Below are 67113 nucleotides of genomic sequence, written 5' to 3'. Positions count from 1 at the left end.
TGTCTGTCACCTTACCTCAGGGGCACATTGAAAACCTGAGTGCCCTTCCCAGGCAGGAGAAGGTCACATCCTGGGGTCGGGCAGAGGGAAAGGTCAGGGTGAGTCACCTCTTCCTGAAACATTCTATCCCCCAGGCCCTACCTGGTCCTACCCTACAGATGCTGACCAGGTGTCTCACACTCAACCAGAGCAAGTGATTGAACTCCTCTTCCCTGAGCTTCTTCCTCCCACCTCCCTTCTCTCAGTAACAAACAAACAAACAAACAAATACCTCATCTGCCACCTTTCCGAACCAAAGGCCTGAATCTCGGGGCCCCCAGGGACAGGGGCAGCCCTGGAGTCCGAGGAGAGGCAGAGCAAACAGGAAAACGACCAAAGCGCCGCGGCAGTGGAGAGGCCACTAGATTGATTTTTTTTTTTTTTTTTTTTTTTTTTGCTGTGCCCGCCTGACTGTGTCTGGTTGCAGAACCGGGTTGGGCCCGAGTCATAAACCCGCGTGAAGATTTGTATATGTGTGTGTGTTTAAATATATTAAGTTCCACAGGAGACCTGGGAGGGGCGGGGGGCTGGGGACATGACAGGCCCTTTCCGCGAGCTGGCTTGTCCCACCCCTAGGACAGGAAGGCTGCTGGAGAGCTGCTCCCACCCAGACTAGAGAGGGGAGAGGGCGAAAGGGGCCTGGGGCCTGTAGGCCCGGCCTCAAGCTCCCTCCTGAGGGCCCGTGGGCCCTCAGAGGCCGTCCCGCCGAGCAAGGCCCCGCCAGATTGGGGATCTGAGAAACCCTTCCCTGGGCACTCCGGCACCGCTTTGGCCGCACCAGGCCCCAGTCCTTACCGGTCCCCGTGGGCGGCGATGCCAGAACTGCCGGCAGCTCACCTGCACCTAAACAGTCCCTGGGTTAAGTCTGAGGAGGCAGGCCCGAGGGAACAACGCCTCCTCAGGCCTGGGACGCCGCTTCAACTGCCGGCGTGTCCGCTGCCAAGGATGATTGGTTGCCAGGTGTTGACGCCTGCAATCGGATTGGCCGCTAGGCCGAGTTCCGCGCATGCGCGCGCGGTGGCCCCCTCTGGAGGCAACTGCTGGGGGCGTAGTCAGGCTGAACCTGAATCTGAAGTGTCTTGGGTCTGTCAAGATTGCGCAGCTCACCAAAGGGGAAAAAAGAAAATAGATTGCACAGTCGCCAGGGCACAGGGCTGAGAACGACCTCCGAGTCTACCAGGGGACTTCAATGATGGTGTCTAGCACTCACAGCCCTCAGGGGTGACCTGCCCCTTGCTTAAGAAACTTGACCGTACACCTGGATCTTGAAGCCCCTTCTCTTGGAATTCCATTTTGCTCAATGCAGGGCAGCCTGCCCCCGATTTTGCACAGCTAGAGTGAGCTGAGCCGAGAAGACAACGGCAACCCACTCCAGTACTCTTGCCTGGAAAATCCCATGGACGGAGGAGCCTGGTAGGCTGCAGCGCATGCGGTCGCTAAGAGTCGGGCACGACTGAGCGATTTCACTTTCACTTTTCACTTTCATGCATTGGAGAAGGGAAGGGCAACCCACTCCAGTATTCCTGCCTGGAGAATCCCAGGGACAGAGGAGCCTAGTGGGCTGCTGTCTATGGGGTCGCACAGAGTCAGACGGGACTGAAGCGACTTAGCAGCAGCCTAGTGAGCTGAGAATGAGCTTTACTTCTTTTTCTTTTTTTTTTTTTAATTTTAGAGCCTACACTTTTTAATGGCTGAGGAAAACCGAAAAGCATATTATTTTCTGACGTGAAAATTGTGTGAAGTTCAATTTTTGGTGTCCTTAAAGTTGAAACAGGGACTTGCCAGTTCCTTTGGTTATTGTCTATGACTGAAAACTTGATCAATCGTCAAAGATCATATTCGCAAAGCCTAAAATAGTTCTTTTTGGGCCCTTTACAGAGTCTTTTTAAAATGCTCTGTTCTGCTGGAAGTCTCCTAGTAGTCATATGGGGGAATAAAGTCTTGGTTTTGTTACAATATTTTCTTCTCTATTATATTCATTTTTCATTCTTTATTAATTGCATTCCTTCTTATCGCTATAAGTTTGTTCTGTTGCGCATCTTTACAACTTTTTGAGATAGTTATTTGTAACTCTCATTTCTCTTATATGTAATGCTATAAGTTTACTTTAATTTGTTGTTGTTGTTCAGTCCGTCAATCATGTAGGACTCTTTGCAACCCCATGCACTGCACGCAGCACACCAGGCTTCGCTGTCCTTCACTATCTCCTGGAGTTTGCTCAGACTCATGTCCATTTAGTTGGTGATACTATCCAACCATCTCATCCTTTGCTGCCCACTTCTTCCTGCCCTCAGTCTTTCCCAGCATCAAGGTCTTTTCCAATGAGTTGGCTTTTCACATCAGGTGGCCAAACTATTGGATCTTCAGCTTCAGCATCAGTCCTTCCAGTGAATATTCAGAGTTGATTTCCTTTACGATTGACTGCTGAATCTTGCTGTCCAAGGGACTCTCAAGAGTCTTCTCCAACACCACAGATCAAGAGCATCAATTCTTTGGCACTCAGCCTTCTTTATGATCCAACTGTCACATCCATACATGACTGCTGGAAAAACCATAGCTGTGACCAGATGGACTTTGTCAGCAAAGTAATGTCTCTGTGTTTTAATATGCTGTCCAGGTTTGTCATAGCTTTTCTTCCAAGGGGCAAATATCTTTTAATTCCGTGGCTGCAGTCACCACCCACAATCATTTTGGACCCCAGGAAAATAAAGTCTGTCACTGTTTCCATCGTTTCTCCATACAACTTTAACTGTGTCTCACAATTTTTGCTGCATAGTTTGTTCATTATCATTCACTTCAAGTATATCCTAATATTCTCTTCTTAAGACAAAGATTATATATTGTATGGGCTTCCCTGGTACCTCAACTGGTAAAGAACTTTCCAGCCAATGCAGGAGACACAAGAGGCCTGGGTTCGATCCTGGGTCAGGAAGATTCCCCTGGAGAAAATAATGGCAATCTGCTCCAGTAGTCTTGCCTGAAAATTCCATGGAGATATATATTATGGATTAATGTAGTTAGTGATATTTTCCAAATGAATGGCATTTTAAAAGATGTTTCTTTGTCAATTTCTCATGATTGCATATGGTCAGATCACACAATATAAATATTATTGATCCTTTGTATTTGAAGATTTCAATTCAGTTAAGTGTACCATACTTTAGATTTCCATTCCAGTGAAGTCAAAATGAAGAGGGTGTGATGTAGACAAAATACTTGCAATGTCTAAAATATATATCTGTGAAATGACCTCCATTAAGCCTCACAATTATTCCAGCATCTTTCAGTAGGGTACCTTTAACTAAGTTCCAGGTTTTATGCAAATTTTACCAGTTTTTCCAAAAATGTTCTTTTCCAGTTTCATATTCCCATACAGGATACTGAACTGCATGAGGATATATAGCCAAAAGCTACAGATACCTCCCTTAGTTTACTCTGGTCTATAGCAGTTTCCTAAACTTTCCTTGCTTTACATGACTTTTGACAATTTTCAGGAGTCCTTCAGGGACAGGCATTTTGCACAATGACTCTCAATATGGGTTTGATATGTTTCTCCTGGTTGCACTGGGGTTTATATATTTTTAGAACTATACCTCCAAGGCAAAATATCTTTCTTATCACTTCCCATCAAGGATTCATACTATCAATATGACTTACCACTAGTTCCTCTGCTATAAAGTTATCTCCTTCCCTCTGACATATTCTGTTCTTTAGAAACAAGTCACTAAACCCAGCCTACACTTGGGGAGGGGCATGGACTCTCATCTTGAGGAAAATATCTAAGAGAAACACAAGTTACTGAGTATACAAATTAATTGAAACTCATTTATAAGGAAGATCTGGTTCTTCTAGCCATATCTTTTCATTTTAAATTAATTTAATTAAATTAAAGTAAAGATTTAAGAGGTTTCCCAGGTGGTGCTAGTGGTAAAGAACTTGCCTCCCAATGCAGGAGATGTAAAAGACACCCAGGTTCAGGAAGATCCCCTGGAAAGGGAAATGGCGACCCCTGCCCATATTATTGCCTGGGTAATCCCATGGAGAGAGGAGCCTGGCAGGCTACACTGATGAGGTCACAAAGAGTCAGACAGGACTGAAGCTGCTGAACACACACAAAGATTTAATACCTCAGTCACACTAGCTACATTTTAACATCTCCAAAGTGGCATATTAGACAAGGACATAGAAAACATATTCATTGAGAATTCCCTAGTGATCTGGTTGTTAGGGCTTTGTGCTTCCACTGCAGGGGGCAGAGATTCCATCCCTGGTTGAAGATCTAAATCCCTTAATCCTCACAGCAAAGCCAAAAAAAAAAAAAAAAAATCCTACCAGATGAACACTCCATCTGAAAATTCAGATAAAGGATATAAACAGGTAACCTCAGAGAAGAGAAACATACGCATTTATATATGTGAAAAGCTGGTTGTCCTTATTAGGGCATACATGTAACAATTATTTAAAAGTTTTCTATTGCTGCAGAAACTTCTGGGAATAGCACTGACTTAGATCATTGTTTTGCCAACCTTTCTTCTTTTCAAATGTAATGCACATTAACACATGAAACTGCTTTATCTCCATCTCAAAAATTTTCTGTTTTCAATATCATTCAGCTTAAGTATTTTATTTTTCCCATAACAATTTCTCTCAGGACCAGTAAGTTATTCAGGTTCAGAAGCAGGAGTAGGAGGAGCCTAAACCACAATATTAAAGAAGCTTGTGAGTTACAGATGGAGAAGGTAATGGCACCCCACTCCAGTACTCTTGCCTGGAAAACCCCATGCTCAGAGGAGCCTGGTAGGCTGCAGTCCATGGGATCCCTAAGAATCTGACATGACTGAACGACTTCACTTTCACTTTTCTCTTTCATGCATTGGAGAAGGAAATGGCAACCCACTCCAGTGTTCCCAGGGATGGGGGAACCTGGTGGGCTGTGCGACCTATGGGGTTGCACAGAGTCAAACACGACTGAAGTGACTTAGAAGCAGTAGTGAATTACAGAGGTGCCACTTTTGCACTTTGGGTTCCTGGCAATCCTTAATCTATCCTCAGCCTGGGTGAAGTTATATTGCTTCATTTTCAAACTTTGGGAGTTATTTCCTCCGTATTTATCTTTCTAGGTTTTTGTTTGGCCATGCCACGGAACCTGTGGGATCTTAGTTCCATAACCAGGGTGTTGAACCCTGGCCATTGGCAGTGAAAGCATCAAGTCCTAACCACTGAACCACCAGGGAATTCTCATATCTTTTTCTTTCTTTCTTTCAAATATTTATTCATTTACTTGGCTGTGCTTGGTTTTAGTTCCAGCACAAGGACTCTTCAGTCTTCACTGTAGCATGTGGGAGGCAGGATTTTTAACTCTCACATGCAGTATTTTTAGTAGCAGTATGTGGGATCTAATGCCCTGACCAGGGAATGAATTTGGACTCCCTAATTGGGGAGCACTGAGTCTTACTACTGGACTACAGAGATGTCCTTCCCATGGTCAAACCCAGGTCTCCCACATTACAAGTGAATTCCTTACTGTCTGAGCCACTGTGGCTTTGACTATAACAACTTTGGTCAGCAGAGTGATGCCTTTGCTTTTTTTTTTTTAATGCTATCTATGTTTGTCATAGCTTTTCTTCCAAGGAGCTAGCTACTTTTAATTTTGTGGTTACATTCACCATCCACAGTGATTTTGGAGTTCAAGAAAATAAGATCTGCTGTTATTTTCACTTTTTCTCCATTTGTTTGCCATGAAGTGATGGGACCAGATGTCACAATGTTCATTTTTTGAATATTGAGTTTTAAGCCTGCCTTTTCACTCTCCTCTTTCCCTGTCATCAAGAGGATCTTCATTTTCTGTTATTAGTGTGGCAGCATCTGCATGTCTGAGGTTGTCGCTATTTCTCCCAGAAATCTTGATTCCAGATTGTGCTTCATCCAGCCCAGCATTTTTAATGATGTACTCTGCATATAAGTTAAATAAGTAGGGCAACAGTACACAATCTTGACATACTCCTTTCCCTATTCAGAACCAGTCTCTTGTTCCATGTCCAGTTCTAACTGTTGCTTCTTGACCTGCATACAGATTTCTCAAAAGGCATGTCAGATGGTCTGGTATTCCCATCTCTTTAAGAATTTTCCAGAGTTTGTTGTGGTCCACACAGTCAAAGGTCTCATCACTTCATGGCAAATAGACGAGGAAACAAAGAATCAGTGACAGACTTTATTTTCTTGAGCTCCAAAATCACTGCAGATGGTGACTGCAGCCACGAATTTAAAAGATGCTTGCTCCTTGGAATAAAAGCTGTGACAAACCTAGATGGCATATTAAAAAGCAGAGACATTACTTTGCCAACAAAGGTCAGTGGAGTCAAGGCTATGGTTCTTCCAGTAGTCATGTATGGATGTGAGAGTTGGACCATAAAGAAGCCTGAGCACCAAAGACTGGACACTTTTGAACTGTGATGTTGGACAAGACTCTTGAGAGTCCCTTGGACTGCAAGGAGATCCAACCAGTCAATCCTAAGGGAAATCAACCCTGAATATTCAGTGGAAGAACTGATGCTGAAAGTCCAATACTTTGGCCTCCTGATGGGAAGAGTCAACTCATTGGGAAAAAAAAAAAAAAAAAAACAAACCTGATACTGGGAACTATTGAAGGCAGGAGCAGAAGGTGTGACAGAGGACACGATGGTTGGATGGCATCAGCAACCCAACGGAACGAGTTTGAGCAAGCTTCGGGAAATGGTGATGGACAGGGAAGCCTGGCATACTGAAGTTCATAGGGTCACAGGGAGTCAGACACGACTGAGAAACTGAACAACAAAAGCCAGGCAGGGTCTCTATGTACAGCTGGCTGAACCTCAATAGGGCTTTTTTGAATTTCTGGAGGTGGGTAGAACTTAATTTTTAGCCAGATCCCTTGCTGCAACACGTCTGGAATATTTTGTGTTTGTAGTCAATCTTCTTTGTAGTTTTTCTGGGTGACACTTGGGAGTCAGTGTTCCTCACAATGATGGATGCTGTCTCTCTCAGTCCCAGCTGAACTGAAGTTTGGATCATGACCTCTGTTTCAGGAGGCAACCCTCACAATTGCTCTGGCTTTTTGAAAGACTGATGATTCTTTGTTTGGTGCTCTGTCTTTTCCTTCATTTTCAAACACTGTAGCCAGCACTTGGAATATGGAAAGACCCTCTTATTTCAGTGCCTCCAAGTGTGATCTATGAAGGATGTCACCAGTTTGAAAATTTTGAAGCAAAACAGACAAAGCAAATTGTTCATGTTTCCATGCCATATTCTAAAATGTACCTCTACATTGGCCAAGGCTGACAGTCTGTAATTGCAAACACGGCACACATAGGGCATTTTGCCAGGTTTGTGACTGTCCTTCATGTGCTATAAGAGAACCTGATCTGTTTTGAAGGACAATTCACAGATATAACAGATCGTGGAGGGCTCCCGGGAAGCATGGACACTTTCAATGTGACACTGCAACTGGAACAGGGTGGGAAACTGGTGGTGGCAGTGCTGGCAGGTAGTGTGGATTTCCCAGCTGTCACCCTTCTGCCTCTCCAGGTCCAGATGGTTCCTCACATGGGTCATAACTTGACATTTTTTAGAACTCTCAAGCAACTGAGGCATTTAAAGACTGTGTGAGTCTTCTGTTCTGACTGCCCATCTCTTGTATGCTGTCCATAGTAAAAGTCATCAAGTAACATGATCAGATTTCCTTTCATGGGATCAACAGTCTTGCTCTGACTTGCAAGAGTCAAAAAGTCCGTTTTCTCCAGCCCCTCCAACTACATGTTCTGTCTGGATCCATAAGACTGAAGCATGCCTGGTCATTTGCGTGAGTCTGTGAAAATGATGCCCCGCGGTGAACATGGCTCGGTGAGGTCAGGAGACCTTCCAAGGTCATAATCGTGTCCTTTGTAGGAGAAATACCTACAGGGGCCATGGTGGAGGCAGGTCCCCCTGGGATTCCATTGCTGAGTTTGGGTCTTTTGGGATTCCCACTGTTACATTTTACATCTGAAGTGGGACATTGCTTTGAATTAAGAGGACTTTCATCCTTGCCTGCTATTGAGAGACTAGCTCCAGATAGACAATGAGGCCGCAGAGAGAGCAATTCTGAATTGTGAAGCACAGCTTCCAGAGAGCTCGTTTTATAATCAGGTTTAGATGAAGGCTCGAAAATAACAGGACTGTTTTTTCCTCCCCATTCAGACTGAGAAGCTAATGATACAGCCACTGGTTCTGATGCTGGGGTCCTGAGATTTGCAGGTTGCATTGTGCAGGAGGGATCTGGACTCACGTGGCCCTTCTTTCTTCTTGAAGATGCATCCCTGGTCACTCTGTTCAAAATGTTAGAAATGACTGGCTTTGAACTTGAAATCACTCTGACAAAGAGAGTTTCAGCATCCTCATTGACATGCTGCACTCCAACAAAGATGACCTCAGCATCATCATTATCCTCATCTCTGGGTTTGGACCCTGCGGTCTTTGTCTCGGGTTGTGGTCGTGCTTGTGCTTCCTCACACAGGAAGAGATGGGCCATTTTACAATCACTTTTGGCTTCAAGTGGCCCCTTCCAGTGTTTTTTCCACCTAAAGGCAACCACAGAACAAGGTCATCCCCTCTGATCTCAGGTGTCACTTTCTGTGGTTTCAGTTAACCCTCAGTTGTTCACTGAAAATATTAAATGGAAAACTCCAGAAATACATAACTCATAAGTTTTAAATTGCATGTCATTCTGAGGAGTAGGATTGGAATCTCACACCATCCTGCTTCCTCCTGCCCAGAAATGTGAATCGAACTTAGTCCTGCACATCTCACCCATTTGTCACTCGGTTACCACAATGACTGTTGAGATGTCACAGAGCTTGTGACCAAGTCACCCTTATTTTACTCAATAATGGCCCCAAACCATAAGTGGAGTGATGTTGGTTATTTAGACATGCCAGAGAGAATCCTTTAAGTGCTACCTTTAAGTGAAAAGATCAAAGTTCTCAATTTGATATAAAAAGAAAAAAAAAGTATGCTGAGGTTGCTAATATCTGTGGTGAATGTGAAGCAGAGAAAAGAAATCTGGGTTAGTTTTGCTGTCAAACTGCAAACTGCAAAAGGTATGGCCACAGAGCATAGTGCATAGTTAGGGTGAAAAAAAAATCACGAAATTAGTTCAGTAATATATTTTACATAGAGACTACATTCACAAAACTGTTATAAAAATATGTTGTTATAATTGTTCTATGTTATTATTACACCTTCCCTGGTGGCTCAGATGGTAAAGTGTCTGCTACAATTCAGGAGACCTGGGTTCCATCCCTGGAGAAGGAAATGGCAACCCAATCCAGAATTCTTGCCTGGGAAATCCCATCACAGAGGAGCATAGTAAGCTGCAGTCCATCAGGTTGCAAAGAGTTGGACACGACTGAGCAACTTCACTTTCACTTTCCTGTTATTATTAGGAAGTTGCCAATCTCTTACTGTTCTTTTATAAAATAAACTGCATCACAGGTATGTTTGTATAGAAAAACCATTGTGTATATAGGGTTTGATACTATGTGTGGTTACAGATGTCCACTGGGGGTCTTGGAACTTATTCTCTGCAGATAAGTGGTGATGATTATATTTCTTCCAAAAGACAAAATTAGTACCTGATTTAATCATCAGCTGAAACATTGAGATAACTATTAACACCCTTAGACATAAGGAAACATCTCAAACTCAGTTAAGTGACATGATCATTTTAAACTTCCTTCTCCAGACCCTACTTTTGCCTTGTCTCCCCATAGTGGCCCCAGTGCTCCTGTTAAACTCTACAGGAGAGCTGGTAGGCACCACTTTGCTTATAGATCTCCAATCTCACTCAGAAATGCTGACCAACATAAAATGTCCAAAAGAGCCCCCAGCTGTCCCTTGGGGGTGCCCCTCACTCCCTCCATTCTCTGAGTCCAGAAGGCACCAGACTCTATACATGGATCAAAAAAAAAAAAAAAAAAAAATTCCAGAAAGTTCTCATAGCAAAACTTGAACCTGCCTCATGCTGGCAACTATATATACATATACATACACACACACATACATACAAAAATACATACATATGCATATATACACATATATGTATATGCATATATATGTGTATATATATAGCATGTACATTGTAAATGAAACTATTTACACAGCATTGGCATTGTATTAGGTATTACAAGGAATGTGGAGATGATTTAAAGCATGTGGGAGCATCCCCTTAAGTTACGTGCAAAGACTATACCATTTTATATAAGGAACTTGAGCATCCATGGATTTTGGTATCTGTGGGTGCAGGGTTCCCAGACCCAATCTCCCAAGGGTACCAAGGAGAGAGGACAGGGCCTTCTCAGGACTTCTGCTACTCCCCCTGCCTTGGACACTGTCTCAAGTACTGTCACCCAACTCCTGACCTGCTTCAGTCCACAGTTTCTCTGCCAGGCTTCCCTGACCCTGATGTCAGAAATCACAGCCTCCCCCAACTCACATGCCATATTCAACTCCAGAGCTATTGGGTTGCTGTATTGTTGTTTCTAGAACAAGTTCTGGTGTCTGTCAGTGCTACATGTCTGCTGCATAAATAAACAGTAGCTGTTATGAATACAATCTTTTATCTGTACCACAGGCTTGACCCACTAATTCCTGGCTCCCCAGGTTCTTACACTTGATCTTAGCAAAGAAGCTGACAAGCAATTTCTCCAAGCATTTAATGAATTCCAAATCTTAATGAATTAAAAGTATCATGCAAGGGAGAAAGTCAGCCAGTATGTAGTTGGATGCTGACAGGGGCAGTAGTGGTCATTGAAATAAAAGGTTTGTAACACAATTTCTCTCCATATAATACATTTGTTGATAGCTTCCATGCTGTTAACACGTTTCATTGACATTAAGGGACATTCTACAGTTTACATTTGACCATTTCTGATACCAGATCACATTTCATCAGCAGCATATTATAGTTTGTTTGGTTGTGTATAAATGATAGCCCTAGCGGTAAAGGTCTCTCCTGACAATGCAGAAGATGTAAGAGATGCAGGTTCCATCTCTGGGTCAGGACGACCCCCTGGAGGAGGGCATGGCAACCCACTGCAGTATTCCTGCCTGAAGAATCCTATGGACAGAGGAGCCGGATGGGCTACAGTCCATAGCGTTGCTGCTGCTGCTGCTGCTACTAAGTGGCTTCAGTCGTGTCCGACTCTGTGCGACCCCAGAGACAGCAGCCCACCAGGCTCCACTGTCCCTGGGATTCTCCAGGCAAGAACACGAGTGGGTTGCCATTTCCTTCTCCAATGCATGAAAGTGAAAAGTCAAAGTGAAGTCCCTCAGTCGTGCCCGACTCCCAGCGACCCCATGGACTGCAGCCCACCAGGGTCCTCCATCCATGAGATTTTCCAGGCAAGAGTACTGGAGTGGGGTACCATTGCCTTCTCCAAGTCCATAGTGTTGCAAGGAGTCAAACATTACTGAAGCAACTGAACACACACACATACATATGTATATATGTGTATATTTTATAGTGGTATGAAAAATAATTCTGTGGGACTTCCCTGGTGATCCAGTATTTAAGACTCCTCACTTCCAGGCCAGGGTCATGGCTTCAATCCCTGTCAGAGACCTATGATCCCACATGCCACTGGGTGTGGCAGAAAAAAAAAAAAAAAAAAAAGGAATAATGCTGTATTTTACAGCTGATGTCATCTTAGATTTAATGGAAATTTCTGTTTTTCATAAGCAGAATCCAGCCTACTAAATTCATGTCACAAGTCACTAATGGGATGCTAGCTGCATTATATAGGCAAATGGTTTAAACAGGAATTTACAAATTGGCTTCCTTCCTGTTTGCTTTTTCTCCCAACCAGCAAGCTCAGAATGATTTTTAGGTTTTAGTTTTTTTTTTTTTTTTTTTTACTTTAAAAATATATTTAATATTTTTACATTTTTTTTATTTGGGGGCAAACAAAGGAATATTTTGCGATATGTGAAAATTATAGGATATCTAAATTTCAGTGTCACAAATAAAGTTTTATTGGAACACAGCCGTGATCATTTGCTGCTGCTGCTGCTGCTGCTGCTAAGTCACTTCAGTCGTGTCCGACTCTGTGTGGCCCCATAGACAGCAGCCCACCAGGTTCCCCTGTCCCTGGGATTCTCTAGGCAAGAACACTGGAGTGGGTACCCGAGGCTATTTCACTCTGCTAATGGCAGAGACTGCATTGGCGCTTAATGCCCGTTTACTCTCTAGGCCTTTACAGAGCAATTTTGCACACTCATGGCTGTAGAGAACAAAATGAAGCATTCCAAACCCCATGGCTCACCAGCTCCTGAAGTCCAGTTGACTCAGTGCAGCTAAACACTTCCTATTCTGAGTCCCACTGGAGGATGAAGCTGGAGTATCTCTGTCTCCACGCCCCAGAAAGATTTCTCTGGAAATATCAGCACTGCTTCCTGTGTCCAGTGTCCATGAAACTCCTACCTGGCTCTCCAAAAGCCTTTTCTCAGTGAGGCTGGATCAGGAGATTCCAAGCCTTTGAAAACCCATTCTAATCCAATCCATAGTATCCAAATGGTGCTCCAATCAGGTTTCTGAGCCAGTTTTTCCCCATGGGATCTTTCAACTAGAAACCTTTCTACCAAATTGTTAAAGAGAGGAAAGAATGTGGGTGCGGCTGCAGGGCCCCACCCAGGGGCTGTTTTCCAGGTCTCAGGGTGGTGAGAGTCCCCACTTCCCTCTCTGGCATCCAGAGGCCCACCATCTTATCTCCAGTTTATCTGCATCTTTAGTTATTTGGGATTCAATAGCTTAAGGGCAGGGGAAGGTGGTCCACATAGCTATTCCAACAGAGCTCGGGCTGGTATCAGGAATGGAAAAATCAGGGGTTCTCCTCCAATACCAGAAAATTCTCCAGCTGCAAACAGCAAACCCCTGTCCTCTTCTGGGAGCAAGGATGGTGGGTTAGAGGCGGGTGGGCATGGTGAGGAGAGCAGAAAGCAAGCTTACTCCCAAATGATCTGCACTTGAAGACTCAGCACCCGCTGGATTTCAGGGGTCCTCACTGTGGATCTTCATGCTGAACCCCAGGAGCTTTTTCTAGGCAGGGGCTCATGCTTTCTTAAACCAGGTCAGGGGTGTCAGGTCACACCCTGGTCCCCATCCTTCTGCCTTCCTCACTCACTCCCCGTCTTCTCTCTCCTTCCCCTTTGCACCACCAAGATTATATCTCAAGCTTTCCTTCCCACTGCCTTTACAACCCTGTGCACACAGATACATAGAGGGAGGGAGGGTTTCAGAGTAGAAATATGTGTATTTCCATTCCTTATAAGGTAACAGAGTCACTGAATTAGAACAAAAATGAAGTTCACTGATGAACGTGATCTCAAGTGTTGTAACCAGATATAACATCAAAAACACTGTTCTTATCAAATCAACATGTGTTCACCTTAAATTTACACAATATGTGTCCATTACATCTCAATGAAGCAGGGAAAAAAAATACAGAACTGACCATTAGAAAGAGCTCGTTTTAGACTCTTTTAAGATGGTTGATGGTGAGTGCTGTGCCTAGTTGCTCAGTTGTGTCTGACTTCTTGCGACCCCATAGACTGTAGCCAGCCAGGCTCCTCTATCCATGGACTTCTCCAGGCAAAAATGCTGGATTGCCTTGCCATGGCCTTCTGCAATGTTGGTGAGTATCAAAACCCAAGGCTAGGGACTTCCCTCGTGGTCCATGGGTTGAGAATCTGCCTTCCAATGTAGGGAATGTGCGTTTAATACATGGTGGTTAAGATCCCATATACCAGAGGGCAGTAGAAAGGACAAAGGATCCTGCATGCCATGACTAAGACTCGAGGCAGCCAAATAAATGAATAAAAATATATATATTTTTGAAGTCTATGCTCTTTACATTCTTCTGGATGTATTTGTAAGCATGATATTAACAGTTTTATTTATTTATGGATACACCATGAGACTTCCTGCAGGATCTTAGTTTCCTGACCGGGGACTGAACCCAGATCACCAGAGTGATAGCATTGAGCAGTAAACGCTGGTTTGCCAGGGAATTCCTAGTTTGATTACTTAAAGGGTTTATTTTTATTGTATGCCCAAAGGTACATCCTTTGCTGTGTTTACACTTACAATAAAAACATTTTGGATGTCAATTTTAAAATGTTTGCAAAAACTTAGGGGAAAGGAAGGAAAATGTTGACTACATATTTATGCTTCTAGGCTTCCCTAATGGCTCAGACAGTAAAAAGTCTGCCTGCAGTAGAGGAGACTGGAGTTTGATCCCTGGTTCAGGAAGATCTCCTGGAGAAGGGAATGGCTATCCACTTCAGTATGCTTGCCTCGAGAATTCCATGGATAGAGGAGCCTGGGGAACTACTATCCATGGGTTTGCAAAGAGTCAAACACAACTGGATGACTAACACTTTCATTTTCATATGCTTCTAAAGATTGTTCAAATCTCAGAATCACCTGGGACATTATTAAACATAGAGATTCCAGGGCTGCATATCATACCTAAGAAACTAAAATTGCCTGAGGAGGGGGCCTGGGCATCTGAAAGTTCAATGTTTGCCTCACTTGATTCTGATGTGACGTGAGTCCCAGGGTGTAAAATCATCCAATACTTTGGGAAAGATTGATCTCTGGTGGTTCAGCAGTTAAGAATCCACCTGTTAATGCAGGAGACCTGGTTTCAATGAAAGGGTTGGAAAGATCTCCTGGAGGAAGAAATGGCAACCCAGTCCAGTATTCTTGCCTGGGAAATACCATGGACAGAGGGGCCTGGCAGGCTACAGTCTATGGGGTCACAAAAGACTCAGACACAACTTAGCAACTAAACCACAACAGTGAAAGTGAAAGTCCCTCAGTCGTGTCTGACCCTTCCTGACCCCATGGACTATATACAGTCCATGGAATCGTCCAGGCTAGAATACTGGACTGGGTAGCCTTTCCTGTCTCCAGGGGATTTTCCCAACCCAGGGATCAAACTCAGGTCTCCCACATTGCAGGCAGATTCTTTACCAGCTGAGGCACAAGGGGAACCCAAACAACAGTAAAAACATGCTTAAAATATCCAAGAATCTACTCCTTCAGGAGACCCTGAGGGTTGAGGGTCAGGAATTAATTTTTTCTTCATGTGACACACTGAGCACCTGCCTTGGGAGAAGCGTGTTATTGGTAATTCAATAAACCAATCAGATGTTGTAGCTTGAGCTGGGAGCTTCATCCTCCCCACCACTCTTCAGAGATTCTAGGACCTCCACACTCTGTCCTGGGGCTTCTGGATGTCCTTCGTACTAAAGGAAGTTAGGGTATAAGCAAAGTTCAGAGATCTGGATCCAAACTTCTCAGTTTGGGCCACACTTGCAAATCTCCTGGGCTGTGCTTTGTAACCCTCAGTGAATCTAAGGATTTCCCTACATGTCTTGTGTAAAAACATATTCTCGTCCAACAGTTGTGAGTGGGGCCTGAGAGTCTTGAGTTTCTCACAAACTCCAGGTGTTGCCCAGGCTGCTTAAGGTGTCCATATTAAACAGTGAGTACTAGAGAGTTTTGAAAAGTACTGATTGATTTTGAAAAGTTCTGGTTGATTTTGCCGATCTTACTCCATACCCACAGAATAAGTATCTCCAGGAATGGGACCAGGGAGTCAACGTTACTAAGCGTCTCAGATATTTCTAAGGAGCAGGTAGGGTGCAACGTGAAGCTACACCACAATGTGTAGCCAGGCACATCACCCTACCATCAACCCTGTTTTGGGCTTCATTGTGTCCTACAAAATCCATATGTTGAGGGGACTTTCCCAATGATCCAGTGGCTAAAGCTCTCCACTCCCAGTGCAGGGGGCTGGGCTTTGGTTCCTGGTCAGGGAACTAGATCCCATGTGCTGCCAGGAAGTCCAAAGATCCCACATGCCACAACTAACAATTGGTGCCATCAAATAAATTAATTCATTTAAAAAATTATCTGTAGAAGTCCTAACCCCCTACACTTTGGAATGTGACTATATTTGTAGATTATATTCTTAACAAGGTAGTTAAACTCAACGAAGTCACTAGGGTAAGCCCTAGTCCAATCTGATGGTTCTCTACATAAAAAGAGAGAGCAGAATTCCCTGCAAGGCCAGTGGTTAGGGCTCAGAATTTTCACTGCCAAGGGCCCCATTTCAATCCCTGGACTGGAAACTAAGACCCAGAAGTGAAGCAGCATGGCCAGAAAAAAAAAAAGGAAATTAGGACACACAAGACATCAAGGATGCATGGACATAAAGGGACAGGAGGACACGAGAATGCAGCTGTTTGTGCATCAGGGAAAGAGATCTCCCAAGAAACCACACTGTCAACACCTTGATCCTGGACTTCTAGCCTCCAGAACTGGGAGAAAACAATTTCCTGTTGTTTAGGTCTCTTGTATATCTTGTGGCCACCTTAGTACATTAATGCGTTCTTTAGATCAGGAGTCCCTGGAGAGGGCTCACCTCAAGGACAGGTGGGGAGTATGCAGGTGATGACTCAGCTCCCAGGTGACTTCTAAACATCAACAAATGCCCACCCCCCAGATTTTCCAGGACACAGCCTGCTCCTGTGGACCCCTTCTTGCAGACCACTGCTGCTAAAAGTCCCCACCCAACTCTCGTTCTGGCCCCAACTTTCTTTACTTCTCTCCTAGACTGTGAGGGACAGAGCCTTGAGAACAGAGCAAGGCCTGTGCTCAAACCATCCTGGTTGTGAAGGGGAGTATGTGTTTTAACAAAAAATAAAAAAAAAAAAGAAGAAAACCCATAGCTGTCTAGCATAAGCTTAACACTGGATGTACAGAAAAGCCTTCACATGTTATGTTAGGAAGAAGCAGAGGACATGATTTCAACCTTTTCTTCAGGGAAGGTTTCCAGGAAGGAGGACAGCATGCTTTCTGTAGATGGGTTGAGAGCAGATGAATTTATTGGAAGGCCTTTGGGTCTGTAGCCAGGAAAGGAATATGAGTGGGGAGGGGGTATGTCGTCCTTCAGTTCTCTCTACCTCCAGAAGTTTCTATGATATGGGCCATGGTCATAGGGCTCCCAGAGATCAGGGAGAGAGGGATGTTTTGTGACTTCACCCAAGCCTCACCCATAGAAGGCTGCCTCTCAGCAGCCAACGTCAGACTTCTGGGCCATCTGCCAGGCTCAAGAAATGACCTACTAGGAACTCTCTGGTAGTCCTGGAGTGGTTAGGACTCTGCACTTTCACTGCTGAGGGCAGGGATTCTATACATAGTTGGGGAACTAAGATCCTGCAAGCTGCACTGGCTGGCCAATAATAGAAAACAAACAAACAAACAAGCAAAAGACAGACATGACCTTTCCCACCTTTCCTTCCATAGACAACCCCAAGGCTGAGTCCAGTTCAGGTCCATTGCTGTGGTCAAGGAGGAAGCTCCCTTGGGCTTGTGGCTGTGGAGTGACATGTGGTCAGCCTGAGTGTCCACCAACAGGGCTGGGCATCTCACACCAACCGAGAACCTGGTACCCAGTAGGAGGTCAGGCCCTCAGGACACATGCTGGTGCCTGCTGACTACAGATCAGGGCTGTGTGAGAAGTGGACTCTACAAGGTGGCCAGAAGGCACACCTTTCAGGAGAGCACTAATCCAGGTGGCCAGACTCTTCCCACTTCCTCCGTCTCTAGGGGAGAACTTGGCGCTTCCATTGTTCTCACAAACGTTTTCCTCTTCTACTCTCCCTGGAACAGCTTTATCTCAAGAAATTGTTGTTGTTCATTTGCCCAGTTGTATCTGCAACCCCATGGACCACAGTGTGCCAGACCTCCCTGTCCCTCACCATTTCCTGAAGTTTGCCCAAGTTCGTGTCCATTGCATTGGTGATGCAATCCAGCCATCTCATTCTCTGTCACCCTTTCTCCTTCAGGCCATCTCCACATAACGAACAACAGTCCTCTCCCAGGATGGCACTCTAAATCCTGTGTCCAGCTTCCAGACCCCATGCACACTGGTTGAGCTGCATTGCAGTTTGGGCCATATAGAGCCACGACACACATTATCTGTGTAACTTTTGCTCTATATAAATAATATTTCATCAGCTGTCTTACCTTGCTTCCTTTCAGTCCAAAGCAATTTACCCTTTACTGAAGGGGCTTGCCTCATTCTGGAAATCTCTTCCCTGCTTCTCCATCTCCCACCACAAGGCTCAGGTTTTGTTTTGCTTCCTCTTATACTTCTTTTCCCATCTTAATTCCTTCCCACCCAGGTATGTCTGAAACCCACATGGAACACTCTGGGGACTAGGGTCTTCTGCTAGTATTTATCTGATGCTCTGGGAAAACTATTGACCATGTAGAAGTGTTACTTCTGATCTATACATTGAGAGAGGGGCATTTCATATCCTTCTACATTTCTGCCTTCTTTGAACTTCTCAGTGTTTCCTGGAAAGCTCTATTATTCTTTTTCCTTGACAGCAAAACATGAAACATTAGTGGACATGAATTACTCTGTTTGATGGGACGTTGCTTACGTACACACGTAACTGGTATTAATTTGACTTCCAACATGCAATCAAGCACATTTGTTGTTGTTGTTGTTTTCCCCCTAGAAAATTTCTCTTAATGATAAATTGTCATCAGCATGAAGAAATGCAGAACATTCCACATAAAATATAATAGCATAACTGGGCTCAAAAAGTCAGCACTTGAATATATCTAGCTATATTTTGAATGTTCCTGACATTTTCCCAGAGTACCGATGTCTGATTTCAAATCTCAAAGCTTAATTCCATTCAGTGAGTCTCAAGGGTCAGAGACTGCCATGGGCATAATTTAATTCCTGTAGAATAAGTTGGCAAGTTCATACTTGACTTGACTACTTGGTACTTGGCTACTTGATAAAGAGAGAAAACAACAATAACAACAATGACCAAAAAATAAACAAACAAAAAAACACAGAAATGTGTAGTTAGTGATTCAGTCATAACAGGTACACATAAATTGATGTATAGACTATACAATCATCTATATCTGCTTAATTGTTTCTGCTAATGACTTGGACACTGTGAATCACACACAAACCATTGAAAAAGAAAAGTAATTTTGGAAAATTCTTAGAGAAAAGAACATCAGAATTCCTTACCTGTCTCCTGGGAAATGTGTACGCTATTAAATTTGCAACAGTTAGACCTGGACACGGGACAATGAAATGATTCAAAATCGGGAAAGGAATAAGTCAAAGCTATCTAGTGTTGCCCTGGTTATTTGACTTCTGTTCAGAGGACCTCATGAAAAAATAAAATCCTAGATGAATCTCAAGCTAGACACAAAATTTATGTGGGCGATATGATAACTTAGTTATCCAGATGAAAACACCCAAATGACAGAAGAATAATAGGAATTAAGGCGCCTCTTGATGAAGGTATTATCTGTTTCAAGTACAGACATCTGAAATGACATAGTCCTTCATAAAAGATGAAATTCTCAGTTTCACATTTGAAAATCTAGATGTATATTCCAGAATGTGAAATATAAAATTCTCTATTAGTCACATATACAAATCTGGGGACAATTTTTCCAACTTGAAATGTGGAATTCTCTGTACATCTCACATGAAAGTATACATACAATATTTTCTGCATAAAATGTGGAATTTTTCACATTAGAGGTATGAAAATCAGGATGCAGATTCTTTGACAGGAAATATGAAAATGTCTATTTCACATATCAAAATATGGTCACAGGATTTCTCACATGAGATATGGAATTTTTTCATATTTCTCATTTGAAAATCTTTGTGCTGTCTTTCCTTCATGAAATATTGAATACTGTCTATTTCACATTTGAAAAAAGTGCATTCATTCTCCTACAAGAAATGTAGAATTTTCCCACAGATTTTCATGCTTGAGCTCTGAAATTCTGTATATTTCCATCAAGAAAGCTTGAATGAAGGTCTTCTGATATGAGACTTGGAATTCTGTGTATTTCACATTTAACAATCTGGGGAGAAATGTTCTCATATGAAATATGAAATCTCGACTATTCACATATGAAATTTTTTCTAGATTTGTACACATGAAACCTATATGCAGGTTAGGAAAAAACAGTTAGAACTGGACATGGAACAACAGACTGGTTCCAATTAGGAAAAGGAGGATCGCAAGCCTATATATTGTCACCCTGCTTATTTAAATTACATGCAGAGTGCATCATGTGAAACAGTGGGCTGGAAGAAGTGCAAGCTGGAATCAAGATTGCTGGGAGAAATATCAATAACCTCAGATATACAGATGACACCACCCTTATGGCAGAGAAGAGGAACTAAAAAGCCTCTAGAAGAAAGTGAAAGAGGAGAGTGAAAAAGTTGGCTTAAAGCTCAACATTAAGAAAACGAAGATCATGGCATCTGGTTCCATCACTTCATGGGAAATAGATGGTGAAACAGTGGAAACAGTGTCAGACTTTATTTTTTGGGGCTGCAAAATCACTGCAGATGATGACTGCAGCCATGAAATTAAGAGACGTTTACTCCTCGGAAGAAAAGTTATGACCAAGCTAGATAGCATAGTCAAAAGCAGAGACATTACTTTGCCAAGAAAGGTTCGTCTAGTCAAGGCTATGGTTTCTCCAGTCTTCATATATGGATGTGAGAGTTGGACTGTGAAGATTGCTGAGCACTGAAGAATTGATGCTTTTGATCTGTGGTGTTGGAGAAGACTCTTGAGAGTCCCTTGGACTGCAAGGGGATCCAACCAGTGCATTTGGAAGGAGATCAGCCCTGGGATTTCTTTGGAAGGACTGATGCTACAGCTGAAACTCTAGGACTTTGGCCACCTCATGGGAAGTGTTGACTCATTGGAAAAGACTCTGATGATGGGAGAGATTGAGGATATAAGGGAAAGGGGATGACAGAGGATGAGACGGTTGGACGGCATCACTGACTCGATGGAAGTGAGTTAGAATGAACTCTGGGAGATGGTGATAGATAGGGAGGCCTGGCATACTGCAATTCATGGGGTCGCAAAGAGTCAGACATGCCTGAGTGACTGAACTAAACTGAACTGAACTGTACACATGAAATAGAGAATTTTCAATGAATCAGAAATTGATATCTGAGCTAAAACATCAAATAGGTACAGTTATATTTCATGTATTTCCTGAATAACAGAAAGAGTTCTCTGTATTTCTTTGAAAAAAGTCTGGGTGAAGATTTCTCTGCATGAAATAGGGGATTAGCATATTTTACAGGTGCAAAATCAAAACGCTTATGATTATACAGTGGAAGTGATAAATAGATTCAGGGGATTCTATCTGATAGACAGAGTGCCTGAAGACCTATGGGTGGAGGTGTGACATTGTACAGGAATCAGGGATAAAGACCATTCCCATATAAAAGAAATGCAAAATAACAAAGTGATGAGGCCTTACAAAGATCTGAAAAGACCAAAGACGCTAAACAAAAACGAGAAAATGAAAACAATACCCATCTGAATGCAGAGTCCCAAAGAATAGCAAGGAGAGATTAAACCTTCCTCAGTTATCAATACCAGTTCATAGAGGAAATAAATAGAATGGGAAATCCTACAGATCTCTTCGAGAAAATCAGAGATACCAAGGGCAAATTTCATGCAAAGAGGAGCACAATAAAGGACAGAAATGGTACGGATGTAACAGAAGCAGAAGCTATTAAGAAGAGGAGGGAAGAATACACAGATGAAATATGCACAAAAGATCTGCATGATCCAGTTAAGCACAATGGTGTGATCACTCACCTAGAGCCAGACGTCCTGGAATGCAAAGTCAAGTCGGACTTTAGAAGCATAACTACAAACAAAGCTCGTGGAGGTGGTGGAATTCAGTTGAGCTCTTTCAAATTCTAAAAGATGATGTTGTGAGTGTGCTGCCCTCTATATGCCAGCAGATTTGGAAGACACAGCTGTGGCCAGACCACTGGAAAAGTTCAGTTTTCATTCCAACTGCAATAAAAGGCAATCCATCGAGTGTGCAAACTACTACTTAACTTCACTCATCTCACACATTCGCAAAGTACTGCTCAAAATTCCCAAAGCCAGGCTTCAATAGAATGTGAACCATGAGCTTCCAGATGTTCAAGCTGGATTTAGAAAGGTCAGAAGAACCTGAGATCAAATTACCAACACCCATTGGGTTATCAAAAAAGCCAGAGGAGGAGGAGCCAAGATGGCGGAGGAGTAGGACGGGGAGAACACTTTCTCCCCCACAAATTCATTAAAAGAGCATTTAAACGTCGAGTAAATTCCACAAAACAATTTCTGAATGCCGGCAGAGGACATCAGGCACCCAGAAAAGCAATCCAACTCTTCGAAAGGAGGTAGGAAAAAATATAAAAGACAAAAAAAGAGACAAAAGAGGGAGGGACGGAGTTCTGTCCCGGGAAGGGAGTCTTAAAAAGAGAGAAGTTTCCAAACACCAGGAAACCTTCTCACTGCCAAATCTGTGCCGAGCTTTGGAAGCACAGAGGGCAACATAACAGGAAGAAAAAATAAATAAACAATTAAAACTCGAAGATTGCGAGTCCTACAGTAACTCCCCCAGCGGAGAAGCAGCGCAGACGCCTGCACGCGCCATTAGCAAGCGGGGGCTGGGCAGGGAGGTGCAGCACAGGCTGCATCGCTTAGAGTAAGAATCTGGCCTGAATACCCTGAGCACTATCTGAGCGAAATAATTTGGGCTAGCAAACCAGACTGTGGGATATCTACCACGCGAAAAGCCAGCCCCAACCTAAGACACCGTCAGGCCCGCGCACGGAACAAAGAATTGATCAGAGATAGCTGGCTGCAGACCTTCCCCCTCTGGTGACAGGCAGCCAGAGCCGGAAGGGGGCAATCGCAGCCCCAGAGAGACATTATCTATAAAACTGTAAGCAGGCTTCTTTGCTAACTAAAACTTTTTGGGGGTCTGGACGGTTAACATCTGCCTGAGAAGGTGCGCTGGTTTTACACCCAGATAACCGAGTGGCGGGGAGGCGATAAGTCGCAGCATTGGCGCTCGCCAAACACCTCATCACTTGAGCTGCTCGGACCTGGGAAGAGCACAAAACTCAGGCCCAACTGAGTCTGCGCCTCTGAGGACTACCCGAGTGCCTGAACCTGAGCGGCTTGGACCTGGGAGGTACATGCAACCCAGGGCCAGCCTCGGATTGTTCCCAGCGGAACAACCTAGAGCCCGAGCAGTGTGGGCAGGGAGGCTACACGCGCCGTGAGCGGGGGGCAGACCCAGTGTGGCTGAGGCACTGCGAGCGCACGCCAGTGTTATTTGTTTGCAGCATCCCTCCCTCCCTCCCCACAGCGCGACTGAACAAAGAGAAGAAATACAGCTCCACCCATCAGAACACCGACACAAGCTTCCCTAACCAGGAAACCTTGACAAGCCACCTGTACAAACCCACACACAGCGAGGAAAAGCCACAATAAAGAGAACTCCACAAACTGCCAGAATACAGAAAGGACACCCCAAACTCAGCAATTTAAACAAGATGAAGAGACAGAGGAATACCCAGCAGATAAAGGAACAGGATAAATGCCCACCAAACCAAACAAAAAAGGAAGAGATAGGGAATCTACCTGATAAAGAATTCTGAATAATGATAGTGAAATTGATCCAAAATCTTGAAATTAAAATGGAATCACAGATAAATAGCGTGGAGACAAGGATTGAGAAGATGCAAGAAAGGTTTAACAAGGACCTAGAAGAAATAAAAAGAGTCAATATATAATGAATAATGCAATAAATGAAATTAAAAACACTCTGGAGGCAACAAATAGTAGAATAACAGAGGCAGAAGATAGGATTAGTGAATTAGAAGATAGAATGGTAGAAATAAATGAATCAGAGAGAATAAAAGAAAAACGAATTAAAAGAAATGAGGACAATCTCAGAGACCTCCAGGACAATATTAAATGCTACAACATTCAAATCATAGGGTTCCAGAAGAAGAAGACAAAAAGAAAGACTATGAGAAAATACTTGAGGAGATAATAGTTGAAAACTTCCCTAAACTGGGGAAGGAAATAATCACCCAAGTCCAAGAAACCCAGAGAATCCCAAACAGGATAAACCCAAGGCAAAAACACCCCAAGACACATATTAATCAAATTAACAAAGATCAAACACAAAGAACAAATATTAAAAGCAGCAAGGGAAAAAACAAAAATAACAAATAAAAACAACAAATAACAAGGGAATTCCCATAAGGATAACAGCTGATCTTTCAATAGAAACTCTTCAAGCCAGGAGGGAATGGCAAGACATACTTAAAATGATGAAAGAAAATAACCTACAGCCCAGATTATTGTACCCAGCAAGGATTTCATTCAAGTATGAAGGAGAAATCAAAAGCTTCTCAGACAAGCAAAAGCTGAGAGAATTCTGCACCACCAAACCAGCTCTCCAACAAATACTAAAGGATGTTCTCTAGACAGGAAACACAAAAATGGTGTATAAATTCAAACCCCAAACAATAAAGTAAATGGCAACGGGATCATAAATATCAGTAATTACCTTAAACGTAAATGGGTTGAATGCCCCAACCAAAAGACAAAGACTGGCTGAATGGATACAAAAACAAGACCCCTACATATGTTGTCTACAGGAGACCCACCTCAAAACAGGGGACACATACAGACTGAAAGTGAAGGGCTGGAAAAAGATTTTCCATGCAAATAGGGACCAAAAGAAAGCAGGAGTAGCAATACTCATATCAGATAAAATAGACTTTAAAACAAAGGCTGTGAAAAGAGACAAAGAAGGTCACTACATAATGATCAAAGGATCAATCCAAGAAGAAGATATAACAATTATAAATATATATGCACCCAACATGGGAGCACCACAGTATGTAAGACAAATGCTAACAAGTATGAAAGGAGAAATTAACAAAAACACAATAATAGTGGGAGACTTTAATACCCCACTCACACCTATGGATAGATCAACTAAACAGAAAATTAACAAGGAAACACAAACTTTAAACGATACAATAGACCAGTTAGACCTAATTGATATCTATAGGACATTTCATCCCAAAACAATGAATTTCACCTTTTTCTCAAGCGCACATGGAACCTTCTCCAGGATAGATCACATCCTGGGCCATAAAGCTAGCCTTGGTAAATTCAAAAAAATAGAAATCATTCCAAGCATCTTTTCTGACCACAACGCAGTAAGATTAGATCTCAATTACAGGAGAAAAACTATTAAAAATTCCAACATATGGAGGATGAACAACACCCTGCTGAATAACCAACAAATCACAGAAGAAATCAAAAAAGAAATCAAAATTTGCATAGAAACGAATGAAAACGAAAACACAACAACCCAAAACCTGTGGGACACAGTAAAAGCAGTCCTAAGGGGAAAGTTCATAGCAATACAGGCACACCTCAAGAAACAAGAAAAAAGTCAAATAAATAACCTAACTCTACACCTAAAGCAACTAGAAAAGGAAGAAATGAAGAACCCCAGGGTTAGTAGAAGGAAAGAAATCTTAAAAAATTAGAGCAGAAATAAATGCAAAAGAAACAAAAGAGACCATAGCAAAAATCAACAAAGCCAAAAGCTGGTTCTTTGAAAGGATAAATAAAATTGATAAACCATTAGCCAGACTCATCAGGAAACAAAGGGAGAAAAATCAAATCAATAAAATTAGAAATGAAAATGGAGAGATCACAACAGACAACACAGAAATACAAAGGATCATAAGAGACTATTATCAACAATTATATGCCAATAAAATGGACAACGAGGAAGAAATGGACAAATTCTTAGAAAAGTACAACTTTCCAAAACTCGACCAGGAAGAAATAGAAAACCTTAACAGACCCATCACAAGCATGGAAATTGAAACTGTAATCAAAAATCTTCCAGCAAGCAAAAGCCCAGGTCCAGACGGCTTCACAGCTGAATTCTACCAAAAATTTAGAGAAGAGCTAACACCTATCCTGCTCAAACTCTTCCAGAAAATTGCAGAGGAAGGTAAACTTCCAAATTCATTCTATGAGGCCACAATCACCCTAATACCAAAACCTGACAAAGATCCCACAAAAAAAGAAAACTACAGGCCAATATCACTGATGAACATAGATGCAAAAATCCTAAACAAAATTCTAGCAATCAGAATCCAACAACATATTAAAAAGATCATACACCATGACCAAGTGGGCTTTATCCCAGGGATGCAAGGTTTCTTCAATATCCGCAAATCAATCAATGTAATACACCACATTAACAAATTGAAAAACAAAAACCATATGATTATCTCAATAGATGCAGAGAAAGCCTTTGACAAAATTCAACACCCATTTATGATAAAAACTCTCCAGAAAGCAGGAATAGAAGGAACATACCTCAACATAATAAAAGCTATATATGACAAACCCACAGCAAACATTATCCTCAATGGTGAAAAATTGAAAGCATTTCCTCTAAAGTCAGGAACAAGACAAGGGTGCCCACTTTCACCATTACTATTCAACATAGTTTTGGAAGTTTTGGCCACAGCAATCAGAGCAGAAAAAGAAATAAAAGGAATCCAAATTGGAAAAGAAGAAGTAAAACTCTCACTATTTGCAGATGACATGATCCTCTACATAGAAAACCCTAAAGACTCCACCAGAAAATTACTAGAACTAATCAATGATTATAGTAAAGTTGCAGGATATAAAATCAACACACAGAAATCCCTTGCATTCCTATACACTAATAATGAGAAAACAGAAAGAGAAATTAAGGAAACAATTCCATTCACCATTGCAACGAAAAAAAAATAAAATACTTAGGAATATATCTACCTAAAGAAACTAAAGACCTATATATAGAAAAAAAACTATAAAACACTGGTGAAAAAATCAAAGAGGACACTAATAGATGGAGAAATATACCATGTTCATGGATTGGAAGAATCAATATAGTGAAAATGAGTATACTACCCAAAGCAATTTATAGATTCAATGCAATCCCTATCAAGCTACCAACAGTATTCTTCACAGAGCTAGAACAAATAATTTCACAATTTGTATGGAAATACAAAAACCTCGAATAGCCAAAGCGATCTTGAGAAAGAAAAATGGAACTGGAGGAATCAACCTACCTGACTTCAGGCTCTACTACAAAGCCACAGTTATCAAGACAGTATGGTACTGGCACAAAGACAGAAATATAGATCAATGGAACAAAATAGAAAGCCCAGAGATAAATCCACGCACATATGGACACCTTATCTTTGAAAAGGAGGCAAGAATATACAATGGATTAAAGACAATCTCTTTAACAAGTGGTGCTGGGAAATCTGGTCAACCACTTGTAAAAGAATGAAACTAGAACACTTTCTAACACCATATACAAAAATAAACTCAAAATGGATTAAAGATCTCAACGTAAGACCAGAAACTATAAAACTCCTAGAGGAGAACATAGGCAAAACACTCTCTGACATACATCACAGCAGGATCCTCTATGACCCACCTCCCAGAATATTGGAAATAAAAGCAAAAATAAACAAATGGGACCTAATTAAACTTAAAAGCTTCTGCACATCAAAGGAAACTATTAGCAAGGTAAAAAGACAGCCTTCAGAATGGGAGAAAATAATAGCAAATGAAGCAACTGACAAACAACTAATCTCAAAAAATATACAAGCAACTCCTCCAGCTCAACTCCAGAAAAATAAATGACCCAATCAAAAAATGGGCCAAAGAACTAAATAGACATTTCTCCAAAGAAGAACATACAGATGGCTAACAAACACATGAAAACATGCTCAACATCACTCATTATCAGAGAAATGCAAATCAAAACCACTATGAGATACCATTTCACACCAGTCAGAATGGCTGCGATCCAAAAGTCTACAAATAATAAATGCTGGAGAGGGTGTGGAGAAAAGGGAACCCTCTTACACTGTTGGTGGGAATGCAAACTAGTACAGCCACTATGGAGAACAGTGTGGAGATTCCTTAAACAACTGGAAATAGAACTGCCTTATGATCCAGCAATCCCACTGCTGGGCATACACACTGAGGAAACCAGAAGGGAAAGAGACACGTGTGTACCCAATGTTCATCGCAGCACTGTTTATAATAGCCAGGACATGGAAGGAACCTAGATGTCCATCAGCAGATGAATGGATAAGAAAGCTGTGGTACATATACACAATGGAGTATTACTCAGCCATTAAAAAGAATACATTTGAATCAGTTCTAATGAGGTGGATGAAACTGGAGCCTATTATACAGAGTGAAGTAAGCCAGAAGGACAAACACCAATACAGTATACTAACACATATATACGGAATTTAGAAAGATGGTTACGATAACCCTGTATACGAGACAGCAAAAGAGACACTGATGTATAGAACAGGCTTATGGACTCTGTGGGAGAGGGAGAGGGTGGCAAGATTTGGGAGAATGGCATTGAAACATGTGAAATGTCATGTATGAAACAAGATGCCAGTCCAGGTTCAATGCACGATGCTGGATGCTTGGGACTGGTGCACTGGGATGACCCAGAGGGATGGTATCGGGAGGGAGGAGGGAGGAGGGTTCAGGATGGATTTTCTTTTAAAAATAAATAAAAAATAAATAAAATAAAATATTTGATACCAAAAAAAAAAAAAAGCCAGAGAGCACCAGAAAAACATCTACTCCTTTTTGACTATGCCAAAGACTTGTTTGTGTAGATCACAACAAAACATTTTAAATTCTTCTAAACATGGGACTACTAGAGTATGTTATATGCCTCCTGATAAATCTGTATGCATCTCAAGAAGCAACAGTCAGAAAAGGAAATGGAACAACAGACAGGTTCTGAGTTGGGAAAGGAATATTTCAAGGCTGTACTGTCAACCTCTTTATTGAACTTACATGAAGAGTTCATCACACAAAATGCCAGACTGAATGAAACAGGGTTTGGAATCAACTTTGCTGGGAGAAATATCAATAACATCAGATATGCAGATGACACGATTCATGTGGCAGAACATGGAAAGAACTACGGAGTCTCTTGAGGAAAGTAAAAGAGGAGAGTGATTAAGGTGACTTAAAACTCAACATTCAAAATGAGATTCATGGCATCTGGTCCCATCACTTTGTGACATAAAGATGGGAAACCAATGGAAACAGTGAGAAACTATTTGGGGGGAGCAGGTTCCAAAATCACTGAAGATGGTGACTCTGTTCAGGAAATTAAAATATGCTTTCTCCTTAGAAGAAAAGTTACAACCAGGCTAGACAGCACATTATAAAGCAGACAAAGGTCAGTCTAGTCAAAGCTATGTAAAGAGATGAGAATTGGACCTAAAGAATCTTGACCTCCAAGGAATCGATGCTATTGATATGTGGTGTTAGAGAAAACACTTGAGAGTCCCTTGGACTGCAAGGAAATGAAAGGAGTCAATTCTAAAGGAAATCAGTTCAGAATATTGATTGGAAGGGCTGATGCTGGAACTGGATCCTGGATATTTTGGCCACCTGAAATGAAAGACTGACTCATTGGGAAAGAACCTGATGCTGAGAAAGATTGAAGGCTGGAGGAGAGGGTGACGACAGAAGATGAAATGCATGGTGGCATCAGGGAATCAGTGGTTATGGGTTTGAGCAGGCTCTATGAGTTGGTGATTGACAGGGAAGCCTGTCATGCTGCAATCCATGGGATCAGGAAGAGTCGGACTTAATGATACTCACCGAACTTACTTAGGTTCTCAGCGAAATGAAAATGGTAAAGAACTCTCTTACCCATCAATTGATAATCCTCAGATTCCTAATGCCCCCTAAGATTTTTAACTGTTTCTTCAGAGATTCAGCAAGGATGGCCATTCTTTCCATTATATGGGTAAATATCCCCTAGGAAATAATGAAAGGGGCATAATTTACAGAAAGTTGTAGAAGAAAGTACACACATCAGCAAGTCAGCATGACCTTGTCAAAAACATATAGTATGATCCTTTAATCCTTCACACTGATTTCCTTCTGAAACCTGATGATAGGACCTCACCAATCCTGAGGAATGGTCATTGCAAAGGGATGTTATCTAGAACAATTTCTGCCTGTTACTTTAGTGATGACACAAAGCAGGCACATTATGGTAATCATGCCTCCGTTAACCTCCCCTAACCAAGACAATAGGCTGCACTAGCCATTGGGGAGCTTACAGGATCACAAGGTCTCCCGTAAATGGTTGGAGCCAACTGGGCCTTTCCCACAGAGGGTTTGCAGGTATGATGAGGTCACCTTTCCATGGCAAAAATTCTTATCTATGGCCACCAGTCTTACTGCCAGTCCTCTGGATTTGTGAGAACCCCACAAGACCAACTCTAGCTTGCAAAGTATACATCTGCTTAAAAAACAAACAAAAGGATAAAATCCAGTCCAAACTGAAGTGCCTAACGATAATCAAATGGTCCTCAGCTCTATGAAGGGCCATTAGGGCCACAAAAGCATGGGTCCAGGCAAATTCATTGTTAACACCTGCAGCCCTTCAAAGGACGTGTCCTGGTAATGGATAAAGATTGTAGATTGTAAGTCCTCTACCAATTTGAGAAATTGTGTCAACAAGACCTCTGAACCTCCCATCTTAGCTAAGCCTAAAAGACGGAATATGTGCATATCAGGCCCAAGGCACATTCAACTGGGAATATTTGGAGGTAACAGTACCAGATATAGGACACTATAGAGAAGGTGTACACAAAAATGAAATAAGAAAAAAAAAAGCCTTTTGTGCCAGTTTCAGACTGAAAATGTGCATTTCCCAGATGACCAAGTGAACAGGATTCAAGTCAGTAATAACACTCAACGTAGCCACATGTCAATGCAGATTCCCACTAGGTAACTTCAGAAGCTTCTGTGCAGGCCTGTCTTCAGCCTCTGCTTTCCATTCATAAATTGTGTTCATTCAATCAGCAGACAGTATGAAATATAGGCAATGGGTAGGCACTCAAGGAAGATGATGAAGACTGTAAGAACAAAGTATCTTTCCAGGGCAAGGGACAGACAACACCACAGGTTGGTGATAAGATGGAGGAAGTTGGAGAGGAGAATGGAGGGCAGATTTCAGATCTAGCTTCTGGACATTTAGGGTGATGGCAGCTGCCCCAGACCTGGCTGCAGGCCTTGAGGAGATATTTCCAAATGTAATAAATTAATGTGGTCTCTGTCCTCTATGAGCTTTTACAACCTTAAAGCCTCAGCCTATGATACTATACCAAGTATAGAGTCATAGCTCAGAAATTCAAGATATTAATTTAGGAAGGGTGTGTGAGACTTGAAGGAGATGTGTTCTATCAGACATGTTCTAACATTTAGCATAATTAACTGGGCTTGAGCCAGGACTTACTTATATGCATGTAGACTGCTATCTTAGGAAAATTCCCATTATGAGATCATATAACCTGATACCTGGGATTTCACTTTCTTGGTGAGTACTTCTCCACTTATGAAAAAGGAAGATAGCACTAGTTTAGAAGGTACATCTTTGTATTAGGACTTTTCTATCAATTTCCCAACTCTACCAATTGTTCTAGGTAACTTCCTGACAGTAGGAAATATGGACAACTATATAGTATCACCTCCTGCAATACTAGAGGCACTATAGTAAGTGTAAAGACAGATAACACACAAAAGTACATTTACAGCTCATGATTCTTTGCTAATTTTCTTTTCAGTTGATGTATCCATAGGTGTGAGTGGGGTATTAAAGTCCCCCATTATAATTGTGGTACTGTTAATTCCCCCTTTCCTACTTCCTTGCATTTGCCTTGCATCTTGAGGTGCTCCTAAATGGCACAATGGACTAGTTACACCTAATTGTTATATATAGGCATTACACTCATTAGTAATGGAATCATGTTTTTTTCCAGTGCAATCCTGAGCCCACATCTTGGTCCCTGCACAAAAGCAGGCTGTATCCTTCCCATGTTCAAGCCCTGAGAAACATTCCTGAGCCCACATCTCTGTCACTGCACTGAACTAGGCTGGGTCCAGCACTTGCTCAAACCCCTGGAAAATACTCATGAGTCCACATCTCGGTCACTGCACTGAACCAGTCTAGGTTCTGCCCTAGTTAGTCCCCTGACACATACCTCTGAACCAACATCTCGGGCTCTACCCTGAAGCAGGCTGGTCCTTCCCATGTTCAAGCCCCGACAAACGCTCCTGAGCCAAACTCTTGGTCACTGCACTGAACTAGGCTCGGTCCTACACTTGTTCATGACCCCGGCAAACACTGCTGCGCCCAAATCTCCTGCCCTGCACATGATCCAGTCTGTGTCTTGCCCTTGTTAGATTCCCCCAACACATACACCTGAGCCCACATCTCAGTCCCCGCACTGAAGCAGGCTGAGTCCTGCCTTTGTTCAAGCCTCCAGCAAACAACCGTGAGCCCACAACTCGCTCCCTGCCCCTGAAATTAGGTCTGTCTTGCTCTTGTTCAATCCCCCAGAAAACACTCCTGATCCCACATCTCACTCCCTGCCCTGAACCCGCCAGGGTCCTGCCCTTGTTCAAGACCCCGACAAATACTCCTGAACCGACATCTTGGTTCATGCACTGAACCAGTCTAGGTCATGCCCTTGTTAGATCCACCAACACATACTGCTGAGCGCACATCTCAGTCCCTGCACTAAACTAGGCTGGGTCCTGCCCTTGTTTAAGACCCCAACAAACACTCCTGTATCCATATCACATCCCCGGCCCTGAACCAGTCTAGGTCATGCCCTTGTTAGATCCCCCCAACACATACTCCTGAACCCACATCTCGGTCCCTGCACAAAAGCAGTCTGGGTCCTGCCCTTGTTGAAGACCCTGACAAACACTCCTGAGCCTGCATCTCAGTCCCTGCACTGAACTAGGCTGGGTCCTTCCCTTGTTCAAACCCCCGACAAACATTCCAGAGCCAACATCTCTGTCCATGCACTGAACCAGGATGGTTCCTGCTTTTGTTCAAGCCCCCGGCAAGCAATCCTGAGCCGACACCTAGCTCCCTGCCCCTGAACTAAGGTGTGTCCTCCCCTTGTTCAACTCCCTGCCCCCCAGGAAACACCCCTGATCCCACATCTCACTCCCTGCACTGAAGCCACCTGGGTCCTACCCTTGTTCAAAACCCTGACAAATACTCTGGAACCCACATGTCAGTCCCTGAACTGAAGCAGATGAGTCCTTGCCCATGTTCAAGCCACAACAAATACTCCTGAGCCCACATATCACTCACTACAATGAACTAGGCTGGGTCCTACACTTGTTCAAGACCCTGACAAACACTCCTAAGCCCACATCTCAGTCACTGCACTGAACGAATCTGCTGCTACCACTGCTAAGTCTCTTCAGTTGTGTCCGACTCTGTGCGACCCCATACATGGCAGCCCACCAGGCTCCCCCATCCCTGGGATTCTCAAGACAAGAACACTAGAGTGGGTTGCCATTTCCTTTTCCAATGCATGAGAGTGAAAAATGAAAGTGAAGTCCGTCAGTCGTGTCCAACTCTTAGTGACCCTGTGGACTGTAGCCCACCAGGCTCCTCCATCCATGGGATTTTCCAGGCAAGAGTACTGGAGTGGGGTGCCATTGACTTCTCCGACTGAACGAGTCTAGGTCCTGCCATTGTTCGATCCCCCAACACATACTCCTGAACCCACATCTCGGTCTCAGCACTGAACTAGGCTGGGTCCTGACCTTGTTCAAACCCCCAACAAACACTCCTGAGCGTGCATCGCGGTCCATGCACTGGGTCCTGCCCATGTTCAAATCCCCGACAAAAACTCCTGAGCCAAAATCTTCATCCCTGCACTGAATCAGGATGGTTTCTGCCTCTGTTCAAGCCCTGACAAACAATCCTGAGCCAACAACTCGCTCCCTGCCCATGAACTAAGGTGAGTCCTTCCCTTGTTCAAACCCCCAGAAACACTACTGAGCCCTCATCTCACGCACTGCACTGAACCAGGCTGGGTCCAGACCTTGTCAAAACCCCCGGCAAAAACTCCTAAGCCCACATCTCAGTCCCTGCACTAAAATAGGCTGGGTCAAGCCCTTGTTCAAACCCCCGACAAACACTCTTGAGCCTGCATCACCGTCCCTGCACTGAACTAGGCTGTGTCCTGCACTTGTTCAAGACTCTGACAAACACTCCTGAGCCAACATCTTGGTTCCTGCACTGAACCAGGATAGTTCCAGCATTTGTTCAAGCCCCGGCAAACAATCCTGAGCTGACAACTCTCTCCCTGCCACTGAAGTAAGGTGTGTCCTCCCCTTGACCAATACCCCAGGCAACACTACGATCCCATATCTCACTCACTGCACTGAAGTTCGCTGGTCCCTGCCCTCATGCAAATCCCTGACAAACACTCCTGAGCCAACATCTCCATCCCTGCACTGAACTAGAATGGTTTCTACTTTGTTCAAGCCCCCAGAAAAACATCCTGAGCTGACAACTCGCTGCCTGCCCCTGAACTAAGGTGTGTCCTCCCCTTTTTCAATCCCCCTGGAAACACTCCTGTACCCGCATCTCACGCCCTGCCTTGAAGCCGCCTGGTTCCTGCCCTTATTCAAGACTTTGATAAATGCTCCTGAAACCACATTTTGGTCCCTGCACTGAAGCAGGTGGGTCCTGCCCACGTTGAAGGTCTAACAAACACTTCTGAGCCCATATCTCGCTCTCTACACTGAACTGGGCTGAGTCCTACACTTGTTCAGATTAGATCAGTCGCTCAGTCGTGTCCGGCTCTTTGCGAACCCATGAATCTCAGTATGCCAGGCCTCCCTGTCGAACACCAACACCCGGAGTTCACTGAGACTCACGTCCATCCAGTCAGTGATGCCATCCAGCCATCTCATCCTCTGTGGTCCCCTTCTCCTCCTGCTCCAATCCCTCCAAGCATCAGAGTCTTTTCCAATGAGTCAACTCTTCGCATGAGGTGGCCAAAGGACTGGAATTTCAGCTTTAGCATCATTCTTCCAAAGAAATTCCAGGGCTGATTTCCTTCAGAATGGACTGGTTGGATCTCCTTGCAGTCCAAGGGACTCTCAAGAGTCTTCTCCAACACCACAGTTCAAAAGCATCAATTCTTTGGCGCTCAGGCTTCTTCACAGTCCAACTCTCACATCCATACATGACTACAGGAAAAACCATAGCCTTGACTAGACGAACTTTTGTTGGCAATATAATGTCTCCGTTTTTGAATATGCTATTTAGGTTGGTCATAACCTTCCTTCCAAGGAGTAAGCGTCTTTTAATATCGTGGCTGCAGTCACCATCTGCAGTGATTTGGAGCCCAGAAAAATAATGTTTGCCTCTGTTTCCACTGTTTCTTCATCTATTTCCCATGAAGTGATGGGGCTGGAGGCCATGATCTTCGTTTTCTGAATGTTGAGCTTTAAGCCAACTTTTTCACTCTCCACTTTTACTTTCATCAAGAGTCTTTTCAGTTTCTCTTCACTTTCTGCCACAAGGCTGGTGCCACCTGCATATCTGAGGTTATTAATATTTCTCCTGGCAATCTTGATTCCAGCTTGTGTTTCTTCCAGTCCAGCGTTTCTCATGATGTTCTCTGCATGTAAGTTAAATAAACAGTGTGACAATATACAGCCTTCGCATATTCCTTTTCCTATTTGGAACCAGTCTGTTGTTCCATGTGCAGTTCTAACTGTTGCTTCCTGACCTGCATACACATTTCTCAAGAGGCAGATCAGGTGGTCTGGTATTCCCATCTCTTTCAGAATTTTCCACAGTTTTATTGTGATCCACACACTTGTTCAAGACCCTGACAAACACTCCTGTGCCAATATCTTGTTCCCTGCACTGAACTAGGCTGGGTTCAGCACTTTCTGAAGTCCCCTGCAAATGCTCCTGAGCCAACATCCTGGTCCCTGCACTGAAGCAGACGGGGTCCTGCCCTTTTTGAAACCCCTGACAAACACTCCTGAGCCCACACATCAGAAACTGCACTGAACCAGGCCAGAAACTACACATGTTCAAGCCCCCGACCAACTGTTCTGGGCCTGCATCTGACTCAAAGGCTGGTTTCTGGTCTTATTTAAGCCCGCAGCAAGCAATCCTGAGCCCACAAATCGCTCCCTGTCCCTGATCTAAGGTGTGTGCTCCCCTTGTTCAATCCCCCAGGAAACACTACTGAGCCTGCATCTCACTCACTGCCCTGAACAAGGGTGGGTCCCGCCAAAGTTCAAGCCATGACAAATACTGTTGTGCCAACATCCCAGTCTCTGCACCAAACCAGCTGTTTCCTGCCCATATCAACCATGGCAAACACTCCTAAGACCACATCTTGGTTCCTGCACTGATAGTGGCTGAGATCCTGGCCATATTCAAGCCCAGACAAACACTCCTGACCCCATTTCTCGCCCCTGAACTGAACTAGGCTGGGTCCTACACATGTTCAAGACCCTGACAAACACTCCTTGGCCTTCATCTGACTCTCAGGCTGATCTCCTTCACTACACTGAACTAGGCTGGGTCCAGCACTTGCTGAAACCCGTGGGAAACACTCCTGAGCCCATATCTGGGTCCCTTCTCTGAACCAGGCCAGGTCCTGCCCTTGTTCAAGCACTCAAAAAACACTCCTGAGCCCACATCTCGATCCCTGCACTGATCGCGGCTGGATCCACCCCTTGTTCATCCCAACAGACACTCCTGAGGCCACATCTCAGTCGCTCCAATAAACCAGGCTGGGTCCTGCCTTTGTTCAAGCCCCCAACAAACACTCCTGAGCCCACATCTCAGTCCTTGCACTGAATCAGGTGGGTCCTGCCCATGTTCAAGCTCTTTGTAGAATGCATATATCATATATCAGGACTATAGGATGGCTGGCTTAGCTTGGTCCTCTTGCTGCTTCAGGCCCCACATGCTTATGTGATAGGGCAGGCTGGGATGTGTTCTCACATGGAGAACAGTACCACTTTGAAAGGGCCTCAATAGGGTAAATGGCAGACGTGCATGTCTCCGACACCGGTGAGTCATGGAACTTAAGGGGAACTGTCTTTAGAGTCTCCCTGGCAGGCATTCGAACAAGGTTCAGGGAGTTCCCTCATGCCAGCAGAGCGGGCCCCATTTCTCCCTCTGTGCAAAGTGTGGCCAAGCCACCTCAGGCCTGTGCAGTGTTCACATCTGTCCAGCGAGGGAGGGAGGGTCGCACGTCCAATTCTGCAGTTCAGCAGTGACCGCCCACTGTTGGCTCTCAAGGTTGAGAAAGCACTCTCCGAACGTGTGGACTAAAACCGTCTAATCTCCCATTGCTGCAACTCAGTCAGGACCAGAAGGGCTTGCAAAGGATAAGCGTCTTTTCTGAGAGCTGCTGTCCAGAGAGTGGCAGACGGCAACAGCACTACTTAGAGAGACAGAGACACACAGACATCAGCGCCTGGTACACACACAGAAGGATTGTCCAAAACAGTGCTATGCCGGAAGCAAAGATAGAGAGACAAAGAGCGAGCTCTGCACCCTAAACCTCTGGTCTCCCTGAACAGTGGAGATCAACGGTAGCAAATGTTGGGGTTTTTCCCTACTCCCCTAGTATCAGGACAGCAACAGGCTCTCTGTCCCATGAAGAAAAGTATCCAGCCACTTGGCACCCCTGCATATCCTTTGGATAGTCAGGGAGAGCTCCCAGCTATTGCCGGTCCCAGGGGACACAGGAGGGTATTGTTTGGATTGTGGAGCAGGAACCCGTGGTTGGAATTTCCAGGGCCAGGTCAATGACAGCACCTGGGGCTACCCCAGCCACATGCAAAACCCTCTACAATCCTGGTGCAGAATCTGGCCATGTGGGGGCACTGGAGCACAGGAACCGCAGAAGATGCCCTCCGGTCTAGGGGCATGTCCATAAGGGTGCCGCCCACTACCCTCTCCGCCCTTGGTCTAGATTTGGGCAAGGAGCCTGTGCTTGGCTCACAGCCTAGGCTCCTGCCTGTTTTCCGCTGATGTCCCAGGGCCCGTTCACCCTGGCCTGGGCTGTCCGGCACCCCTTTCCTTGGCCTCACGCCACCCCCAACACACCACTCCCCACCTCCCGACCATCCCCCTCACTCCCCGCCCCCAAAGAGCTAGTGGGTCCCACAGGTTCACTGCAGCCTGGGCCACCATTATGCACCATTGTCTGTGCTGTTATATCGTGTCCCTTCACATCTGCCCCAGCTTGGGCCAAGAGGAGCGTGAGAGGCGATCAAAGGAAGGCGGGAGCGTCCTGGGACCCTTAGCTGTGAGCCCCAGTACTCAGGGAGAAGCCCCCACCCCTCATCCCGCGACCTGCCATCCTGATGCTGTGCGCAGCTGGAACCTTGCAACCACCAGTTGTCACGCCAAGTGAAGAGGCCATCCTCTTTAGGGTGGAGGCAGTGCAAGACAGCCAGACCCTGGTGGACGGAGACGTGGCAGGGATTGGGCGGGAGTTCCGGCTGCTTGCAGAAGACATCATGGAAGAGGTGGAGGTTGTGGCAGATGAGGAGCAGAAACAGTGGTCCTCCCAGGAGCTGGAGGAGAAGACGGTGGAGGAGCAGGGCCAGGACAGGCCGGGAGGTCCGAGTGAGCACCAGGCGCTAGATGTCCTGAAGGCACTGGCCGCCCTGCAGGTGGAACTGAGCTCTGAGTGTGAGCAAAACCACAGGGCCTACCATCAGAGGAGGAAGCATCACTTGGCTTGGGGGAGTGCCATCATCCAGGGCATCCCTGGCTTCTGGGCCAAAACTGTATCCTTTCTGCTGCTCCTTTGGGTCCACTGCTCATGAGGAGGAGGAGAAGGGGCAGGAGCAGGAGGAGGGGGAGGGGGCGAGGGCACAGGAAGGGCGCTGGAGGCCCCTGAAGAAAATGTGGTCCTGGGCAATTGGCAAGCTCCAAAGGCCCAGCAGAGTAGGGTCTGGGCAGGGCTACAGATGTACGTGTTGCAGCCATGCCTTTGAGTGTCTCCTTCAGGCCTGCATCTGAGGAGGAGCAGCACCTGAGGCCTCCAAGTCAGGAATGACCAGAGATGGTACACAAGAGCAGCATCTGCACAGCTATTGCTGTAAATGCGGGTGATCCTGGCATATAGCTAAGACATGGGAGTCATTCACATACACACACAACACACACACACACACACACACACACACACACACACACACACACACACACACACACAACCCCTTTGCTTTCAAACACGGATTGTCACAGGACTGCAAATCTGACCATGTAAGCAGTGACATGCCACTACCCAGCATACACAGGTCTGGAGGAGAACAGTAGCTGTCAGAAACCAGTCCCTGCTCGGAGAATGCAGACCACCTCAGATGCACACCACCACAAGGGGCCCAGAGCCATGAGCGTGTCTGATGGTATGGCAAAGCCTGATGACATCAGGGGTGGCCAGGTAACAGGCAGTGCCCAGCTCCTTGCAGATGCCTTTTCCAATATCCTTGTTCCACCCCAGACTAGGACTGATGCTCCTGGCTCTTCTTGGCCTGGCATGTAGCTCCCTGAATGGCTCCTTGACCTAAAGCAGATTATGAGCCACCCTCAAGTTTCCGTCATGATCAGCGACCAAGATCAAGACTTTCTCGACTACATGATCGACTTGAAGATCAGTGAGGAAGACTGAGGAAGGATGGGTATGGGACCTGGCAGGGAGTGGGAAGATCCTGTTAGCCATGTTCCTGCACTGTGAGACTTTGGAGAGGAGTCATGGACGCTGTTAATGCCTGCCTGGGAGGCAAGCTGAGGCCCCTAGAAGTTTGCACCTTTTCCCTCCTCCCTATCCTGGCAGGTGCAGGTGTGGAGCCATCTGCAGTCCCGCTGCAAGCTGATCTTTTCCTTTCAGGACAACCCCTACTTCTTGAACACCATGATCATTAAGGAGTATTACCTTGACATCACTGGTAACACGTGGCTCCCAGGGTGATGAGTGTGGGTGTGCAAGCATGTAGATGATCCACCTGTGGAGTCCACCCCAGTCTCCCCTGTCTTTCCGCAGGGAACAGGGCATGTCATTCCACTCCAGTCCACTGGTTCTGGGACTTTGAATGGGGATCTCCCAGCCACAGTCTGGACACCAGGAGCCTTAATTTTCTCAACTGGCTGTCAGGCCACAATGGCCCAGAATTGAACAGGATTGCTGATGTGGGGTTGCTTTGGGCCTGCACACAGGTGATGATTAATTTTGGAGTTCTTGGCTGCTCATGGGAGGGTTCAGGGCCTGGTCAGCCCTGGGTTGACCTTGCTCGTGTTGCCAGCAGCTCATCAGCAATGACATGTGGGACGATCCCCTGAAGTACTACCTCGGGGAGGATGATTCTTCCATCAGAGATAACTGACAGAAACACATGTGGTGAGGCGGTCAGGAGATAGGCCCTGAGGGACAGCCTTATCGTAGCTGGGACACTATCCTTTCCCAAATGGGGATGCATTTGGGATGCATCTCTCCTAGGATGCAAAACCACAGGCATCCTAGGAGAGACAGGATGTGAGCGTGGCATGCCTCCAGGCACTTCCAGCCTGCCTCCCTGGCAGTGCAGAAAGGCGAGGAAAGCACAGGTGGTTTTACGTGTTTGACCCTCTGCCCGGATGAGCCTGTGAGGGAGGGAACGGAGTGAGCAAGGAGTAATTGCATGTCCCAAAGGACCTCAGGAGAGTGGGAGACAGGGAAGCCCCTGGGGGCAGTTTGGGGCCTGCTGGTTTTCAGGGTCCAGGGTCTAGGCAATAGCAGTCCTGCCAAAGATACGCCATGGTGGGTGCTGAAAGTCCTGACGTGAAGTTCTTCTTTCCTCTGGGGTCTTGCCACTGGCTTTGGGGGCCTGAGGGGCAAAAGTGTGCGTCTGCATCTGAGAGAATTTGAGCAGTCTCGCTGAAGCAAAATCTCTGATTTTGTCACAGGGGATCTGAAACCAGGTGATGCTCAGAGGGAAGATGCATTCCAGGTGACCGTCTTGGATGCTCCTGGGCCCAAATGGAGGCTGGCTTCCTTGGCATGTGGGCTGTGTAGGCAAGCAGAGATGTGTGACTGTAGGGAGTCCTACCTGGGCCTAATGAGAGCAACTGGAAGAGAGTCTTGACATCTAGCAAATCACTGTGGCCTTGGTGGTTCAAGCCGTCTTGGTGCCTTTGAGATAGAAAAGCTGCTTTCCGCCCAAGGGAGGCATGAGCTGTGGGCCCAGAAAGGGAAGGTTTTGCAGGGCATCATCTGTTTGGGGACTCCATGTGCATGGGTAGTGTTAAACAGAAGGGAGGACGTGTAGGAATGCCACCTTACCTTTATGGCCTCAGGTTCCAATCTTTGTATCTGAAGAGACCCTGTATCCATGTGCACCTTTCTCACAACATTGGATAAGACCCAGGCCTATCACAGTCTCTTGGGGCTCTTGGAGGCTCAGGCGTCTCTTTGGCCTTTTCCTGCTACATGGAGATAGCCCTTGGGGGGCACATGTAGACAGGTGCACACATAAAAAGCTACACAGATAGGAAGAACAGAAGGCCTCACTCAGAATGTTGTTGTCCATAAAGGGTGGTAGGCTAGCAAGAGGGGCACAACATTGACAAGGAATGACCTAGATAGGTGCACACCGAGAGAGAGGTTCTCCAAGTCAGCTGAGCCCAAAGGTCCTTGTTTTCTGTCCCCACATGGATCAGGCCAATGTGACTGGTACTGTGAAGCTGTCCAAGGTGATGGGAGAATGCAGAACGCAGGCATGTCATCATACAGCTGTTCATGGCAAGTGCTTCCAACCCTGCTTGCTGCTCTGCAGGTCGGTCCGTGTCACTAGCAAATGCCAAGATTTTGTAACCTTTGAGGATAAGTCACAAAGTTAGATGGAGAAGGCAATGGCACCCTACTCCAGTACTCTTGCCTGGCAATTCCCATGGACAGAGGAGCCTGGTAGGCTGCAGTCCATGGGGTCGAGAAGAGTCGGACATGACTAAGCGACTTCCCTCTCACTTTTCACTTTCATGCATTGGAGAAGGAAATGGCAACCCACTCCAGTGTTCTTGCCTGGAGAATCCCAGGACGGGGGAGCCTGGTGGGCTGCTGTCTATGGGGTCACACAGACTCAGACTTGACTGAAGTGACTTAGCAGCAGTAGCAGCACAGAGTTAGAAGTGCAAGGTGACATGATTAATTAACAAGCGAAAGGAAACAACCAGGAAAAGAAAGTTACTTTTTGTTTGTGAGCACAAAGGTACTTACCAAAATTCATATTCCTAGAGAAGAAATCTTGTAGTTTTGCACGTGTGCGTTTCCTCTCAGGGATGTTACTGTGTACACGCACATGTGTGTGCACACATGGGCATAGAAGTCCCTGCCAGTGTGCTTGTGAGTATGAGCTTCCGGAATTGACCTAGCCAGGTGATGGAAGTTGGATAGCAAAAACATGAAGGTGTTAGAGAAAGGTACATATGCTCTGGCCAGCAGAAGCACTGAAGCCAGGGATTCGATCCCCGTTATCTCACTGAGCAAACACGTTCTAAGTGGGATCACAGGGGTGCACCCAGGATGTCTGGCAGAAAGTAGAGGCAGGAAAAAAGAGCCTGGGGAATGTGCAGAGAAAAGTCCACTATATCTGCAGTTTATGAAAAGTAGAAATGTACCAGGAAGGAGAAACTGTACTTAATTAATTGAGATATCTAGCTAAGGAGATTTCCAGCCAAACAGCCAAAAGTGCTTCCTGGTTTCTTCTTGCTGCCTATAGTAAAATATAAAGGGAAATTAAAAAAATATATTTAAGAGAAAAAAATTAAAAAATAAGACAGAACTTGCTGAATGGAAATTTTCCAGTCTTTTAACATGACAGAGGATGCTAAAATTAATGGCTCTCAAGCAAGGTTCTATCCAGGGCATTGAGATAAGGTGGTCTAAATATAACATTTTATAACACCTATACATCAATTCTTATTTATTTATTTATTTTTAATAAACGTGGTCTAAAGATGAGTGTGAGTGTAAAATTCTTTGTTAAGCCTCAGAAAGCTGGAAGGGGATGCTTCATGGCATTATTTAGGCAGGCCAATGCCCTCCAAAGAGTTCAGGGGTGTCACTCAGAGACATTTCAGTCACACAATAAGACTTGTACCAAGTTTCAGGGTGTTATCCCTCAGCTATCTCAGCAGAAAACCAAGACAGAGTAGGCCTTATTATGAAGACATGTGTGATGGTGGCTTTGGAGTGGAGTGCTTTACCATGAAAACCAGTAAGATTATCAGGAGACACACCAAGTTTTTAAGATAACATATTTAAGTTCAGCTTGGACTGAAAGGACCAGCAATAGTACAAAATAAGAGAGCTCTGAACTTCTACCTTCGACAAGCAGGAAGCAGGCTAGGGAGACTGTTTCACTGTAACCATATACTACCCACCTTTCATGCAATGGAATCATGTCAGAGGGCAGAATTAAAAATTCAGAGACTGAAGCCTAGGAAGTTTCCAGGCCTTAAATCCTAATCAAAGGACTGCCAACAAGAACCCGTGGGATTTCAGAACTGCTACTGTTGACTCCCATCTCCCCCCTTTCTGGGAACAGGAGTGTCCATGAAGGTTATCTATGCCTGACCCAGCACTGTATGTTGGCTGTGAAAGTGAGCAGATTAACTCATCTCTTTTGTTCACAGATCATCAGGTCTAGAGGAACTACACATGTATAATTTGAACTGATGTGTTGGAGATGACTTGAGAGTCTCCTGGACAGCAAGGAGATCAAAATAGTCAATCCTAAAGTAAAGCAGTCCTGAATATTCATTGGAAGGACTGATGCTGAAGCTGCAGCTCCAATACTTTGGCAACCTGATTCTAAGAACTGACGCATTAGAAAAGACCCTGATGCGGGAAAGATTGAAGGCCGGGGAAGGGGACAGCAGAGGATGAGATGGTTGGATGGCATCACCAGCTCAATGGACTTGAGTTTGAGCATGCCTCTGGAGTTGATGGTGGACAGGAAACCCTGGTGTGCGGCAGTCCATCAGGTCGCAAAGAGTAGGACACAACTGAGTGACTGAACACTTGAGTGTTCAGTGCACCAAGTGCACCCTGGTCCATATCTGGACTTGACTTCGATGACAAGGTCCTGAACTTCAAGTTAATGCTATAATGGATAAATTATTTGAAAGCATTTGCAGGAAAATGCATTTTGGACATACAAGTATGTAAACAATTTGTGGCCATGGGTGTACCATGTGGTTTTAAAGTATGTCCACAAGTCCTTTCCTTCAAGGGTGGTCCTTATACTCCCCTTTACATGTAGGCTGGACTTAGTGGCTCACTTCTAATGTTAGAATATTGTAGAAATGAAAATGAAGTGTCTGACTATGACTCTTTAAGTCACAAAAGGCACTGCAGCCTCCTTGCTCATCCTCTTGGATCACTCACTCTAGAAGCCAGCTTAGTCGTATCTTGAGAACACTCAGGTAGCCCAGTAGAGAGGCCCATGGGAAAGAACTGAGGCTTTCTCCCAATAGCCAGCAAGGAAACTGGTTTCAACAGCTATGTGAGTAAGCCATCTTGGAAGGAAATCCACCAGCCCATGTCAAGGCTTCAGATGACGACAATCTCATGAAACCCTGAGCCAGAACCCTCAACTGAATTACTCCTGGATTCCCAACTTTCAGCAGCAGTATGAGATAATATTGTTTTAAGCTGTTGCTTTGGGATAATTTGTTATGCAGCAGTAGTTCATTAATGCACTGCCAACTTTGGCTCATGTCTTTATACCAGGGCGCCTGTCCATTTAGTCCAATCTAAGCTAGATTCTGCTACTTCAGTTTAGAAAACGTACTTCACCCTTGATCTGACCACCCTCAGATCAGATCAAATTCTTTATCACTCACCTCAATATCTTATCAGTCTTGCCTAGCCTCAGCAATGATCGTCTCAGTTGAGCCAGAATCCACCAGCACCCTTATGGTCCTCTTAATAAGTTTCCATCCACTGACACCCACTCTGTTGTTGTTCATTGCTTTTCAGTCTCCCAGTCTCTCTTTGCTATCACATGGACCCACCCTGTTCCTTAGCTATAAATCCCAGCTGTGTCCCTGCTGGAGTCAGACTTAAACTCAATCTCTCTCCCGTATTATAAGACCCCCGCTGTAGTACTCTTACCTTGAATAACATTTTTCTTACCACCTTTAGGAAGTGTTATGAATCATTTGTTTAACATTTCCAGGTTCTGTTAGTAGGGATTATTCTCAAAGGAATAGTTCTATACCTTTACTTTTTATACTATATTCCTTAGGGGAACAAATTTCTAGAATTAAAACATTTCATGTTTTTACCATACAAACAGAAAATATCTTTTAAAATATATTTATATATCTTAAAAAATGTAGTAATCTTAAAAGGATGTGTATATAGACATGCCAGTGTATATACACACATACCCTCAGACCTCCAAGGAAAACTTAATTCTCAATAAACTATAAATTAAAACATTCACCTGCAAGAAGTGAAATCTTTGGAATTAACGTGCCAAAAAATCATAGAGAATGAAATTTTAATTTAAAAAATGTATACATAAAACCATTTGGGATTCAGACAAAATAGGTTATTTAAGTAAAGATAGGTCAAGCCCTAAACCATCTAGTAAAAAAAAAAAAAAAGAAAAGAAATAGTCTCATGTAATAACCTATAATGAAAAATAACCTAAAAAATAGACATGTATATGCATAACTAAATCACTCTGATATACATCTGAAACACAACATTGTAAATCAAATATATTTCCATAAAATTTGTAAAGAAAGCTTTTAAAATGTATGATTATAAAGAAAAAATCCTAAAGAAAGTAGAAGGTATATATGAATTGAAACAAAAATAAAAAACAACAAAAATAAAACTTGTTGGGATAATAAAACAAGACCTGCTTCTTCTTCAAAAAAATCAGAAACATTGATACAACTGTAGCCAATCTAATAACGGGAAGAGGAGGTTAATTCCAATACTAGAAATGAATGACACATGGAATGGGATTTTGAGATGGTAATATTCAACCCTGAGTGGAATTACTTTTGTTTCAGGAAAGGTCAAGTCAAGCCAAAACCTGGGAAAAGAAAGGGAAGGAAAGAAAGAGGAAGACAGTCATGGGAAGAAAGGAAGAAAAAAAAAAAGGAAGGGAGAAAGAAAGAAAAAGTAATGTCTCAACAGATGTTGTAAATATCCAATGAAACAATTCTCTTTAAAATCTAAAAACAGAAACAGAAATTTATTAAGCCATATCCTCATTGCCTTTGATGGTACTAAGAACCAGAAAACCCATTTACACATCACTGTTTAGAATTTCTGGACAACACAATAAGATTATTTAAAAAAAAAACAAACAAAAAAAAAAAAATGCTTATTTGTAAAAAAGATGGACAGCAGAAATAATTTTTTAAAAAAACATTTTATTTTTATAAATAGTAATTTTACTGACAATGTTTTGGCAACATTAATAAAACAATAAATTTTACCTGAAAGAACAAGCAAAGTAGACAAGGAAATTCACCAAAGGCAATAACAAAATAGTCATCTTGACAGATATTCAATACATTTGTAAAAAAAAAAAAAGTGCCATTGCCTGAAAAAAATATAGAGATATCAAAAGAAAAAGAGAGGAAGCTCCTGAAAGAACTCACCTCAGTATTAACTATCTTTGTTCTGCAGGCACAGAAACTTACTCAAGTTAATTTTACGAAGCAAAGCCCTGATGTTATTATCTCTTTTCAGGTTTTGTGTGTGTGTGTTGTGTGTGTGTGTGTGTGTGTGTGAAAATCTAGGAACTTTAGGCTGGACAGGAAAGACGAGTGTAGAGACTTAAAGTGTCTTTAAGGAGGAGAAGGAAAAGGAGAGGTGTGAGGATTTCATTGTGTGGTTTGAACAGCATTGGGGAAGCTCAAACAAGGGATATAGCAATGCTCTTCTTCTGGGAAGAGCATTCCCAGAAGAAGAGCATTTGCAAAGTCTTTGGATTGGGAAGAAATTGAATTTGCTTAGGGAAAGCAAGGCCAGTGTTGTCAAAAACAGGGCAGCAGTGGGGAAAATAGTAGAGTAGAATGACAGAGAATGGAAGAGAGGAAGTAGTCAGGGACCATATCACTGGAAACTTTTCATTTGGCAATAAATACAACTTGTACTCTTTAGGAGCATATTACAGAGCAAACAACAGTAACAGTATTGATAATCCTAAGCAACAATAAAAACATATAAATAAAACATTTCATATTTTTACTATAGAAATAGAATAAAGGAGATAAGAATGCAATAGTCTGCACATTTATACATAGAGTTTTCACCTGAGACCAGAAGACAAACACACACACACACACACACACACACACACACACACACACACACACACGTTATACAACTAAAAGCAGTTTAAGCTGACACTTAGCAAAGTGCTTTGGCCCAAGCGAACTAACTGGAAAGGCCTAGTAAAATATTCAAAGTGCAAACCAATCAATCAAGCATTGAGTAAATAAATACAATTTACTTGTGTTTGAATTTACACTCAGGAAATTACCTAAAATGGAGACAAGAGACTCACTACAGCTTAGTTATCTGTAGTCCTTCCTCTTTTGTTCTGAGAGGGATGGTAACCCCTTGGTGATTATCACTTTCTAGCATTTTGTGAAAGCTTAGAGGATTTAAATGAATTGTGGGGGGGGCAAAAAGTGGGGAGAGAGAAAAAGGAGGAGAAAGGAAGAGGAAATGGAGAGATTTCTCTTGACATAGGTCTACAGCCAAGATTCCAGGTTCCTTGAATGGTGCACAGAGATTCTAGATATCTGTGCCAGAAGTGGAGAAGGTATGGCATTCAACTCCAGGAGGAGACTCAACTCCAGGAACCCACAGAGGAAGCCAAGTGTGCTGATGTTCAGGAACCAATACTTAGAGGGTACACCACAGGTCTGTGAAAGAGCCCTTGGATCATCACATGAAAAAAAAAGTTTCCACAAGTATAATCACAGACTAGGTAGTTGGATAGAGTAGAGGAAGGATGATAACTCTATGACCTGATAATTACTGAAATAAATGAGAAAATTCCTGCACATCAGACTGTGTCAAGTAAGATGGAAACCCAGTATTAGTTTGATAAAATGGGAAATTACACAAAGAATTAGCTGTTAACTTTAATACATTCCTGCCCAAGGCAAGATAAGATACAAAAAAAAAATCATCACGTTAAACTAGGGTAAGACACATGTAACTGGAAAAGGTAAGGAAAAGTTCTATAGAGGGTTTAATCACCCTGGACCCTTTGTATCCACTACATTTACTCTTCTCGGACAACTCCTTTGTAGCTTAAGGGAAAGAGAACTAAATTTAGCTCAATTCATAAACTGAAAAGATTCCCTGTGTTTGATCCTTTTCAGTTAAAACCTATGGGTCCAGTACAAATCAAACTGGATGTCAAGGCTTTTTTTCTTTGGGAATCTTAACTTGCTTTACTACTGTGTGATGGAGACTGATAGGGCTACTTCACTTTGACTAAAGGCCAGCCAAATGGGAAAGGAGATGGAATGAATCAAATTCCCCTTTGATCACTCAACAGGAGGTCCACAGGCACCAGGCCTCATTCTATTAACTGTCTCTGCTTCTCCAACTGCAGTCAATGATACACAGGTCCTGCTTGATCCTTGCAGGTGCCTCTCACCTAACAGGCATTTTAATGGTTGGCTTCCTTGACATGTCCCTGGGCTAGGTTAAGACACTCTGAGACAGTGTTCCTTCTGCCTTGGCTCCATGCCTGGAGTGCATGCATGCCTCTTCCTCAACTGGGACAAGAAGCCACAGCTCTCCACTAACTAAATCCCGTGTCTGGTCCAAACTCACATCATAGTTTCTCCATCAACTTCTCCACATCAGGCTTTCGGAACCATTTTATCTTAGAACAGCACAACAGAGGCACTTCACAGAGTTCAGCAGCACACAGGACCATACCATAACAAAGCCATTCCAATCTGGCTATATAGTTAATACTGAGATCTTCAGATCTTCAAAGCAAAGCATGAGTTGAAAATTTCATTGCTAAACACTCTACAGATTATATGTATAGTGGAGAAGGCAATGGCACCCCACTCCAGTACTCTTGTGGGAAAAATCCTATGGATGGAGGAGCCTGGTGGGCTGAAGTCCATGGGGTTGCTAAGAGTCGGGCACGACGGAGTGACTTCACATTCACTTTTCATTTTCATACATTCGAGAAGGAAATGGCAACCCACTCCAGTGTTCTTGCCTGGAGAATCCCAGGGACAGGGTATCCTGGTGGGCTGCTGTCTATGGGGTCGCACAGAGTCGAACATGACTGAAGCAACTTAGCAGCAGCAGCAGCAGCAGCAGCAGCAGAGCTTTTGAAATAACAAATAAATGAAATAAAAAAATACGTTGTTACTTTTCCTTTTCTCCACCTCTCTCTTTCTCTCTCTCTCTCTCACACACACACACACATTTTTTTTACATGTTAAAACACTTATATGAAAAACAGGTACTATATTTTTAAATAACATCTCAATATTTAAACAAAGCTGTACTTCATGTATTTAAAACAAAAACACATAAATTACACATTGGTTGCCCTATATTTGATATTATTGAATAATTCTAAAATTTGAATTTTTTGTTTTTAATGGGGTTTTTAACTTTGACTGAAATACTTGCTTCAGACTTACTGAAAGTAGAATTAACGTTTTTTTTTTTTTTTTTTGGCCTCCTACTTTTAGATTTGGGAGATGATGGTTCAGAATCAGATGTGTTCACAGTAATGGATGCTACTTCCACCAATCCTGTTGAAGGGGTTCCAGTGATACCTGAAAAAAAAACTCTTGTTTCAGGAGGTAATCCTTCTAGATGCTTAGGCTTCTTAAACATTTGATGACACTGGGTCTTGTGCTGTCTTTTCTCTTTAAAAGTTAAAAAGTGTAGCCTACATTTGGAACACTGATGAAAAAAACTTTCCCAGTGCTGTCTATAATGACATATGTATGGTGTTGCAGTTTTTTACATTTGGAGACAAAAGGGGCAAAGTAAACTCTTAATGTTACCATGGTATGTTCTGAAATGTGCATCCACATCTGCAAAGAATGATGATCTGTAACTGCAAACCTGGCATACATAGGGCATTTCACCAGGCTTATGATTATCTTTCATGTGCTGTTAGAGAACCTGATCTGTCTCAAAGGACAATTCACAGATTTTACAGACTGCAGAGGGCTCCTGGGAAGTATGGACACTTTCAATGTGACACTGCAGCTGGAAGGGAGTAGGAAACTGGCAGTTGCAGTGCTGGCAGGTGGTGTGGTATTTCCAGCTGTCACCTCTCTGCCTCTCAAGCTCCAAATGGTGCTTCATGTGATTCATAAACTTGACATTTTTTAGAACTTTCAAGCAGCTGAGGCATTTAAAGGCTGTGTGAGTTTTCGGTTCTGGCTGCCCATCTCCTATATGTCCATCCATAGTAGAAGTCACAGAGTAACACAATCAGATTGCCTTCTGTGGGATCAACAATCTTGTTTTGACTTGCTACACTTGGAAAGTCAATTTTTGTCAGTCCATTTTACCCTAAAGGGCTTATAGGTTTGCAATGGACATTGTCCTTTAGAAAATGTGTTGGATAAGATTCTCCATTCTGAACATGGCTTAATGAGGTATGAACACTGTCTGGTGTGCTTTGCTGAGTAGTCACTGTTTGAAAAATATCTGGAGGGGACAAAGCTAAAGAATGTTCTCCTATAATTCCATCACTGAGTTTAGGCCTTTTGGGATTTGTGCTATTTGTTTCAGAAGTGGAAAGTCACTTTGATACATGAGGACTTTTATCCATAGCTCCTGCATAACTGCTGTTTCTACTGGATGCTGCAATGAACTTGTGAAGGTAATCAAAGGAGAACATAACTCTGAAAAGCTATTAGGCACTATTTGTGGTGAAATATTTTTAGAATCTGCTTTGGACAAAGGCTCAATAATAATAGGATTATCTGTTGATCTTGATTCAGAGACAGAAAGTGGCAAGACAGTCTTTGCTTCTGATGCAGGAGTCACATGATTAACAGGCTGTAATTTCTGAGCATTATCTTTCCTGAAGTGACCATACTTTTTTCTCCTTGAACAAGAATCTGGGGTAACTCTGTTCAGTATGTTTGAAATGACTGGTTTTGGATTTGAGGTCATCCCCACAAAGATCACATCAGCATCTTCATTTACATGTTCCACTCCAAAAAGATCAGTTCAGCGTGTTCATCATCTACTTATTTGATTTCTCCCTTGCTTTTCTGTGGTTCTGGCTCTTGTTCTTTTTCACGTAACATACATGGTCGTTCCATATTTTAAGTACTTTTTTTGTATTCTTGGAGGATGTGGCCACAAGTCCCAGTGCTTCCTTGAAATAAACTGCCACCTAAGTATAAATATACTACATATTATTTAAGTACAGAAAAATGTGCTATTTGTTTGTCTCCAAAACTCTAAGGTAGTTATAAACACCCTTATCTTACAGATAAAGACATTTAGCATCAAAGAGACTAAATGACAGCTGAAAAACCTATGACTACAAGTCTACATGACTCGAGAATCGTAGCTTTGTCCCATGTTGATTTTAATATTTTCTATTTAAATAAAGAAAGAAAGAAAAAAAAAAAAAAAACCCACTGTTCATTAGGTCAAATCACATGTAAAGGACAATTTTTTTTTTTAAAAGCACTATTTTACAGTGTTTAGAAATATGGACTTTGGAGTCAAAGAAGATTAACCTGGAATTCTAAGTTAACCACACACCAGCTGCATCTTTTTTTCAAATGTAATGTATAATTTTTAAATGCGTTTCCATATCTTAAAGACAAACAAGCTTATTTCCTAGACTTAAGGTTAACAACTCCTTTTTTTTTTAAAGCATCAGCTATTCAATGGCATCTTGTTTTGTAGGAAAACTGAAAAAAAAAAAAAAAAAAAAACCCTATCTTAAATGCACATTACAACTGATTCACAAATACTAATTTCATAAATATTAATACAGAAAATAGGGGCACAAATTCAAAGTATATAGTATCTCTACATAGTTAGCAAACAGCATAATTCGATGTCAAGCACTTAACACAGGCCTAGGAAATTGAGAATGAACTCTCTTGATAATCTCACCCCAAATCCACACTGATACATCCTAAATTTCTCCCTCTAATCCTGACTAAACTTAAATCCAACAATGCTTTATCCTTCACTCCACATGTCTCTTCCCCATATAGCAGGCAAAATGAGGTCAGTATTTCTCTAATACCAAGATCAGACAGAGACATCACACACAGACACACAACCAATGTCCCATATGAATACAGATGCAAGAGTCCTCAACAAAACACTGGCAAAAAAAACCTAACAACATATAAAAAGGTTATATGCCATGACCACGTGGGATTTATGCAGGTATGCAAAGTTGGTTCATTATATGAAAGTCAATCGACATTATGCCATTTTAATACAATAAAGAACAAAAAAACATATTTGCCTGCAGAAAAAGCATTTCCCTGAGTCTAGCACCTATCCATAATAGGGGTTAAAAACACTTAATAACTAAGAACAGAAGAGTACTTTCTCAATCAAAGGGTACCTGTAAAAGACCCACAGCTAACATCATATTTAATAATGAAAAACTGAGAGCTTTCCCCCTAAGATTGGGAACAACACGAGGAAGTCTATCCCACACTTTGGCTCAATATTATACTGGCAGTTCTATAACCAGAGCAATCAGGTAAGAAAAAGGAATTATTGTTTTGTTGTTTAAAAAAAAAAAAAAAAAAAAAAAGCAGAATGGAAAGGAAAAAGTCAAAGTATATTGGAGATAACATACTTTTATATATAGAAAATCCTGAAGAAACCACAAGTATTAGAAGTAATAAAAAAGCTTGCAGAATACAAGATAAATATTTTAAAAAAATCAAGCAGATTTCTATACAATAGCAAACAAACATTTTGAAAAAAAAATTAAGTAAACACTTGACTGTACACTAGCATTAAAAAGAATACTTAGGATGTCAGAAAGAGAAAGACAAATATCATATGGTATCACTTACATGTGGACTCCAAAATATGATACAAACGAACTTATCTATGAAACAGAAACAGACTGAGAGACATAGAGAGTAGACTATGTGATTACCAAGAGGGGAAGGGTGGGGGGAGGCATAGATTGGGAGCTGGTGATGAGCAGATGCAAACTATAATGTTAATATATAGAATAGATAAACAAGATCCTACTGTATAGCACAAGGAAATATATTCATAGTTTGTGATAAATAATAATGGAAAAGGATATGGAAAATATTGTGTGTGCATGTGTGCGTATTTACATATGAAGGAAAGGAAAGGTAAAAGGAAAGAAAGGAAAGGACAACTCTTGGCAAGCACGTACAGAAAGTGGATCCTTGTGTGTTATGGGTAGATTTTAAAATGGTGCAACTGCTACAGAAAACAGTATAAAGGCTCCTCAGTAAATTAAAAATAGAACTACCACATGATTCAGCAATTCCACTTCTGGATATAAATTCAAAAGAAGTTAACATGGGGTCTTGAGATATTTGCACAGCCATGCTCAAAGCAGCACTAATCACAACATCTAAGAGTTGGAAGCATCTAAACGTCCATCAAATGTGATATATACATACAATGGAATATTATTTAGCCATATAAAGGAAATTTTGCCACATGCTACAACATGCATGATGCTTTAAGACATCACCTATAGGAGAACATAGGCCAAACACTCGCTGACATATATCACAGCAGGATCCTCTATGACCCACATCCCAGAATATTGGAAGTCAAAGCAAAAATAAACAAATGGGACCTAATTAAACTTAAAAGCTTCAGCACAACAAAGGAAACTATAAGCAAGGTGAAAAGACAGCCTTCAGAATGGGAGAAAATAATAGCACATGAAGAAACTGACAAACAACTAATCTCAAAAATATACAAGCAACTCCTACAGCTCAATTCCAGAAAAATAAATGACCCAATCAAAAAATGGGCCAAAGAACTAAATAGACATTTCTCCAAAGAAGACATACAAATGGCTAACAAACACATGAAAAGATACTCAACATCACTCATTATCAGAGAAATGCAAATCAAAACCACTATAAGGGACATTTTCACTCCAGTCAGAATGGCTGTCATCCAAGTCTACAAGCAATAAATGCTGGAGAGGGTGTGGAGAAAAGGGAACCCTCTTACACTGTTGCTGGGAATGCAAACTAGTACAGCCACTATGGAGAACAGTGTGCAGATTCCTTAAAAAAACTCGAAACAGAACTGCCATATGACCCAGCAATCGCACTGCTGGGCATACACACTGAGGAAAACAAAATTGAAAGAGGCATGTACCCCAATGCTCATTGCAACAGTATTTCTAATAGCCAGGCCATGGAAGCAACCTAGATGTCCATCAGCAGATGAATGGATAAGAAAGCTGTGGTATATATACCCAATGGAGTATTACTCAGCCATTAAAAAGAATACATTTGCACCAGTTCTAATGAGGTGGATGCAACTGGAGCCTATTATACAGAGTGAAGTAAGCCAGAAAGTAAAAGCACCAATACAGTATACTAACACATATATATGGGATTTCAAAAGATGTAACCATAACCCTGTATACGAGACAGCAAAAGAGACAAAGATGTATAGAACAGTCTTTTGGACTCTGTGGGAGGGGAAGAGGGTGGAATGATTTGGGAGAATGGCATTGAAACATGTATAATATCATATATGAAACGAGTTGCCAGTCCAGGTTTGATGCATGATACTGGATACATGGGGCTGGTGCACTGGGACAACCCAGAGGGATGGTATGGGGAAGGAGGAGGGAGGAGAGTTCAGGATTGGGAACATATGTATACCTGTGGTGGATTCATTTTGATATATGGCAAAACCAATACATTATTGTTGTTAAAAAATAAATAAAAAAAAAATAAAAAAAAATCACTTAAAAAATAAAACATCCAGCCAAAGGAATTAAGCCAGTCATAAAAAAAGACAAATACTGTAAGTTTCCACTTATATGAAATATCTAACATAGTCAAGCAATAGAAAGGAACAAAGTAGAATGATGGAGTCCAGGATCTAGGGAAACAGGGAAGAAAAGAGGAGTTGTTGTTTAATGGGACAGGTGATGGGTATAGTTTCAATTTTGCAAGATGAAAAGGTGTAAAGATATGTTTCTTAACAATATGATAAGGAATTCCATGATAGTTCAGAGGTTAGGACTCCACGCTTTCCTATCAGGGGCCTGGGTAGGGTTCTCAACCAGGAAACTGTCATTCAAGCTGCATAGCATAGCGAAAACTATGACAACAACAATAAAACAACACTGTAACTCTGTGTGTGTGTGTGTGTGTGTGTGTGTGTGTGTGTGTGTATTAGTTGCTCAGTCATGTATGAGTCTTTGCTTTCACATGGACTGTAGCCCATCAGGCTCCTTTGTCCATGGGGTTCTCCAGGCAAGAATACTGGAGTGGGTTGCCATTTCTTTCTCCAAAAAGGCTGATGAAAGTATGTGAAATACTTAGCATGTAAAAATGGTTAAAATGGTGAAAATTTAAGTTAGATTTTTTTTTTACAACAATTAAAAACTTTTAACAACCAGGAAAAGAATTTGAATAGACATTTCACCAAAAATACTGCTTAACATGATTGAAAGTGAAAGAAATTAAGTCGCTCAGTCCTGTCCGACTCTTTGCGACCCCATGGACTGTCGCCTATCAGGCTCCTCCATCCATGGGATTTTCCAGGCAAGAGTGCTGGGGTGGATTGTCATTTCCTTCTCCAGGGGATCTTCCTGGCCCAGGAATCAAACCCAGGTCTCCTGCATTGCAGGCAGACACTTTACCTTCTGAGCCACCAGGGAAGCCCTTAGCAAAATGTAAATCAGTTTCATTGAAATACTACTTCACACACATTAGCTTGGCTATAATCAAAACCAGGAAAAATAACAAGTGCTGCAGAGGATGTGGAGAAAACGAATCTTCATATATTGTTGAAAAATGTTGAAAATATACTGCTGAAATATATTGTTGAAAATATATTGCTCTAAAATGGTACAACCACTTTGGTTTGTCAGTACCTCAAAAATTAAATATATAGTAGCCATATGATCCAGAAATCTCACTCTTTTGTATATATATAAAAAAAAAAAATCCCTGAAACTATTAAGTCCATTCAAAAACAGTGTTCCCAACAGCATTACTCACAAGAGCCACAAAGAATACACCATCCAAATATTATCTATTAATTGATGAATGGATAAAAAATCGTGGTAATTGTTCACAATGGAGTTCATGTAAGCCATATACCATATTGATGTACCATATACAGCCATTAAAAAAAAAAAATTGCTATACAGCCAAGAAGTGGATGAATCTTGAAAATACACAAACTAGGGGACTTCCCTGGAAATGTTTAAGTGTTTAAGACTATGCACAGTTTCCATCCCTGGGCAGGGAACTAAGATCCCACATGCCACATAGCAAAATAAATAAATATTTTAAAAGAAAATGTGACATCTGAATAAAGCCAGACACAGAGGTCACACATTGCATGTGGGAGAACTGTAGGTAGAAAAAAGAGGAAAGAGAAGCATTCTGTAACGCAAAATGAAACATTTTTTTTTTCCAGGGAGGAAATGCACTGCTCTGATAAAGGCTGTCAATAAATTAAATAAAATAACAACTAAAAATTGACCACTGAGTTAAACATTTGGAATTCACTGTTGACTTTGACAAGAGTGAATTTAAAGGAAAATGAGAGACCTGGAGATAACAGATTCTACAAACAACTCTGCAGAAGTCTACCATCAGCAAATATGAAATAAAAAAAAAATAGGCGATGATGTGTCACCAAAGGACAGATTTTTAATGAGAGGTAAGATTATAGTCATTCTGTTTGCTGATGGGAACCATCCAGAGAAACAGAAAACTTAATCCAGGACAAAGAAGAGACTTGCTAGAATATCACTGAATAAACAAGAATTGAGGTGGCAAGAATACACAGAAGAACTGTACAAAAACAGATCTTCATGACCCAGATAATTAGGGTGGTGTGATCACTGACCAAGAGCCAGATATCCTGGAATGTGAAATGAAGTGGGCCGTAGAAAGCATCACTATGAGAACAGCTAATGGAGGTGATAGAATTCCATTTGAGCTATTTCAAATCCTGAAAGATGATGCTGTGAAAGTGCTGCACTCAATATGCCAGCAAGTTTGGAAAACTCAGCAGTGGCCAAAGGACTGAAAAAGGTCAGTTTTCATTCCAATTTCAAAGAAAGGCAATGCTAAAGAATGCTCAAACTACTGCACAATTACACTCATCTCACATGCTAGTAAAGTAATGCTCAAAATTCTCCAAGTCAGGGTTCAGTAATATGTGAACCGTGAACTTCCTGATGTTCAAGCTGGTTTTAGAAAAGGCAGAGGACCCAGAGATCTAGTTGGCAACATCCGCTAGATCATGAAAAAAACAAGAGTTCCAGAAAAATACATTTATTTCTACTTGATTGACTATGCCAAAGCCTTTGACTGTGTGGATCACAATAAACTGTGGAAAATTCTGAAAGAGATGGGAATACCAGACCACCTGACCTGCCTCTTGAGAAATCTGTATGCAGGTCAGGAAGCAACAGTTAGAACTCATCATGGAACAACAGACTGGTTCCAAATAGCAAAAGAGTAAGTCAAGGCTGTATACTGTCACCCTGCTTATTTAACTTCTATGCAGTGTGATATCATGAGAAACTCTGGAGTGGAAGAAGCAAAAGCTGGAATCAAGATTGCAGGGAGAATTATCAATAACCTCAGTTATGCAGATGATACCACCCTTATGGCAGAAAGTGAAGAGGAGCTAAAAAGCCTCTTGATGCAAGTGAAAGTGGAGAGAGAAAAAGTTGACTTAAAGCTCAACATTCAGAAAATGAAGATCATGCCATCCGGTCCCATGTACTTCATGGCAAATAGATGGGGAAACAGTGGAAGCAGTGTCAGATTTATTTTGGGGGGATGCAAAAGCACTGCAGATGGTGACTGCAGCCATGAAATTAAAAGACACTTACTCCTTGGAAGGAAAGTTATGTCCAACCTAGATAGCATATTCAAAAGCAGAGACATTACTTTGCCAAGAAAGGTCCATCTAGTCAAGGCTATGGTTTTTCCTGTGGTCCTGTATGGATGTGAGAGTGGGACTGTGAAGAAGGCTGACCACTGAAGAATTGATGCTTTTGATCTGTGGTGTTGGAGAAGACTCTTGAGAGTCCCTTGGAAATAGATCCAACAAGTCCATTCTGTAGGAGATGAGTCCTGGGAATTCTTTGGAAGGAATGATGCTGAAGCTGAAACTCCAGTACTTTGGCCACCTCATCCAGAGTTGACTCATTGGAAAAGACTCTGATGCTGGGAGGGATTGGGGGCAAGAGGAAAAGGGGATGACAGAGGATGAGATTGCTGGATGGCATTACTGACTCGATGAACCTGTCTGAGTAAACTCCGGGAGTTGGTGATGGACAGGGAGGCCTGGCGTACTGCTATTCATGGGGTCACAAAGAGTTGGACATGACTGAACAACCGAGCTGAATTGACCCTTAGAAAATGGCCAGGTATGGCATGCCAACAAACAAACAAACAAACAAACAAACAACAACAAAAAAACGGGCGCAAAACACATGTCAGGAAGGAAACATCTACAGGTAAATACTTAGTCAATGCTTAGAAAAAAGCCTCTGGAAATGTGCCTCATTTGCTCTATTATCAGTGAATTGAAAACTTAAACTGCAAGGCAATATCACTAATGGGAAACCAAAAAGGCCATTATCCAAAAGTCTACAGACAAGAAAGAGTAGAGCAATGTTAGTAAAGGGGAACCCTGTATGCCATTGGTGGGAGGTAAGGTAAGTGCTCAGAGACTTTATAAGCATGGCTGCCAAAGTACCTAGGAATCACAAAATGATGTAGATGATGTCATATGTCAGCTCCACTTCCAGAGTATTTGAGCAATCAACAGATCGTGAAAAAAAACACACAACACCCCCACCTCTACAAACATACCCTGGAGCAGCAGTCACAATGCCCAAGAGATGAAAGGAAAGAGAATCGCTGGCTGCAAATTAAAAGAGAAACATATGGGACATAGAGACACAATAAATATGAGTCTGACATTATGAAAATGCAAAAAAAAAAAAAAAATTTGCAGGAATATGCAGAAACCTAGAGCGAATCACAGTAAGTAAAGAAAGGCAGATTAAAGAGATATTACAACATATGCCTTCCAGAAGGGATTAAAAAACATATTGATGGGATGAGTACCCAAGGAAAAGTGAAATGGACTTACACTCCTGGTAAGAAAATTACAGTTGGCAAAGGGTTTTGGTGGGTGAGAGGCCAACAGGTCAAGGCTGGAATAGACTTATACCCACAAATACCTATGCAATTCATAATCCACATGGACCTCCTGTATCAAGAGATATGTACTCAATAGATTCCAAAAGATACCTCTGACAATAACCAGAGCTAAATTCCTCCAAGTGTCTATGGAAAGGAAGGTGGAACTGTTTCTATGCAACAACTACAACGGTGTTAATAGTCTTAAAAAATATATAGTTTCGCTTAAAAAAAAAAAAAAAAAAAAGAGTAAACAACCAAAACTTTTGGTGACTACCTGTGTCTCATTTTACTCTCATTTACAACCAGACTTGGGAATAACACAGAGGCTGCTGTTACCATGGGTACAAGAGGAGGGAATGAAGAAATGCTGTCACCTTGTGGACATTTTTTCTAACAGCAACCTTAAAATTCTTGCTGATGGCCACAATATTCACAAGGGTGCTGAGCTCTAACTGATATCCACCCTTAACAAATTTTCAGGGTTCACAGAGGGGAAAATAAGTAAAGTAAACTTGGGAGAAGCTAACAGGAAGAGGATATGAACAGCTAAACATAATTCCGTGTTTCTTTAAAAAAGCACATGACACATAGGGTGAATTCTAAGAGATACAGACATCTAAACTCTGAGGACATTATCACCTCCGCCTGAGCATGGAAAAGGGCCACTGTCAAATCCTGGACATGGCATCAATGGCAGAGTAGGAGTAGTACAGTGGACGCTGTAAGGTAATGCTTTAATGGACCTGGTAAGAGCCACTATGGACATGACTAGAAAGGTGCACTCCCATGAAAGAAAAATAAATAAATAAAGAGGTCATGACAGCATGGTAAATCAGATCCTCTCCTGCAGTATTTCAGACATGAACAGATTTCAAACACCACACACCCCAAACTAGATCCTGCTGCATCATTCAGAACATCAAAGCAATGAAAGGTAAGATAGTGTACTTGGATAGAGGAATGGATAAAGAAGTGTGATATAGGTCTGGAATGAAGCTTTAATCAGGACTGAAATTTGAAAGTAGGCCCTCTTCACCGATAGAGAGAAATCCAGAGATCATCACACTAAATGAAGGAACATTTCAAGAAATATCATGGGATACATTGGGTGGTGGGATACAGAAATCCACTGCAGTGTGTGCCCACACAAATGTGATGTGGACATCAAACTGGCAAGAAACTTATGGTAGCCAAGGACCTTGGTGGATGGAAGGGATAAATCTGGAACTTGGTATTAATTTCTTCCCACAGATACATATTAAATACAAAATCCGTATAAACCTATTGCAGCAAGAGAGGTAGACAAAACAATTTCTAATAATATGTAGGGAAAAGCAAGCACCGCTGAATACATAATGTCATCTCAGTGTTTCAGAACAAGAATCTGTACATGTAAAACCAACTCATCCTTGTCTTCAACTTAAAGAGAATATGAGCACTTACTTCAAAGATCCAAAAGTGAGGATACATCAGGTTTCATGGCATCCTTTGGCTCATTCTGCTCTAATGTACTCCCAGGCCTGACAAAAAACTCAGACATCACAGGCCATCCTAAAAAGGAGCAAATAATAAAGCCTTGCAGCATAGAGTTTTCTCTGTAACAGCAGCCTTAAAACTATCACTGATGGACATCTGATATACACAAGGTCCTATTGCTGGACTTGATATGACACCTACCCTTGAACATGACAGTAGTCACTCATCAAAAAAAAAAAAATAAATAAATAAATGAAAAAAAATACAGGACACTCTTAAGAAGAAATATCAACATTTAAATACAGCTCAAACTGCTTGGAAAAAAAAAAAAAAAAAACAGACTCACTTAATATTCCAAAGGCTTCTGAGCTTTAAATATATCTGTCTTTAGAGGAGAACATAGACAAAATACTCTCTGACATACATCACAGCAGGATCCTCCATGACCCACCCCCCAGAATATCGGAAATAAAAGCAAAAATAAACAAATGGGACCTAATTAAACTTAAAAGCTTCTGTACAACAAAAGAACTATAAGCCAGGTGAAAACACAGCCTTCAGAATGGGAAAAAAAATAATAGCAAATGAAGCAACTGACAAACTAAACTCAAAAATATACAAGCAACTCCTACAGCTCAATTCCAAAAAAAAAATGACCCAATCAAAAAATGGGCCAAAGAACTAAATAGACATTTCTCCAAAGAAGACATACAGATGGCTATGAAACACATGAAAAGATGCTCAGCATCACTCATTATCAGATAAATGCAAATCAAAACCACAATGAGGTACCACTTCACACCAGTCAGAATGGCTGCGATCCAAACGTCTACAAGCAGTAAATGCTTGAGAGGATGTGGAGAAAAGGGAACCCTTTTACACTGTTGGTGGGAATGTAGATTTGTATGGCCACTATGGAGAACACTGTGGAGATTCCTTAAAAAAAAAAAAAAAAAAACTAAATAGGACTGCCATAGGGCCTAGCAATCCCCTGCTGGGCATACACACTGAGGAAACCAGAAGGGAAAGAGACACGTACTCAATGTTCATCGCAGCACAGTTTCTCATACCCAGGACATGGAAGCAACATAGATGTCCACCAGCAGATGAATGGATAAGAAAGCTGTGGCATATATACACAATGGAGTATTACTCAGCCATTAAAAAAAATATACATCTGAAGCAGTTCTAATGAGGTGAATGAAACTGGAGCCTATTATGCAGAATGAAGTAAGCCAGAAAGAAAAAACCAATACAGTATACTAACACATAACACATATATATGGAATTTAGAAAGATGGTAATGACAACCCTGTATGCAAGATAGGTAAAGAGACACAGATGTATGGAACAATCTTTTTTTGGACCCTGTGGGAGAGGGAGTGGGGGATGATTTGCGAGAATGGCATTAAAACATGTATAATATCATATTAGAAATGAATCGCCAGTCCAGGTTCCATGCAGGATAAGAGAAGCTTGGGGCTGGTGCACTGAGATGACCCAGAAGGATGGTATGGCTAAGGAGGTAGGAGGGGGGTTCAGGATGGGGAAAATGTACACCTGTGGCGGATGCATGTTGATGTATGGTGAACCACTACAATAGTGTAAAGTAAAAAAAATAAGAATAAAATAAAATAAATAAATAAAAATACAGAAATGAAAACAAAAAACCAAAATTGCTAACTCTTTTGTGTGGATGAAAAATGTCAAATAGCACACCATATCTGGAAGAAAATACCAACAGGTAAATACAGTTCTCAGTATTTATTTAAAAGCACATGAAATACACTCATTATAGTGAATTACTAAGAACTCTTTTAGCTTCACCTTTTTGTGATCCCGGAGACCATAGCCCAACAAGTTCCTCTGTCCTTGGAATTTTCCAGGCAAGAATTCTGGAGTGAGTCGCCATTTCCTCCTCCAGGGCATTTTCCCAAATCACATCTCCTTTGACTCCTGCCTTTGCTGAAAGATTCTTAACAACAGTGCCACCTGAGAAGCCCAGTGTATTACATAGATAATCCAACTATGCTAATGAGTTATCACCTCTGAGTAGTGAAAAAGTACCAAATAATATACAGAGAAGACATGGTAGAGAAACATTGTTAAAGGGGAATCTTTATGGTACTAGTGAGATATATTTGGTAGGAGTCATTATAAATGTCACTACTAAGTGCCCTTTATTTTTTTTTTTTTTAATTTTATTTTTTTTCAATTTTACAATATTGTATTGGTTTTGCCAAATATTGAAATGAATTTGCCACAGATATATATATGTGTCCCATCCTGAACCCTCCTCCCTCCTCCCTCCCCATACCACCCCTCTGGGTCGTCCCAGTGCACTAGCTCCAAGCATCCAGTATTGTGCATCGAACCTGGACTGGTAACTCGTTTCATACATGATATTTTACATGTTTCAATGCCAGTCTCCCAAATCTTCCCACCCTCTCCCTCTCCCACAGAGTCCAGAAGACTGTTCTATACATCTGTGTCTCTTTTGCTGTCTCCTTTACAGTGTTACTGTTAACATCTTTCTAAATTCCTTATATATGCATTAGTAAACTGTAGTGGTGTTTTTCTTTCTGACTTACTTCACTCTGTATAATAGGCTCCAGTTTCATTCACCTCATTAGAACTGATTCAAATGTATTATTTTTAATGGCTGAGTAATACTCCATTGTGTATATGTACCACAGCTTTCTTATCCATTCATCTGCTGATGGACATCTAGGTTGTTTCCATGTCCTGGCTATTATAAACACTGCTGCTATGAACATTGAGGTACACGTCCCTCTTTCCCTTCTGGTTTCCTCAGTGTGTATGGTGAGCAGTGGGATTGCTGGATCATAAGACAGTTCTATTTCCAGTTTTTTAAGGAATCTCCACACTGTTCTCCATAGTGGCTGTACTAGTTTGCATTCCCACCAACAGTATAAGAGGGTTCCCTTTTCTCCACACCCTCTCCAGCATTTATTGCTTATAGGTGTTTGGATCGCAGCCATTCTGACTGGTGTGAAATGGTACCTCATAGTGGTTTTGATTTGCATTTCTCTGATAATGAGTGATGTTGAGCATCTTTTCATGTGTTTGTTAGCCATCTGTATGTCTTCTTTGGAGAAATGTCTATTTAGTTCTTTGGCCCATTTTTTGATTGGGTCATTTATTTTTCTGGAATTGAGCTGTAGGAATTGCTTGTATATTTTTGAGATTAGTTGTTTGTCAGTTGCTTCATTTGCTATTATTTTCTCCCATTCTGAAGGCTGTCTTTTCACCTTGCTTATAGTTTCCTTTGTTGTGCAGAAGCTTTAGAATTTAATTAGGTCACATTTGTTTATTCTTGCTTTTAATTCCAATATTCAGGGAGGTGGGTCATAGAGGATCCTGCTGTGATGTATGTCGGAGAGTGTTTTGCCTATGTTCTCCTCTAGGAGTTTTATAGTTTCTGGTGTTACATTTAGATCTTTAATCCATTTTGAGTTTATTTTTGTGTATGGTGTTAGAAAGTGTTCTAGTTTCATTGTTTTACAAGTGGTTGACCATTTTTCCCAGCAGCACTTGTTAAAGAGATTCTCCTTAATCCATTGTATATTCTTGCCTCCTTTGTCAAAGATAAGGTGTCCATATGTGTGTGGAATTATCTCTGGGCTTTCTATTTTGTTCCATTGATCTATAATTCTGTCTTTGTGCCAGTACCATACTGTCTTGATGAGTGTGGCTTTGTAATAGAGACTGAAGTCAGGTAGGTTGATTCCTCCAGTTCCATTCTCTTTCTCAAGATAGCTTTGGCTATTCGAGGTTTTTTTTTTTTTGCATTTCCATACAAATTGTGAAATTATTTGTTCTAGCTCTGTGCAGAATACGGTTGGTAGCTTGATAGGGATTGCATTGAATCTATAAATTGCTTTGGGTAGTATAGTCATTTTCACTATATTGATTCTTCCAATCCATGAACATGGTATATTCCCCCATCTATTAGTGTCCTCTTTGATTTCCTTCACCAATGTTTTATAGTTTTCTATATATAGGTCTTTAGTTTCTTTAGGTAGATATATTCCTAAGTATTTTATTCTTTCCGTTGCAATGGTAAATGGAATTGTTTCCTTAATTTCTCTTTCTGTTTTCTCATTATTAGTGTATAGGAATGCAAGGGATTTCTGTGTGTTGATTTTATATCCTGCAACTTTACTGTAATCATTGATTAGTTCTAGTAATTTTCTGGTGGAGTCTTTAGAGTTTTCTATGTAGAGGATCATGTCATCTGCAAAGAGTGAGAGTTTTACCTCTTCTTTTCAATTTGGATTCCTTTTATTTCTTTTTCTCCTCTGATTGCTGTGGCCAAAACTTCCAAAACTCTGTTGATTATTAATGGTGAAAGTGGGCCCCCTTGTCTTGTTCCTGACTTTAGAGGAAATGCTTTCACTTTTTCACCATTGAGGATAATGTTTGCTGAAGGGTTTGTCTTATATAGCTTTTATTATGTTGAGGTATGTTCCTTCTATTCCTGCTTTCTGGAGAGTTTTTATCATAAATGGATGTTGAATTTTGTCAAAGGCTTTCTCTGCATCTTTTGAGATAATCATATGGTTTTTATTTTTCAATTTGTTAATGTGGTGTATTACATTGATTGATTTGAGGATATTGAAGAATCCTTGCATCCCTGGGATAAAGCCCACTTGGTCATGATGTATGATCTTTTTAATGTGTTGTTGGATTCTGATTGCTGGAATTTGTCTTTTCAAGAATACGAGAGACTGAGCATATGACCTGGCAGCTCCACTCCTAAGAGTATGTATTAAAACAAAACAAAACAGATTTTGAAAAAAACATGTAACTCAACCATGTACTGCAGGGAGATGAACAACATCCTATAATGGCACCACACTCCGGTACTCTTGCCTGGAAAATCCCATGGACGGAGGAGCCTGGTAGGCTGCAGGGCATGGAGTCGTGAAGAGTCAGACAGGACTGAGCGACTTCCTTTTCACTTTCTACTTTCATGCATTGGAGAGGAAATGGGAACCCACTCCAGCGTTCTTGCCTGGAGAATCCCAGGGATGGGGGAGCCTGGTGGGCTGCCGTCTTGGGGTCTCACAGAGTAGGACACAATGAAGCAGCTTAGCAGCAGCAGCAGCATACATGAAAAAAAAATCAGCTTCCCTTGTGGCTCAGCTGGTAAAGAATCCACCTACAAAGCAGGAGACATGGTTTCGACCCCTGGGTGGGAAGATCCCTGGAGAAGGAAAAGGCTACCTACTCCAGTATTCTGGCCATGGCTGTATAATCCATGTGGTCGCAAAGAGTCGGACATGACTGAGTGACTTTCACTACCACTACTATACATGAAAATCAAGAAACTGATGCAGCCACTATTGAAAACAGTAAGCAGGTCTTTTATAATAATAATTATTATTTTTTTTTAAGGGGGTAATTGCTTTTCAGAGTTTTGTTGCTTTCTTTCAAACCTCAACATGAATCAGCCATATGTATACATATATTCCTTCCTTTTTTTGAACTACCTGCCCATTATCTCCTTCCTTGGTATAGAGTTTTTTATACTCTAAAAATACAGTTACTATATGATCCAACAATAACACTACTGGGCATATATCCATTAAGATGAAAACTCCCATCAGAAAAGTGATATGCACAACAGTGTTTATAGTAGCACAATGTACAGTAGCAAAGACATGCAAACGACCTTAAGGCACTGAAATATGTGAGTGGATAAAGACAGATATATTATGCATACAATGGAATATTATCCATAAGAAAGAACGAAATAATGCTATTTTTTCCAACATGGATGGACCTAGAGATGATCATACTAAATAAGTCAGAGAAAGACATGAGGAGCTTAGGTGGGTTCAGCTCACCTTGACACATCCTTTGGACCTCAGTTGATGGGAGATCTTCATCTTTTCCTCCTGGGTATCTAGAGTCAGCTGTTCCAAGAATGATGCTAAAACTGAAACTCCAGTGCTCTAGAGCCTTCCCAGTCACCTTAGTAATTTTGAAGACTCGCAGTGGTCTACTTCAGAGCCCCTGAGTACCCCTATATATACCCTTCCCCAGGTGGCCACACCCTTACACTTTATGAGGTCAGCAAGCCACTTGCACAGCTAATGGAGGCCCTGGTGAGCCTTGACCTCACAAAGCCTCATCCTGACACCTCTAGGGGAGTATGGGGAGCAAGTCAGAGAGCGTTGACCTCTCCCGATTCT

At 42.3% G+C, this 67113-nt stretch overlaps 1 protein-coding gene and 2 pseudogenes across 1 annotated transcript; 1 reads left to right on the top strand and 2 right to left on the bottom strand.

The window, feature by feature from the left end:
* Positions 1 to 6936: 6936 nt before the first annotated feature.
* LOC138987043 (zinc finger protein 280A-like) lies at positions 6937 to 8584 on the bottom strand (annotated as a pseudogene).
* Positions 8585 to 38156: 29572 nt separating this feature from the next.
* On the top strand, positions 38157 to 40356 carry LOC138987042 (testis-specific Y-encoded protein 1-like). Its single transcript, XM_070367006.1, has 6 exons — positions 38157 to 38280; positions 38363 to 38757; positions 39549 to 39624; positions 39808 to 39921; positions 40017 to 40162; positions 40279 to 40356. Exons 1-6 carry the CDS (start codon positions 38157 to 38159, stop codon positions 40354 to 40356), a joined length of 933 nt encoding a protein of 310 aa, XP_070223107.1.
* A 5689-nt stretch (positions 40357 to 46045) lies between these two features.
* LOC138987041 (zinc finger protein 280B-like) lies at positions 46046 to 51243 on the bottom strand (annotated as a pseudogene).
* Positions 51244 to 67113: the final 15870 nt, after the last annotated feature.

This window comes from Bos mutus, unplaced genomic scaffold (assembly GCF_027580195.1).
Source record: "Bos mutus isolate GX-2022 unplaced genomic scaffold, NWIPB_WYAK_1.1 CTG503, whole genome shotgun sequence".
Taxonomy (NCBI): domain Eukaryota; kingdom Metazoa; phylum Chordata; class Mammalia; order Artiodactyla; family Bovidae; genus Bos; species Bos mutus.
This window is presented reverse-complemented; position numbering and strand designations above follow the sequence as displayed.

What these genes read in the sequence shown, in the direction of transcription:
- LOC138987042 (XM_070367006.1), top strand. Translation starts at nt 38,157, where the DNA reads ATGCACCATTGTCTGTGCTGTTATATCGTGTCCCTTCACATCTGCCCC. An exon ending in ACCCTTAGCTGTGAGCCCCA is followed by an intron (nt 38,281 to 38,362) that starts GTACTCAGGGAG and finishes TGCAACCACCAG; the next exon opens with TTGTCACGCCAAGTGAAGAG. An exon ending in GTATTACCTTGACATCACTG is followed by an intron (nt 39,922 to 40,016) that starts GTAACACGTGGC and finishes GTCTTTCCGCAG; the next exon opens with GGAACAGGGCATGTCATTCC.